This window comes from Brassica napus, unplaced genomic scaffold (assembly GCF_020379485.1).
Source record: "Brassica napus cultivar Da-Ae unplaced genomic scaffold, Da-Ae ScsIHWf_160;HRSCAF=290, whole genome shotgun sequence".
Taxonomy (NCBI): Eukaryota; Viridiplantae; Streptophyta; class Magnoliopsida; order Brassicales; family Brassicaceae; genus Brassica; species Brassica napus.
Genome location: NW_026015026.1, coordinates 1 through 67,102, shown reverse-complemented (window position 1 = coordinate 67,102; position 67,102 = coordinate 1). Strand labels below are relative to the sequence as shown.

The 67,102-nt window shown below is 37.9% G+C and overlaps 12 protein-coding genes, 1 non-coding gene and 1 pseudogene across 18 annotated transcripts; 6 read left to right on the top strand and 8 right to left on the bottom strand.

The window, feature by feature from the left end:
- The first annotated feature begins 12,277 nt into the window (after positions 1-12,277).
- LOC125575633 lies at positions 12,278-13,990 on the top strand. Of its 2 annotated transcripts, none has more exons than XM_048772403.1 (3): positions 12,278-13,061; positions 13,153-13,220; positions 13,302-13,990. In XM_048772403.1, the coding sequence occupies exons 2-3, from the start codon at positions 13,153-13,155 to the stop codon at positions 13,945-13,947; spliced, it is 714 nt and encodes a 237-aa protein (XP_048628360.1). In that variant the 5' UTR covers positions 12,278-13,061; the 3' UTR covers positions 13,948-13,990. The 2 variants fall into 2 exon arrangements, with proteins under 2 accessions (XP_048628360.1, XP_048628359.1); XM_048772402.1 differs by having other exon boundaries at positions 12,279-13,074.
- A 1,027-nt stretch (positions 13,991-15,017) lies between these two features.
- Positions 15,018-17,290, bottom strand: LOC106428827 (pumilio homolog 5-like). Of its 2 annotated transcripts, XM_048772401.1 has the most exons (4): positions 17,063-17,290; positions 15,985-16,589; positions 15,447-15,905; positions 15,018-15,338 (listed from the first exon to the last, which is right to left on the bottom strand). In XM_048772401.1, the coding sequence occupies exons 2-4, from the start codon at positions 16,582-16,584 to the stop codon at positions 15,111-15,113; spliced, it is 1,287 nt and encodes a 428-aa protein (XP_048628358.1). In that variant the 5' UTR covers positions 16,585-16,589; positions 17,063-17,290; the 3' UTR covers positions 15,018-15,110. The 2 variants fall into 2 exon arrangements, with proteins under 2 accessions (XP_048628358.1, XP_048628357.1); XM_048772400.1 differs by having other exon boundaries at positions 15,018-15,905.
- A 6,276-nt stretch (positions 17,291-23,566) lies between these two features.
- On the top strand, positions 23,567-24,847 carry LOC125597985. Its single transcript, XM_048772404.1, has 2 exons — positions 23,567-24,266; positions 24,456-24,847. Exons 1-2 carry the CDS (start codon positions 23,567-23,569, stop codon positions 24,845-24,847), a joined length of 1,092 nt encoding a protein of 363 aa, XP_048628361.1.
- Positions 24,848-25,287: 440 nt separating this feature from the next.
- On the bottom strand, positions 25,288-27,400 carry LOC106428815. 2 transcript variants are annotated; one of them, XM_013869567.3, is made up of 5 exons: positions 27,103-27,398; positions 26,532-26,936; positions 26,048-26,461; positions 25,765-25,976; positions 25,288-25,684 (listed from the first exon to the last, which is right to left on the bottom strand). In XM_013869567.3, the coding sequence occupies exons 2-5, from the start codon at positions 26,740-26,742 to the stop codon at positions 25,436-25,438; spliced, it is 1,086 nt and encodes a 361-aa protein (XP_013725021.1). In that variant the 5' UTR covers positions 26,743-26,936; positions 27,103-27,398; the 3' UTR covers positions 25,288-25,435. The 2 variants fall into 2 exon arrangements, with proteins under 2 accessions (XP_013725021.1, XP_013725020.1); XM_013869566.3 differs by having other exon boundaries at positions 26,532-27,400.
- A 1,617-nt stretch (positions 27,401-29,017) lies between these two features.
- LOC106357509 (putative BPI/LBP family protein At3g20270) lies at positions 29,018-33,013 on the top strand. The gene is made up of 11 exons (XM_013797170.3): positions 29,018-29,231; positions 29,706-29,978; positions 30,067-30,215; positions 30,295-30,431; positions 30,510-30,672; positions 30,837-31,267; positions 31,435-31,574; positions 31,660-32,002; positions 32,070-32,318; positions 32,408-32,533; positions 32,621-33,013. The coding sequence occupies exons 2-11, from the start codon at positions 29,716-29,718 to the stop codon at positions 32,783-32,785; spliced, it is 2,166 nt and encodes a 721-aa protein (XP_013652624.1). The 5' UTR covers positions 29,018-29,231; positions 29,706-29,715; the 3' UTR covers positions 32,786-33,013.
- Positions 33,014-40,216: 7,203 nt separating this feature from the next.
- LOC106354878 (vegetative cell wall protein gp1-like) lies at positions 40,217-41,119 on the top strand. Its single transcript, XM_013794922.1, has one exon. It carries the CDS (start codon positions 40,217-40,219, stop codon positions 41,117-41,119), a length of 903 nt encoding a protein of 300 aa, XP_013650376.1.
- A 156-nt stretch (positions 41,120-41,275) lies between these two features.
- Positions 41,276-42,400, top strand: LOC106354877. The gene is made up of 2 exons (XM_013794921.1): positions 41,276-41,935; positions 42,086-42,400. The coding sequence occupies exons 1-2, from the start codon at positions 41,276-41,278 to the stop codon at positions 42,398-42,400; spliced, it is 975 nt and encodes a 324-aa protein (XP_013650375.1).
- A 2,913-nt stretch (positions 42,401-45,313) lies between these two features.
- Positions 45,314-48,435, top strand: LOC106357507 (PHD finger protein At3g20280). The gene is made up of 4 exons (XM_013797167.3): positions 45,314-45,860; positions 45,941-46,004; positions 46,097-46,201; positions 46,528-48,435. Exons 1-4 carry the CDS (start codon positions 45,504-45,506, stop codon positions 48,111-48,113), a joined length of 2,112 nt encoding a protein of 703 aa, XP_013652621.2. The 5' UTR covers positions 45,314-45,503; the 3' UTR covers positions 48,114-48,435.
- Positions 48,436-48,552: 117 nt separating this feature from the next.
- On the bottom strand, positions 48,553-52,198 carry LOC106357508 (EH domain-containing protein 1). Of its 2 annotated transcripts, XM_048772399.1 has the most exons (16): positions 52,012-52,197; positions 51,839-51,918; positions 51,635-51,703; positions 51,475-51,532; positions 51,303-51,358; positions 51,179-51,218; positions 51,032-51,096; positions 50,683-50,796; positions 50,482-50,584; positions 50,299-50,348; positions 49,982-50,110; positions 49,635-49,886; positions 49,459-49,538; positions 49,239-49,365; positions 49,022-49,165; positions 48,553-48,932 (listed from the first exon to the last, which is right to left on the bottom strand). In XM_048772399.1, the coding sequence occupies exons 1-16, from the start codon at positions 52,094-52,096 to the stop codon at positions 48,747-48,749; spliced, it is 1,638 nt and encodes a 545-aa protein (XP_048628356.1). In that variant the 5' UTR covers positions 52,097-52,197; the 3' UTR covers positions 48,553-48,746. The 2 variants fall into 2 exon arrangements, with proteins under 2 accessions (XP_048628356.1, XP_048628355.1); XM_048772398.1 differs by having other exon boundaries at positions 51,179-51,358; positions 52,012-52,198.
- Positions 52,199-52,810: 612 nt separating this feature from the next.
- Positions 52,811-54,724, bottom strand: LOC106357506. The gene is made up of 4 exons (XM_013797166.3): positions 54,175-54,724; positions 53,637-54,086; positions 53,242-53,563; positions 52,811-53,141 (listed from the first exon to the last, which is right to left on the bottom strand). The coding sequence occupies exons 1-4, from the start codon at positions 54,616-54,618 to the stop codon at positions 53,005-53,007; spliced, it is 1,353 nt and encodes a 450-aa protein (XP_013652620.2). The 5' UTR covers positions 54,619-54,724; the 3' UTR covers positions 52,811-53,004.
- A 2,563-nt stretch (positions 54,725-57,287) lies between these two features.
- LOC106354875 (ethylene-responsive transcription factor 7-like) lies at positions 57,288-59,188 on the bottom strand. Of its 2 annotated transcripts, none has more exons than XM_048772397.1 (2): positions 58,291-59,188; positions 57,288-57,846 (listed from the first exon to the last, which is right to left on the bottom strand). In XM_048772397.1, the coding sequence occupies exon 1, from the start codon at positions 58,973-58,975 to the stop codon at positions 58,298-58,300; it is 678 nt and encodes a 225-aa protein (XP_048628354.1). In that variant the 5' UTR covers positions 58,976-59,188; the 3' UTR covers positions 57,288-57,846; positions 58,291-58,297. The 2 variants fall into 2 exon arrangements, with proteins under 2 accessions (XP_048628354.1, XP_048628353.1); XM_048772396.1 differs by having other exon boundaries at positions 57,288-57,840.
- Positions 59,189-59,651: 463 nt separating this feature from the next.
- Positions 59,652-62,068, bottom strand: LOC106357503 (protein TRIGALACTOSYLDIACYLGLYCEROL 2, chloroplastic). Its single transcript, XM_013797164.3, has 6 exons — positions 61,927-62,068; positions 61,286-61,823; positions 60,881-61,210; positions 60,673-60,788; positions 59,983-60,073; positions 59,652-59,882 (listed from the first exon to the last, which is right to left on the bottom strand). Exons 2-6 carry the CDS (start codon positions 61,790-61,792, stop codon positions 59,790-59,792), a joined length of 1,137 nt encoding a protein of 378 aa, XP_013652618.1. The 5' UTR covers positions 61,793-61,823; positions 61,927-62,068; the 3' UTR covers positions 59,652-59,789.
- A 209-nt stretch (positions 62,069-62,277) lies between these two features.
- LOC125597984 lies at positions 62,278-64,486 on the bottom strand (annotated as a pseudogene).
- A 169-nt stretch (positions 64,487-64,655) lies between these two features.
- On the bottom strand, positions 64,656-65,504 carry BNAA05G18720D. Its single transcript, XR_007332116.1, has one exon. It is a non-coding gene; the product is annotated as an uncharacterized BNAA05G18720D (transcript).
- Positions 65,505-67,102: the final 1,598 nt, after the last annotated feature.

Sequence of the window (67,102 nt, the reverse complement as noted above, 5' to 3'; positions counted from 1 at the left end):
TGCAACCTAGACATGGCTAAATCCTAATCTATATGATGAAAATGCTCATGGATGAATGGATAAAACAATGTAAATATGCAAGATATCATCCGCACATGCGTGCGGACGGTCCACCTAGTTATATATAAAACAGAAACAAACTAAGGTGTATTAACTATTTTTGTGAAATTTTGAACCTTATTTCACAAATTTTCAGAAATGTTGGACCCTAAAATATTTTTAAAAAATCATTAAAAAAGTGGGAATCAGTACAAATGCACTCCGCACACCCTCAAAACAGGTACTGCTAGCTAGTCTACAACAGTAGTTAAACTGCACCCAATACCACCCCTGAAGGGAAGTATTAGAAGCTTAGGCTTCGGGCCTTGTTTTATCTAAGTATTTAGCCGGCCATTAATTACCAAACGTCTCAAGTAGTTTAGTGGTCTACAGAGTTGTTTTCTAATAGCCAGGTAACGTGTTCAAATCATCTCTTTTACATTTGCAACAAAAGTATTTTGTTTTCCTAAAATCTATAATATAATGAGGCAGTTGCATCATTCTTGAGACGATACGTTAGTGGTCTGTAGGTCCCACTTTTAAAAGGTGTGAAAAATGTCAAGTCTATGGTTCAAATCCGGATTATTGAGATATAAACATACTTTGTACATTGATGACCGAAACTAATATATTTATGAAGGTCGGAAACTAATATAACATTGTGGACCCCACCTCTTTTTTTTTAAATTGATGGGTAACGAATGGGTTTCGACAAGAGTGGGTTTTGGGCTGATTTTCTGTTTATTAGGTTTTGTATCTGCCCAAAGTGGTGATACGGACAAAGCTAAGAAGATTAGGGAAGCTGCCATCTTCACCATCTCCTTCGTAGCTTGTGATTCCCCTCCGGTAATCAGCTATTATGGTCGATCTTTAAGGCTCTACGCACGTTCTGCGCCTACCAAACGCTTAGCTTCTCCTGTAATGCCTTCAGAGCTCTTCAATATATAGAATCCCTCGAGGTAAAAGCTCCATCTTGTCTCAAACTTTTCTTTTTCAGTTTTCCGATCGCTTTACTTTCTCACATCCGTCGCGAAAATGACTTCTCCAGCCGCTTCAGCCGCATTTGCCGTCGTTCCCTACTCCACCTTCAACTCTCTCCACCTTGGAAGGTCCACTCAGTCCATTGTTGGTTGGCTCATCCGATTCTGGGATTCCAGAAACATTAACAAGAATGGAGAGTTTATGGGCATCACCATTCTCCTCCTTGATGAACTGGTGATGATTGTTTCTAACTTATTTTTTTTTCACTTTAACTCTGTTTTGCTTATTCTTTGTTCATATATGAAACATGTCTTCATGTTTTTGTTTTGGTTTTGTCTATGTGTTTTTTATGAACAACTAATGATTTTTCTCTGTTTTTCTTACAGGATTCCGTGATCCACAGTTTCATCCCTGCAAACCGGGCCAGCCAGTACCGGTCATCTCTGAAATCCGGTTCTATTGTCAGACTGGACCGTTTTGAAGTTGCAAGGGTGGCCCACATGTACAAGGTCACATAGCATCAGTTCCTGATCTGATTCCTTCCTTCAACACGTATTGTTGAAGTCCAGTTGGACGCTCCTGTGATCAAGTCCAACAGATTCTTGGTGAGGCGTTTTGACCACCTTCAAGTGCTTGCCAACACCAACTTGGAGCTTCCAAGTGTGTTGTCTTTCTTATTGGAATTTTAGTTACATCATCTTAACTTATTTCTAAAGTAGTTTCCCTCCCCAGATGTTGTGGGTTAAATATGTTCTGTGCAGGGGTTTGATCTCAAAAACATCTCAGCCACGAGCAGAGTTGTTGTCCGTCTCTTGATTGAACTGTACGTTATTTTTGAATTTTGTTATCCTTGCAAGTTGTGAAGCATGTTTTACTAGAATTTTACTGTGTTCTGAGATTTGACCTTTTTTTTTTGTAACATGTCTCTATATATAATTATATTGTGTGAGGTTTGACTTTATGCTTGAAACATATTGGGTTCTGCTCCTCTGACAGGACTGTAATCGTTTACCTATCTCTGTGGGATGAGGCTGCTTCAACCTTTCGGGGCCTTCTGAAATCAGGGTATAGATCCCAGTCTGTGCTGTTGGTGACCTTAGTTAATCCAAAACTGTTTGGAGGTAAAATCATCTGCTCTCTCAAACAGTAGATGTTTTCGTTTATTCTTTGGCCTTACTCTTTTTATATGCAGTTTCCGCTCACAATTGTTTTTTTCCTTAATCAGGGAACCTGTATTTGAACTCCACACAAGGAACTAGGTTCTTCTTTGACACCAGACTCCCTGAAGTAACAGAGTTTGTAAGCAGGCAGTAATCAGAATATCTGTGATCTAATGTTTCAAGATATTATACGCAGTGTCGGCGCCACTGCGGCTCATACATGTGTTGACACTCTCGAAGGAATCAAGAAAAAGGAACTTGTCTTGATAGGGGATCTCAACTCCTTCATCTCCAACTTCCATTGTTCCCAGTGACTAAAATAGTACGTTGTGGCAGACCCAAGAGGCTGATTTCCTCAACAAGGCCCGGATTGTTTGTGTGAATCAAGAAAATGGGTGGTCATTTGTGTCATGCACTGATTGCCACAAAAAAATTGGAAAGACATGGAAATTCCTTGAACTGCACCAGATGTATGACTTCTGACGTGACTGGTGTCGTCAGGTAGGTTTCTCTACACTTTAGCAATGATTTAAACAATTCTGATGGATGTTTACTAATACTTTCATTGCTCAATCTTAGATTCCGTGTTGAGCTTGCCGTTGATGATGGGAAAGATAACACTACATTTTCTGTCTTCGATAAGGAGATGTCAAAACTGACCAAGCTGGAAGCTGCTGTTCTTGCTTTCGATGCGGTACTTTTTTCTCAATGCAAAAACATTTAGATTAGTGTTGGCATTTTTTTTCCAGGCCACATTACTTCGGAGTATTGCTTATTTGCTGTAGGTGCATGGCATGAGGGTGAAGAGGAGCGTCTCCCAGGTTTCCTTGAAGAGCTCGAAGAGAAGGAGTTTGTGTTTCAGATCCGAGTCATACCTTTCAACTTCACTCCTAACCACCGCACCTTCACTGTCTCCACCATCACTGACGATGACACCATAGCGAACCATGTCAAGGTTTTCTAATTAAACATGGTTATATTTTTGCTACTTACATCATTTTTTAATATTGCCCGTTTGTATTACTCAGGAACACTTTGTGGGCATTCCTTCAAACAGTGAGGACAACGTCGGACTGGCAGCTTCGTCTTCTGGCCCCCCTATTTTAGGAGACAAGACTGGTGAGGAATGTGCTACGGAAACTCCTCCTGAGCATGCAAACGCACAGAAGAAATGCAAGTGTGGCAGTGAGTAGTTGGGAGAATCTATTCCTATACCCCGTCAACACCTCTATCTATGTTTTAAAAAAAAACTTCTAATAGCTATGTTTCTCTTTATCAACTTTGGTTTTTTCCCTTTTTGTCATTTCATATCGACGGATATTCTATCTATGTTTTGCATTATTAATCAATCGTTGACGGGTTAAACTTGTTTCAGAGTTACGGGTCGTGTTATAGATTGCTATTTAACTATTGCTATTTGAAAAACCATTTACAGTTGATAGTATCTCAAACATTGAATGGACTGCTGCACTATAACTAACACACTTTTACACAAATATATTGAGCGTGAGTAGTTTTATAGACAGGCAAGTAAACACATCCATCAGTTAAAAAGTCTACAAGATATTCCCAAATGATATGTTAGGTTTGCTTCACAGAGTCTTTCCAGTAGTTATTGATTTTGTGTGATCTTAGCGATGAAGAGTAGTGTAGCTTTAATATATGCTACTATGGTCCTTGAGCTCCCTAACAAGTCCTAGCAAACAATGTATATTTTGAAAAAATAAAATAAGTTTGTAATGTAAGTAGTTTGAAACTTTGAGTATTTATTCAAACAACGGATATATACAGAGTAAATAACTAGATATGGACCCCCAAATAAGTTGGTGATCCGCTGTCACAATATCTGTCTTTTTAATTTCATATACCTGACGTAAGCTTCTTCATCTTCTTCTCTTTCCCTTTCTGTTGTTCCACGCTCTCTGTTTCGTGTTTAGGCCTTTTTCACATTCTCTATATTTTACCTTAATTATACTTTTTGAATTTTCTTTCCGTTTTGGTAGATGTCTCTAACTTGAGTTAATCGTCAAAAGCTAAGGTCAATTTTGTTGTTTTATTTCCGATAAATTTTATTTTATTAATTTGCACAAATCTTAAACAACATCAACAACATCCCGTAAATCATACCATCCCACATATATCCAAAGTAACCAGCTTCGCGCTTGCGTGGGGTCTCAGCACCTAGTAACCTATAATAAACAGTCCTTGATTTCCAATTTGCTTCTAGCCTTCATATTCTCAGGACCAGTACTGAGTCTGCACCCACAGCTTATCACGCGCCACTCGAACTCTAAGGTAACTTGGTCGCAAATATCTCCGACTGTGACTATATATGTATGTGCCACGAAAACTCAGACTCCATGTATGCGAGGTGCTTCAGCGTTGCTCATTGATTATTTTAATGAATTGTCTGATCATATGGAAACATTGATATCTCATGTTTTTATAGTGCATTTATATGTTCATTTGCATCTGACAGAAACTAAAGTGCACGTTTGAGAAGTTTGGGGCAAACTCGTGAGGTTAATCTTGCAAATTACAAAGTTTGTGGCAGCTTTGAAAAACACCAGAAGAGGAGGGACCATTGTTCAATTAGGAGGAGGTGTAGAATGTTTAATCGAAAGTTTGGGGTTGATTCGTGAGGACGTATTAGGACTTTCAAAGGTTTCGGGGTCAATTTGATAATATCTGAAAGAGAAAGGACAAGATGCGCAAATAAGCTAAAGTTGACCACGGTTGCTCGTGGTCAAGCTTTCTCTGCGATTCCCGAGATCCCGATCTCCGTTGGCTACGACGGCGAGGCGTTGATGATGAACCGGCGACAGTAGAAGCTTTAATCGCGGCGGATGAAGAAGAGATGGTCATGGCCTGTTAAATTCATGGAGGAAATACGCTGTGGCAACGAGAGAGGAGCTGAGCACGACCCAGAACACGACGAAGATTGCGGTCCTGAACACGCGGAGGAGCAAGCTCCGTGTTGGTGACGACGATCCATCGATCTCAGTATCTCCATCTAAGAAGCTGTAGCGGTTTAGTATAGCGAGCATGAGATGCCGCTGAGGATTAAGTTTCATGGACAGCGACCAGCTGTAGCGGCTCTGCAACGCCGCTGGGAACGCAGCGAATCTGATAGCGGCTTAGTGGAGCCGGAGGATGAACCCGCTGTGGAGAAGAAAAACAAACGCAGATTGATGAAAACGCAGTGATGGGAAGATAGCTATTGCGACTGGAAAAATTGCGTTTGGCATTTAAAAATAAGCTTTTTATCCAGATTTTTCATGGTTTAATCTGGTTAATTAGATTTGATTTAGAAAATCTATAAATAGATATTTAAGGGCAAGAAAAACCCAAAAACTACATAAACTTAATTTTATTTGAATTTCTTTTGTTCTAATCTTGAATCTTGCTTGATTTAATGATTTATTTTGTTAACATTTGTTTATCTATTTTTTAATCTTTTGTTTATCTAACAATCTATCATGAGTTGTTTGGTTTCATGGAAATCAGTGAGTAAGGGTCTGACTGGTTTAACCGCAGCGGTTGCGGTTGCGGTTGCGGGAGTTTGCGGATGCGGGTGGTTGCGGTTTCTAGCGGTTTTAAGAGATTTGTACGACTGGTTATGCGGTTAGAAATTTGTGCGTTTGCGGGATACTTATGACTGGTTAACTACCAAATGCAGCAGCAGTTAAATAATAAATTAACAATATTTACATTTTATACAATTATAAAAATATCAAAAATAATAATATTATAATAAATATAAAATTTATATTTAGAAAGTTATAGTTTAAATTTTTTAAAAATATAGAAAATACTTTTATTTTAAAGTTTTATAATATTAATTAAAATTTAATTGATATATTTTAGCATTTTTATAATTTCAGTTTAATTTTTTTATTGAATTTTTTTATTTTTGTATTTATATTGTTTTGGAAAAAAAATAATTTTTTTTTATCCTCCCGCAAACGCCCGTAACCGCAAACGCTAGCTGGAACCAGCTTTTGAATTTATGAGGTTCAGAGCGATTTGGAGCGATTTGGAGCGGTTTAGAGCGGTTTGAGCGATTGTTGCAAAACGCCAGCAACCGCTACCAACCGCAAAAGCTGCGTTTGCGGGTGGTAGCGGGAAAACCAGTCATACCCTAATACTCTTAAGAGTTTTTGGGTTTAGTAGATTAGGATGATTTAATCTCTATGATCTCTACTTGATTGATGTGATTAATGCTAGATTAAGGTTGGAAAACTATAATCTAGATCATATGTTGTTTCATGCCTAGAAGCTATTCGATGAAATATTTGAATGAACTAATCAATGTGCTTTAGTTACTTTTAGCCAAGGGGAGTTGATGCTAGAGATATTTAGTGATTATTAAGACTTGAAATTCATGCATACTTGATGTTAATTAACCAATAGGAATTGATGTTAAGAACTTGATTAGTATAGGAGTTATTGCCACATGAGTGGATTAGCTTAAATTAGTGATCTTAAGTCCAAAAATTAGCAATTGTTTGTTTAAGCATCATGAGATAGCATTTGATCTTTTTAATCAATAACTTTGACCTAAGAACTTGTCTTTTTGTTTATCTTATAGTTGTTTTTAGTTGTCATTCTATTTCATTAGTTTAGATTCATTTCATTTTCCTATTTGCTTAGATTAAAAAAACTTGCGTATTTTTGGTGTTATAAATCTTTAGTTCTCTGTAGATTCGATCATAAAATGCTACATCGATATATCGTTCGATTGTGGTAGCGTGCATGCACATTAGGTTACTTGATCTATGTAGAACGCAGTAATCAAACATCCAAGCTGGAGGAGGACACATGGGACTTGGCAGTAACCATGGAGATCTCATTACAGGACATGTCCATACATTATCCAAACAATTGTTCCTTTAGCAAAAAAAGGAACTCGAAGAAGTGAATGTGAATATCGAGAAAACAACATATGAAGGAAAATGCTTAAAAGGTAGACTTGTCTTCCTTGAGATTGAAACTTGAGAAAGAAAAAAAACAGTACATGACTCAATAAAAATGTTCTTGCTGAGTCCAAGGGAAAGTCTGGACCAATTACAACGAAAAACAGTTTATTTGCAGCTTAGAAAGAAAACGAGGCTGCTAAAACCATCTCCAATAATATTTCATTTTCTAGTTTTTTGCTTCGTTTTGAAGCAAACTGTGCTCCAATGATGTTTTATTTCTTGATTTAAAATGAAGCAATGAACAGTGCTTCAAATTTGAAACAATACTGTTCATTGCTTCATTTTTTAAACATGATTTTTCTAAATTATAAATTGGTTCTTAATTTTTATTTATTCTTATTTTTTGTCGAAATAAATAATATGTATTAATATTATCCAATCAATTTCAAAATTTTGACTATTCTTTTCATATAATTGGATATTTATATTGAAAAACATGAGGATATTCATTTTAAGAGCTTTAATTCTTTTAAAAATAATGGGAGATAAATAAACTCACATTTTTCTTCTAAACACTTTTATTAATTATTTAAAAAATTATATGTAAGATGTTTTTTTTACAAAATATGGTATTATGTGTTTGTTTATTCATGTTATGTAATAAATTTCTTATATAGTAATGTTTAATTTATATTAAATAATAATTGTGTTGGATTATTGTTAAAACAAAAAAATTAGGTAAAATTACTAAATATGAAAAAGTACAAAGTGTTATTAATAATTAATAATAAAATGAACATTGAATATACTTGGAATCTTTCCTTTACAAGAAAGAAATGAAACAAACTATTAGAGAAGATGTGCTTCATTTTTTTGCATTTTTGAAGTAAAGAAAAAGAAGCTTACCATTGGAGATGCTCTAAAACATCAGAGAGTTTGGCATTAGCTGCCATCAAGGCCTTTCAAGAGTGAACATGAATTGAAGACAAAAAATGTTGATTGTCTTCAAACCTAATTGTGACAGTAGAGGAGTATGATGAGCCTAGCAAGTGTGCTCGTAAGGCTGGAGAATAAGCTAACACAAGGGTTGCAGCTGAAATTCTGAGATTGAGGAAGCCAAAGAAACAAAGAACAACAGCTAAGAGAGGCTGGAATAAATAAACAAAGAGACGGTTGCGAGAATGAAAGCACTTGCAGAAGCAGGTGAGGACGCTAAGAAGGCTAAAAGAGAGAAGTTAGGTGTAGAAAAAGAGCAGAGAAAATTAAGGAAAAATATGTAATAAAGAGAAAGACTAGTGATAATGAAGCTAAGATTGAGAAAATTCAAGGAAAGTCGAAGGCGAAAGAGACTTGGTCTAATGAACTTCAAACAATCATTCCTTTTCTTAAAACGTCTGAACTCAATTAAGAGGTAGTGCAGTGTATCACAAGGAAGTACAACCAAATGAAAAACAGAACAAAGCTCAAAAACCAATAGAAAGATCTTAAGGGAAAGATTTAACATTCAATGGTTAGAGCTTCATTCCTGATCCTGTTATGCAGCCATGCTGGTCCTCCTAGCGCCAAGTAGGTCCGATATCTGCCATCTCTAAGAACACTCCGAGAAATATCCCGAGCAATGAAATTGGTCTTCATCGATTCCTGTTCAAAGTGTACAGCTTTGAAACAATTGCGCAAACCTGCAATCGTATCCAAGAATGATCTGTAGCGTGGCCATGCTGAAGCATTAGAAATTTCTTTTATGGCCTCCTGGTTGTCAACCCCGATCACTACATCCTTGAAGCCCAAATCCCCCAAACTCCGAAGGGACCAGATAATACAGCGAAGTTCTGCAGTCAATCTGTTCGGGGATGGAGTAAAAGCGTCTCGGGCATGATGCAGAACATCAACTTGATGGTCTCTTGTGATCTAAGGATGACGCATTTCTCCAGTTGGAGTTGACGTTGCATTTTACCCTGGCTGTGATGGGAGCCTGCCAGCGTTGACATACTTTCTATGGAAGAAGGATGAATCAAGCTTGGTCCATTACTCTTGTTAACTCCAGTCCAGATTGTAGCTTCCTCCAGCGCCTGATCCACCAACGATTCTGTAACGACCCGGTTTTGATTAATTATTGGACCACAACCTAAATCGTTATTTCTTAGTGGTTTTGTAAAACCATATGCTTAATTATATATTTAATTGTTAATTATAAGTCTCCTCCTAAAAAACCTAAAGCTATGTGCCGTCAATGGAGATTCAACCATCCCTGAACCATTTTCTTCTCCATCCACCTTTTCTCATCAAATCAAAGTTCTCTTCCATCACTGGAGAAGAGCCATCGTTGTTGTGATTGGTGTTGTGGGAATGTGATCAAGACGAGATGAGAAAGTGAAACCGGAGCCGTCACGTTCCATCACGACTTACGTCACTCACTCTCGATCACCACATCCGATTATGTGCTTCAATATTGGTACGTCATGTTATTATCACCACCAAATACCATAGCTGTAATCAACAGAGACAAAGCTTTGTGATAATAATTTTGTTGGCAGTGCTTGTGGTAGTTACGTACTAGACGTAGAAAAGACGTGACCATAAATGGAGCTGCGGTGTTTAACACCAACCACCACCATCGTTGATCACGGCTTCACGAGCCACAAGGAGGAGTAAGTCATGTCATCGGAGATGAAGTATATATTACCGTGAGCTTGAGCTTTGTTAATTAAGTGGTACATCCTATATTTCTTGTAGCGCAAGCAATCCTTGGAACATAAACCCTAATATGTCATGCGCAGGAACAAACATGATCTTTCGGGTTAATTGACTTGGACAGTAATGGCCTAGACCAAGTCTTGTTTGTACAAGGCACATCGGTATCCTAGCATTTCCTGATATACCTCCGATCTTGGTTAAGGTTATGATCTATTCCATAATTTCTTACTAGTGTAGAATTCATCCTATGTTAATTCAGATTTCGAATCATGTATGAGTCGTGATTGATAGTTATTTCATTCATTGTAAACCAGAACTAGGGGTCTAGAGGATTCAAACGTTGATTAGATTGTGGTTGTTAGAATATGGTATATATGTGTATATATGTATACATAATTATGAGTAGGGACTATGTGCGTGGTGGGGCTCAAAGATGTTTGGCTAGCGACGCTGCTGTGATTGTGCGGGCGAGGGTTCAGAGATATCTGGGCTAGCGATGCTACTTGTGTTGGGCATGTAGTGCAAAAACCTTTGTACCATCGACGTTACTGGGGTGGACGGGGTAGAGAGACAAACTGTACTAGCGACGATGCACATTTATATATCCATATAAAGAGAATGCGGAGTGCGTGATCTAGTTATGCACTCTATCAGCGCATCGTGTGTTGTGTATGGTGGTTTAGGCATCTTGGTTGTTCATGTTAGAGCTACACTTTTATAGTGGAAGTTTTATTTACTCGAGTCAGTAGTTTGCGTGTTTGACATCCTATACCTCACTGAGTGACCTTCCTGTTACTCACCTCTTTTTTTTTCTCTCTTTCAAGTGAGACAGACTGACATGAGTGATTGATGTTTTTGGGCGTTTTATTTCTTTCTTTTATTGACTTGATTTTATGCTTTTATCGTATTTTTGGAATTTATTCGATTATCTGGATTTATAACTATTTATTAGATTTATGGTGTTTGGAGATGATTTATGAAGATTAATAAATAAAGATTTCAGAATTATTATTTGTTATTTTATTTTGGAAAATATGAGTATTACAGAATCTATAGCAGTTTGTGTGCCAGCGAGTTGCGGTTCTTCCATATCGTCCATAGCAGCCATGGAATGGCTCTCCTAGAGGTTTCCGGGAACAGAACAGTCATGCATTAACTCCAGAGCTATACTCATATTATCACCGAGACTTCTAGCTGGCGTTGTAGACGGAGGAAAGTTAACAATCCGTAAAATGTCTTGCGCTGGAATACACTCAAACAAAGCATGATTTATAGAGTCGATTTCATTGTTGCACTGCTTGCATTCCATGTCTATCAGCACACTGTAAGAATATTTATATTCTTATATGACATATGTGTCTATTGGTTCAGTATAAAGATCAAGTTCATATTAATGTTATGGATTCTAATATAAAAGACGATACCGTGATAGATTGGTTTCAATTAAAATATTAGTATCGGGTGTATTGATAACCCTTTATCCTTACCATTTTAGTATTAGTGTATTTCTCTATTGTTTATTTATATGTGTATATAGTATTTGTAGTTGGTTTATATAAACTACATAAAGATGATACTATATACATATAAATGGGGGTTACATAAAATGTGGCTACATAGAAAAGTGGTTACATGGTAATTGTCGTGAACCATCACAACCATTACCATCACAACCATTTACATAATATATAACCCACATGTTCCCTCCTTGGTAATAATATTAACGTAACAAAAGACAATGTCAAAGAGAGAAAGACACGGTTGATTCCTCTCCATCAAAGGAATCTTGAAAGTCAAAGGTTAAGGATCGAGAAGATCAATTGGTGGAATTGTATCCAAGCATGGATCAAGGTTAGTGTTTCTCTCTTCTTCTTTTAGAAAAACTAGTAAGGTTGAATTAAGATAAATCTATTTTGGTCTTGGGTAGATTTCATAATTGAAATCATAAAAGTTAATCTTACACACACCTCTTGTTTGAAGTCTATCTGCTACTGCTAACGCTCTAGAGACAGCTCGCCATATAAACATTCTTATCTTAGGCAGAGTTTTGAATTTTCAAATCTTCTTCTTCGGATCAATGATCGTCTTTTCACCTGGAGATAAAGCAGACATAGACGCGTTGAAATTGTTGGCTGCCAACCAGTACCCGCTTTCAACTGTGTAGGATCCATGATCTGTTAAAGGCCATATGCTTCTGTCCGCTGATCAAATAATCATTCAAAGAACATTTTGTGTATATTGTCAAATAAAATTAGTAACGTAAATCAAAATATACAACAATTGAAACTAAAAATTAAAGAATAACTTAATCATAAATAAGTTTAGTTATATGATAAATAAATATATATTAAAATATTTTCTAATAATATAAATTAATTGAACTAGTGATTTATCCTAAAATCATAAAAAATGTAATAAATAAGCGAAATCAATTCTTAAATAATAGTATAGATAGATAGTTTAAATTAAATTACATTTTGTAAATAAAAACCAAAAATATCCTGGAGAAGTTTGTAGATATTAATATATTGTTGTTATTGTTACTGATTTGATGAGATAATTTTTACAACTTAAACTGTAAAATTTAGTTATAATAAAAATATAAATTAGATAAAAAAAACAAAAAGTATATCAACTCTCTAACTAAATTTTACAAAAAAAAAAGAATTCCACACTTTAGAAGTGTGAATTGGAATCTAGTTTGTAATATTAAAAGCAAATCTAAGCAATTTTTAAAAGTTGCTATTTTAATTAATTAATATTTTTTTGAGAAAACGATTCTGACTTTTGTCATTTGTATCCTATTTTATAAGCTAAAAGATTAAATTCGAAAAGTAATTTTACAATAACTAGCTTTCCCTCTCCACAAGAGTGTATGACATTGGTTTTACATGAATAAGTTTCCAAATTTTTTTTTTTTACAAAATACGTTTTTTATGTAAATATAATATTATTTATCATTCTTTGTGTATATAGTGATTATTCTAGTCAATTTTTTTCTTGATCATTCTAGTCAAATTTTATAATACTACAAAACTATTTTTAGATTTGTCCATCAATTAAAATTCTAAAAACGGTTGAGATAATTGTGTGAATGGTTGAGATTATTTTTATCTACATTAAATTTTAGATAAATGCTAAAACCGTAAACAGAGGCGGTCAGATGACAAATCAGTTTTGACCGTCTCAACAAAAAAAAAGGATAAAAAGGAATCGAAGCCTTGATTCGAATCTTTAGTTTTCAGTCGATAAAAAATTAGAGGCTACAGTAACGATCTAGGGTTCTTCTCCATATTTACATTGCTCGATTTAGATAAGAAATTTTGACTCTAAATTTGATTATTTGTATCTTGAAACAGATGACTGACCTTGTTATCCGTCACACAAAGAGACTACCACAGTCTAGATGTTCCCCTTTCACTAATGGGTCAGTGATGATATTCATTCCCTTTGAGAGGAAGTCTAAATCCCTTACTTTTCTTATATTTATTTATTTATTTATTTACAGGACTACTGATGTCACCAAAGAGAAAGAGCAGAAAGAAGAAGCTGCGCGACTCGGAGTTGAGCTCTCGCTCTTTATGGCTGAAGCAATGTTCATATTATCCGATGACAGACGTTCTATGACGTACTTCTGTTTTTTTACATTGTTTAAAACAAAGATGGATCGTCGTGGTCCCGCGGTAAGACGATTGTACCGTGTTATACAACTCGTGTATGCAACATATATCAAACCCAAGAATCTCGTCTACATTGACGGTGGAAAATCCACTCAGTCAAAACTGATGGGGACGTTCCGACAGGATTTTGTTTCTGCCATCAGAGGTTTGGCTCACATTGTTTCCACTCTCGAAATTGGTTGCCTAGTGAAACCGTCTGTTTTGGAGCAATACAACCAAGAGCTGCAGAAGCTAGAGGAGAATTTGAGGTCTGTCAAGGATGTTTCAGAGGCAAATGGGTTTGCTAGGGAAGCAATAGAGTCTGAGATTCTTCCCCTGTGGAAGTCTCTCTTTGAAACAAATTCTCAAGTGATAAAACTTGATAAGACTATTAATAGTGAGCTGCTTAGGCCTCTCTTGAACGAATTGAACAAGGAGGTTTGTGCTCGTAGTCTTAGGGGCTATTATTGGTTTGTGAGTTTAGAAGATTTTTGATGATTTTTATTGTAAAAACAATTTAACAAATTTTAAAAGAATTTAGATTTTCTTAAAATATACCACGAGTTTTATAGAGTAGTATAGATTTTCTGAGAGCAGATAATTATAAACTTTTTTAGAGTTTATCTAGAGGTATTACATAATAGAGATAGTATCGTGTTACAATATTGTGTTGTTGTATTCGTAATTATCCATTATCCATGTGAAGACATAACAATTCGGAAGCTTCTAAAAAAATTGCAGCTCTGAGGTACATATTAGAGTTTTGACTTTCTTCTAGTTTTTATTTGATGTACCTATATGTCATGTATAATTCTATGATTATATGCATTAGTTCTTCATTCATATTTCATTTACGATTCTTTTCTAGTTTATTATTTTTATCTTGTAATATTATTATTATATAACTAGCTAATGGGGGATTCACAAAAGAATAACTAAAAAAGTGGGTATAATCAATGGAGACCAGAGGAAACAAAACTTCTGATCGATTTACTCGTTGATGCAATTCATCAAAATTGTTGTGATGCTAATGGTTTAATAAACAAGTTCACCATGGAACAAAAAGATTTGCATGTTCTCAATGAAAAATTTGGATACCAATGTTGCGTTTATCAATCTTGAAATCTTTTGTGTTTTTATTATCATTTGAATTTATGCTCACTCTTCGTGTATTTGTTTGCATTGTTAATTGTTATTATTTTGTATTTGCATTGAGTTTGTGTGTCATGTTCTATGCCCGCAAGACCACCATTGATGCGGACATTGCGAAGAGCACAACCTTTGGTTTAGTAACGACTGGAGATTTTGAAAAATGATGGGCTGTGACAGATTGTAGTTGTTGTGATAACAGAGACAAACACAAAGGATTGGAAGATATTATTGCAGATTTCCTATCATGAAAACAAGAATCACGAACTCGTGATATGGTAAATTGTTTTATATGGTATGAGACTAGACTTGGTAGTGGAGGAGCACAAAGCAAAATGATTCACTCGGATGATTTCAGAAGAAACTGACCTATTATTTAATTATATCTCATCCAATTTTTAAAAAGATTTTGACAATATTGCGATACTTTGCTTATTAGATTTTATAAAGAAAGGTATGTAGAATCATAAACAAATAACAACAGATTTCAAAATAATGGATTGGAAAAGTCATTTACTTTCATTTTTGTTGAATAACACGAGAGGAGTGTTCTGTGCAGTAGGTGAAAAGGATTCACGAGAGAAGGAGTTGTTGTAGCCCGAAGAAGGCGATGAGATATCATATGGCATAGGAACAGTGGCTTCATGAGATGGGTATCCACTCATATACTGAGGGACAACACCAGAGGCAGGAGGGTAACCGCTATAACCATACTGAGGGAGGTACATACCCGAGGACTGAAAGTTATGATTGTAAAACGGGCTCAGAGATGTCATATATGCAGCTGTTGATGTATACATAGGAGGCGATGTCAAACCGTGAGGAGATTGGAAACTCGAATGTACCTCTCCAGTTGCAATCCTAGGCAGGTTCTGCATCATGTCGTGTGTACCACCACCCATCCTCGGATAGGTCATTTGTTGTGGCGAAGTAGCTTGAACCTGATACGATGAAGGCGTATATTGCACAGGCATTCTCCTTGGCTCTTCTTGGTTCCCCCTCATTCTAGAAGCAGCAGAGGATGGACCAGAAGCACCAAAAGCAGATAGATTGTTGTCCTCGCGGCTCCCTACCCTCGCATTTGATCTCTCATTCTGAGTGTTGGTTGAACTTTGTGAGCTCAACTCAGAGGTAAAAGGATCTTCACTAGCAATAGCCTCCATGGAGAGAGAATCTGTCTCCCTCAGAAGATTCACCACACTTATATCAGACTCTGGTACTCTTCTTGTCCTTTCTGAAGCTATACCAGAAGAAATGGCATGTATGTCTTCTGCTGTTGGATGGTTCCCTGCCGAATGAGGCCGCTTGAACACAAAAGAAAGCGTTAAAAGAGAGAATCTTCTTTAATGTAAAATTAAATTAAGTGATAGAATCAAGCAGTACCTGAATGATATCAGCAAAGCTCTTACGACGACCAGGCAAAGAAGCAAAAGTCAGCTGTTCACCAGAAGAAGCCTCGTCCTCAGGCTCCTCTCTATGTGTAGAAAGCGCAGTTCTAGAAGCAAGCAAGGAAGATCTTACCCCCATATCATCCCAAGACGCTGTTGGACTCAGGTTATTACCCTCACCACCCAAATGACGCAGCAAGTGCTGATTCTCACGTGAGATCAACGGAGGAGGGAGCCTCGGGTTCAAGTTGATGTTGGACAGATAGTAAGCTACATAGCCAGGATCGCTACGTATCTCTTCTTCAGAGCCATAATTCTCAATAGACCTACTAAAACTACCTTCCTGATGTTTCAAGAGATTCCTAAGAGCTGCAAATGAGCCTTCCATGCTAGGCGGCGCGCTCCCACTCCTACTAGGGATCTTACCTGTATGATCACTTCCACTACTATCCAATCTATTTCTTTCCATAAGGAACCTTAAATCTTCAACAGCCATATCATGTGAACCAAATATCCCAGTGGGATCCCTAGAGGAAGCCTGCCAACTTTTTACATGATCACCTTCCACCATCCTCATAGCGCTCTGCGTCGTCATACTTTCTATACATCAACCAAAACAAATTCAAAATTTTCAGACAAGGTGATTGATTACATAATAATAATACTACCTAACCCAAAAAGGGTAAAGCTAAAACCTTAGTCCATAAGAGAATCAAAAAGCTGAGAACTTGATCCCAAACTTTCAATGATCAACGTTTATTTTTGAGTCTATGTGTAATCGACAATCAAGGATCGAAAAATTTCAGACACGATTCTACCATTTCACAAGCTAAAAAAGTTTAGTCAACCCAAACAACCATCAGCAAGAACTTACAAGGATCATCTTTTTAAAAGTACTGGACTCGTTCATCAACCTCGTTACAAAGAGTAAAAGTCCCATATATAACCGAGGATCAAAATTCTAATAAACAGAAACTTCACTTTATCCTTCTTTATTCATTTAAAACTAGCTCCTTGCATAACTTGTGAAAGAACACAAAAACTTAGGCTGAAGCTAAGAGTTAAAGAGTTACCTGATGGTGGTGATGTTTAAGCCTCCATGAAAGTGTTTTTTTTTCTTGATATGAAATTGTTGCAGCGATGAGATGAGACCCAGAGAGATTAAAACTAACCCCTTTGAAAAGTTTGTCTCCAAGGCTTTCGTCGAGTCACCAAGTCAAGAGTTAATGTTTTTTTTCTTTAATTTCTAAAGGCAATTATTGGGATGTTAATCTTTAATTTTTACGTATTTTAACAAAACATTAACCAAAACTTAATTAAGAATCACGACGGATTCGCACACGAAGACGTCCTCTTAACTAGGTAATGACTGGAACACCCCCTGTATGGTTTTGATAATGGTGGTACCGCAAGCCCTTTTTCGTCAATTTGTTCTAAAAGTGATGACTAGGTTCGACACGTGTTGAGACTTGTAATTGAAAGAGATACGTTCACGTGGCTCTGTCTCTGTTGCCTGTTTGCTCGCTACCACCAAAATACACACAATACACACTTTTGTTTATTTTTCTTCTTTTCTTTTTAGCCACTAATTAGAATTTTTACAAGAATTATACGAGTAATAATCTTTAAAAACAGAAGAAGTATTCAGATTTATAATGTTCTCATTTATAGTTTTTAGAGCATCCACATTGAAGGTTGTAATGGGGTTCATGGGCTCGGGTTCATAGGCCCGAATAGGAAAAAGAAATGTTTTAATGGGTTTATTTCCGCGACCCGCTTCTTACAAGTGATTCGGTATGAGGCGGGTTCACGCCAGGTGTCACGGTTCCATTGGCGCCGCGTTGTTGACGTCACGACGACGAAAACAGAGAGAAATTCATTTTCTCATTTTCCAGAAAAGACTAGGGTTTTCTCCCGAGAGGCGAACTCTCGAGCGATTTTGATTTTTCTTCACGTTTCTCCACTTTTCTCCATCGAATCGACGACGGAGTGTCTCCTCGACGAGAATAGGTGTGTGTCGAGTGAATACCCGTTAGATCGAAGCGTTTTGATGTCGATTAGTGGGGTTCTCAAATTAGGGTTCAAACTCGATTTTGGGGGTTTCGATTCTAGGGTTCCAAATCGTCATATGGGTTACATTTTGGGTAAGATCGAACCGTTTAGTTGTCGATTAGTGGGGTATTGGAGGTAGGGTTCAAACTCGAGTTTTGGGGGTTTCGATTCTAGGGTTCCGAATCGTCATCTGGGTTTCATTGTGGGTTAGATCGAAGCGTTTTGTTATCGAATAGTGGGTTCCATTATGGGTTCCGTTCATGATATAATTTTGTGATTTTGTTGTAAGCCGTTTGCTTGTCTGGTTCAGATGGATCCCGCAGAGGAGAGAAGAGATACAAAGAGGCATCAGGAGTACTGCAACATGTTGGGATACGTCGCAGATTCTGAATATGGGATTCCTAGAAGATGTCCCTGTGGTGGGAGAATCATTGACGAGGTTCGGGTGAAGGAGGAGCACGACACTCATCCTGGGAAGCGCTTCTTCAGCTACATAAACTATGAGGTAAGAGATACCTCAACAGACTCATATATTAGTATAAAAATTTATGTTTATGTTGTCTGATGTTTTTTTTTGTTGTCCCCAAGGCTGATGGATTTCATTATCGTCAGCCTTGGATAATAGGCGTCCAGGAGGAGATCGAACGCCTGCGTAAGCGTGTGGAAGAGGCTGATGAGGTGATCAAGTTGGTGCCCAATCTCACCAAACAGATTGAGAGTGTTGAGGTTAGTGTCGTTTTTTAAGAGTAGCTCATAGGAACTTAATACTGGTAATGTTTGGGTTTTTTTTAATTCACTAACAAGGTTTCTATGTTTTCATGTGCAGGCACAAGTTAAAAGGCTCAGTTTGCTGCTTGATCACCTCACTGGTGACGTTTATAACCTCACAGTGCAGATGGCTAATCTGGAGAAGGTCTGCTTTGAATGAAATTGTTAAGGTAAACACTCTAACTAAACTGAACTGAACTAGAAGTAGTTTCCTAGAAGTAGTTTCCTTGTAGGTTGCTTGGTTGAACTTCACTAGGTAGACTAGGAAGTAAAGTTATAAACGATGTGCTTTGAAAGTGATGTGATGCTCTCTAGTTTCTGTGTTGTATTAATTGATATGCTTTGAAAGTGATGTGATGCTCTCTATAGTACGAACTGAACTAGGGTAGTTGGTTGCTGTGATGAATGCTTGAAAGTGGTTGTGTTTTGATGAATGCTATCTGTGTAATACTTGTTAGCGTTTTAAAAATGAGATTTGATGTGTAATGAATGCACTCTGTTCGCGTTTTTAAAATGTGATTTGAAAGTGGTTGTGTTTTGATGAATGCTATATGTGTAATCAATGTTTGGTAGTTAGAAACGCAAACCAAAATATTAGTTTAAAAACATAGTCAATCCTTCTACCCTTAACTCAAACCAACTTTAGAAAACACATACCAACTTTAAAACACACCAATCGAAACACAATGGATCCGCTTTCCCTTACTTCTCCCGGCCCTGTGAACATAGACGTAGGGTCTTCTGATGTTCCTAAACCGGTGGAAAGGAGAAAGTGGACAACACAAGAAGACTTAGTCCTCATAAGTGCTTGGTTAAACACCAGCAAGGATCCCATAGTTAGTAACCAGCAGAAGTTAGGGTCGTTTTGGAAAAGAATCACTACAAGAAAACACAACATTAACGACGGCGAAATTCGTAGTAAGTTCGTCGTAAAATCATTTTTACGAGGAATTAGCGAGGAAACACGTTTCGTCGTTATTTGTTCGTCGTAACGCATATTTCCTCGCTAATTCGTCGTAAACTAACGAGAAAATATTTCCTCGTAAAGACGAAGCAAAGTATTCGTCGTAAAAACCACGTAACCCTTCCACGTAAGGGGGACGCTACATTTCCTCGTAAATACCTTGAAAACATTTCCTCGTAAATAACACGTAAATGTTTCCACGTCAAATACTCGTTAATCTTTCCTCGTAGTGTTGACGTAAATATTTTACTCGTTAATTCCTCGTAAAATTTCCACGTAAGGTTGTCGTAATTTAGCTACGAATTTACTTTGAGTTTATATTTTCCAGATTAAAAAAACAATTTATTTAATTATTTAATAAAAATCTAATTTAAAAAGAATATTAAATACAAAAATAATTTAAACATAAATAATTTTTGAATTTATAATACAACCAACGAAAAGAAAAAAAAAACTAAGGGTCGTTCATCCCCGGTAGAATTCCTCACTCCTCCTCTCTACATCCGCGTCGGCATGTGTGACGGATGATGATTCGCCTAAAATTAACATCAACAATAATTAACAAATTCTATAAATTTAACTAAGTTCTCTACATTAACCATCTAATCAACACTAATTAACATAAAATCCGTAAAACTATCTAAATTTCCTATACTAACCACCTAATCTACCTAAACTGATCAAATTAGAGAAGAAATAGAGAGCGTACCATAGCTACAAAAGGGAGAGGAAGTTGAGACGGAATGGGAAGTGAGAACTCGCGTGTATATATAGGAAATTATGAAATGTCGTAAATTCCTCTTAAAGTTACGAGGAACTCGTGAGGCCCGTGTTTTTATTTACGAGGAACTCGCGAGGCCCGTGTTTCGTTTCCTCGTAACATCGTCGTTAATTTACGAGGAATTAGCGAAGCCCGCTTTTATTTTTACGAAGAATGAACGAGGCCCGCGTTTTTTTATTACGAGGTCTTTATGACGATTTCTGCTTACGTGGAATTAACGAGTGCCACATTCTTTATTTTTAAGAATCGTCGTAAGTTCCTCGTTAATTTACGAGGAAATAACTACGTTTATGTTTAAATCCCTAAAATCCGAAACCCCAAACCCCTTCTTCCTTATCTTCTACTTCATATATTCCAAACCCCAACCCCATCCTCCCTTTAACCTCAATCTCTTCTATCCATTCCAAACCCCAAATTCTGAAACCACAATTCCTTAACTAATAATCTCAATCTCTTCTTTTTAATTCAAACCCCATTACAAAAATTAAATTATATAAATAAATTTCCATGATTAAATCCATCAAATCACATGCATTAAGTCTGAAAATCAATCATATTAAAACACAAATACATCAATCAGATACATCGACATTCTCGTCATTACTAGAAACATCATCATTTTCATTAAACTCGTCTTCAACAGCTTCGTCCGTGGCATCGTCGGTAATATCTTCGTACTCATGATTATGTTGATCAATGAGAAGGATGTCATCAATTTGTTGTTCAAGTACCTCAACTTCATCTATATGTTCTTCTTGCAATGGTGGTTCTTCTCCACTGATGATTTGTCCACGAGGTGTAACTTTGATCACGGCAAACCAATTTATTCCCGTTTCGTTTCGTCGTAACATCGTCGTTAATTTACGAGGAATTAGCGAGGCCCGCTTTTATTTTTACGAGGAATGAACGAGGCCAGCGTTTTTTTATTATGAGGTCTTTACGACGATTTCTGCTTACGTGGAATTAACGAGTGCCTCGTTCTTTATTTTTAAGAATCGTCGTAAGTTCCTCGTAAATTTACGAAGAAATAACTATGTTTATGTTTAAATCCCTAAAATCCGAAACCCCAAACCCCAACCCCAACCCCATCCTCCCTTTAACCTCAATCTCTTCTATCCATTCTAAACCCCAAATTCTAAAACCACAATTCCTTAACTAATAATCTCAATCTCTTCTTTCTAATTCAAACCCCATTACATAAAATTAAATTATAAAAATAGATTTTCATGATTAAATCCATCAAATCACATGCATTAAGTCTGAAAGTCAGTCATATTAAAACACAAATACATCAGTCAGATACATCGACATTTTTGTCATCACCAGAAACATCATCATTTTCATTACTCGTGATTATGTGGAATTTAGTAAGGTAGCCGAAACAAAAAACGTGTTACAATTACAAAGTGGGTGGACTCGAAAATTCCTCGTTAAGTAAACGTAAAATATTTTCTCGTAAAGAAGATGTTACTTTTACGTCGAGCTTACGAGGAAACAGTTTTTCCTCGTAAAAACGAAGTTACCTTGCGTGGTTTTTACGAGGAAATCGTTTCCTCGTTATTTTACGACGAACTAACGTTGATTGTAAATTTTCTTGTAAGATTCTCGTAAAGTCAACGTAAATTTACGAAGACCAGTTTTTCTCGTTAATTTTCATCGTTAATCTTGTGTTTTCTTGTAGTGAATTGAGGATTATTTCAATTCAAGCCCTCAGCTCACAGGCTTTGCTTCTAGAGAGTGGAGTCAGTGTAAGCAGAGGTGGGGAAGGCTCAATGACCAGGTGTCTAAGTTTGTGGGAAGCTATGAGGCCGCTTTGAAGGAGCAAGCTAGTGGCCAAAATGAGAATGATGTCATGAAGTCTGCCCATGACATCTTCTTCAACGACTACCACAGCAAGTTCATACTTGAACATGCGTGGAGGGAGCTGCGGGTCGATCAAAAATGGAGGTCTACCTCTTTACCAAGAGATGGTGCAAAGGAGAAAAGGAAGGAAGCTGCAGAGACGGTGCCTGACTCGGAAGAGGTAAGGCCACCTGGTGTTAAGGCTTCCAAAGCAGCCAAACGCAAGAAGAATGGGAATGAAGCTGCATATGATCGACTACAGAGCAATCTAGACTTGAAACAGAACATATCCAAACAGAAACTACTAGATCGTCTCCTCTCAAAAAAAGAAGCTCTCACTGATAGTGAGGTGTCTATGAAGGAGAAACTCGTAGCTGAGATGCTTTGATCTGGTCAGTGATTAGTTGTGTAGTTGTTTAGGTAGTTATGATGTTTTGTTGATTGTTTAGGTTGTGCAGGTCACGGGTTCAATCTCCTAGATTGTTTAGGTTGTTTTGTTGATCGTCTCCTAGGTAGTTTAGGTTGTTTTGTTGCTTAATTGATTATTTGCTAACTTGATTATTGCTTACTTGGTTACTAACTATTTGTCTTGCTTCTTCTTTTGTTTTTTGTTGTGCAGGTCACGGGTTCAACTTCTACTGGCGTGTTTGGTTCTTTCTGCAGGTCACGGGTTGTACTAGCTAGTGGTGTAGTAGGTGTGTTTGTGTCACGGGTCATGATGAACTCAGAGTTTGTGTTTGTGTCACGGGTGTGAAAGGTCACGGGTTGTACTAGGTAGAGCTGTAGTTGATGAATTATGTTTGTGTCACGGGTGTGAAAGTGTAGTATTTTGTTGGTTTCTACACTTCACGTGTGTTGTAAAACAATGACTATATAATCTAAGTCTCATTTATGCATTGCTCTCAAATATTGTTCACCTCTTTTTCTCTTAAACTTGTGCTTCTTCATCGCTTCTCTCTAAAACAATAAGAACACAACTATCATCCTCTATCTTCTTTAAATCATATAGCACAAAACACTCAAGCCGACGCCACAAAACACTCAAAACACTCAAAACAAATTTTTTTTTAAATCATATTTTCTTCTTTAATATCCATTTTTTTAAACACTTAGCCAAATATTCCTATTCTATCTCCACCTTTTTTTAAAACCATTAATCATATTTTTAAAATGTCATCCTCATCGTCAGATGGCATAGATGAAGCTGTTGAAGAATGGTTCGATGAAGAATTTGATAATCTCGTCGACTCCCTAGTTAATGATCAAGCAAAAAAACCAAAGAGACGGGCTTACTACGAAAGACATCGGGAAGAAGGACACAATCAACTATGGAATGACTATTTCAGGGAACATGCTACATACCCACCGGAAATGTTTAGAAGACGTTTTCGAATGCACAAGCCATTGTTCCTTCGCATTGTGGATGCTTTAAGAAATGAAGTTACATACTTTCAGCAAAGAAGAAATGCTCACGGAAGGTACGGCCTATCTAAACTGCAAAAGTGTACAGCAGCTATACGTATGCTAGCATATGGTCAATCAGGAGATACGTATGACGAATATCTCCGACTAGGTGAAAGTACTGCACTTTTATGTTTAGACAATTTCACTAATGCGATAATACAATTGTTTGGCCATGAGTATCTAAGAAGACCTACAGCTGATGATCTTCAACGACTACTGGATATTGGAGAGTTACACGGGTTCCCAGGAATGGTTGGCAGCATCGACTGTATGCATTGGGAGTGGAAAAATTGCCCAACAGCTTGGAGAGGACAGTACACACGTGGTTCAGGAAAGCCGACAATTATCTTAGAGGCGGTGGCATCACAAGATCTATGGATATGGCACGCATTTTTCGGACTTTCAGGTACCCTCAACGATATTAATGTTCTTGATCGGTCACCAGTTTTTGATGACGTTATACAAGGTCGAGCTCCTAAAGTAAATTTCAAGGTCAACAACCACAATTATCGTATGGCGTACTATCTTAGCGACGGAATTTATCCGAAATGATCAACATTTATCCATTCAATCTCACTTCCTCAAACTCCAAAAGCACAGCTATTTGCTCAACATCAAGAAACCGTAAGAAAAGATGTCGAACGTGCTTTCGGAGTATTGCAAGCGGGGTTTGCAATAGTTAAAAACCCAGTATTACTTTGGGACAAGGAAAAGATAGGAAGGATTATGAGATGTTGTGTCATACTGCACAACATGATAGTAGAGGACGAACGCGACAGATTCACTCAGTATGATACAGATGAATTCGAATCAGGAGAGTCAAGCAGAAGTTCCCAGGTTGATGTCGTCTCCTCTACGGAAAGCCTTTCTAATGTCGGTGAAATGCGTGGAACTCGCAATCAAATTCGGGATCAACAGATACATCATCGTTTGAAAGCTGATTTAGTTGAAAATATATGGCAAAAGTTTGGTAATTTTGATGAATAATCTTTGTATGTTTAAGATTTCTCTATGTATTAAATAATTTTTAACAAAAAAAAAATTAAAAAAATCATTTAAATTTCTAAGAACCCCATGTTCGGGTTCACTAATGGTAGAATACAATCAATACAGGTTCATCACTATTTCTGACCCCACCACAAATATAATAAAAAAAATCCTATGAACCCCAAGAGGGGATTCATTGACGTGGTTGCTCTTAGGATTTGGTTTAAATATGAAGCATGATGGTAAGGAAAAGAAAAGTTCTTTAATGACACATCAAGACTTTGTCCAAAAACAAAGAAAGTGATGGAAGAAGAATAAGATTTGTCCATCACCATCATAAGATCTAGCCTCCCATCAACAAGACAAACATTGGATTCTTTCATATGTGCTTACATCCACACGACAACACATGCAAAATGGTCCCTTAATACTGAATCTAATTGACCATAAAACAACTCTTCTTAGATTTAAAACCTTAATGCAAAGATAACTAAACACATGGAAAACACAGCATCTACTTCACTAATTTGTCTGGAAAAAAGATGGTAACTCGATCTGAAATCACTGTATCAACATTCATTATTGTTATCAACAAGAAGGGAAAAGAATAGGAGATGGGTGTCTTTGAAGCTTCCCAGAAGAAAAATTGAGTTTCTTCATCTTCTCTTCACACCACAGTAGCTGCTCTTTACTGATTTTCCCCATTCTCAAAACCCTTGTTGCTAGTTTGATGTCAACGCCTGCAAACAAGAGCTGAACACCTTCCCATGTTTGAGGCCAAGACTTCTTTCTCAGCCCTTTTGTCTTCTTGGATAGCTCCTTCGCTTTCACCCTCTTCTGCAAAAGAGACTCAGATCTTATGAGAAGACACCAAAGAAGCTATATATATACATTTGCTTCTAAGACAAAGCGTTTACCTTATCGATAGATGACTGAACTAGCTGCAAAGGGGTTGTAGAATTCATATTGTTATGGTTCCCAAACAAGTTAGTAGTAACCCCATTTGGTTTCTTCTTATCCATCTTCAAGAAAACGTTGAATGTAAGGATCGAGCTCTCAAGGAGTTTGATGAGATCCTCAGCTAGGACCGTGAAGTCTGTATCTTTCTCCATCTCCTTTTTATCTGTCCCTGAGAGATGTTTCAACTTAAAAGTGTTACTAACTTCGCTTAAGCACAATGTGAGAGATTAGAGAAACCACCTTGAATCTTGGGAGCTTGAAGTAGCTTAGGCATTGCGTTTCTGGCACGAGCGTAAAGCTCAGATCTTGTCCCATGCTCAAACGGTTCGTTCTCAATGTACCTCTGCAGTAAGACCAGGAACTGCTGAAACTGCTGAGCGGTATGGTTGTAGCAAGTCAGCGTTTCGGGCTGGCATGAGATCAAGTGGCTCAGCTGAGTGTACTGACAGTGAAGTGCCTCCCAAGTGAGGCAGAGCTGAGCAACGTACGCTGTCTCAAGATCTTGACAAGGGTCGACCCCCGTCTGCTGCAAAGGGTCCATATCTTCCTCGGGGAGATCCATTTTCTTGAGAGAAAGACATCGAAAAGGCGATGGCAGCTTCTTAGTTGCAGATCTTGGGGATGGAGTTGAAGGACATGAAGCAACTCCAATGCCTAAGAGAGTGAAGAACAAAGTTAATAACTTTTTATGTTAAGAGATCAAAAGCAAAGAAGCTTTTTTTACCAGATTCTTTAAGCTGTTGGGAGGTTAAGCGATCAAAGAAGAGCATACGCTCGCAATACTTTTCATAGACAGCATCGAAGCCTCCCCACCATTGAAGTCCTTCAGCGACAACATCTCTCCACTCATTTGAACACTTGTCTTCTCCTTCTTCATCTTCACCTAGATAAGACTCCTTGTCTTCTTCTTCGTCTTCTTCAGGGATCAAGACCATGAAGCTGTTTCTTCTCAACTCCTTAAGCCTTCTCTTAACCTCATTGGTGATGAAATCATCGTCTTCCTCGTCTTCGTTCTCATCTCCTTTGGTGGAATCAGTCACACAAGGTACTGTGTTGTCACTCCTTGCTTGTTCTTGCTCATCTTTCTCCTTCCTTTGGTTTGGCTTCCTTGACTTGAGAAAGTTTCGAACTTTCAAGAAATCCATTTCGTCAAACACTTTGGTTAAAATCTAAAGATCTAAATTCAGATTTGGTTGCATGAACCACAAACTGGAGGAAAATGCATGAATCTAGGAAGATCTCAGAGAATCATAAACTAGAGAACCAGAGAGACAGACAGAAGATGAAACACTTACAACTACCAAAGTTTTCACGAGATCAACACAAGCCTTTTTTGTATGAAACTTCAGATTCGAATCCTCTACCTAGCAAATGAGAACACTCCCACTCTCTGCCAAACCCTAACAAACAGTCCACTGAAGCTACACTGAGAGAGTGTGATGGAGAAGAAAAAAGGACAAAAAGGTTCAAACTTGAAGTAAGTAGGCAAGCAAAATTGAAAGATGAGAGAGAGAGAGACAAAGACAGGAGATATCAAATGAAAGAGTGAACCACTTGAGGAGAGAGAGAGAAGAAAGCTTTATAATGTCTTTTATTACTCTCAAATCAAGTTTTATATTGAGGAGCACAATTATAATGTGAGAGACTGATTACGAAACAGATCTCATTAGATTCATGATTAACTTTCTGATTTCAAATTCCAAAAAAGCAAAAACTAAACTATATAATGAAAAGATCTTCTTTTGAAAAACCCTTAGCGAGAGGAAGAGGTTCTTTCTTGGGTCAGTTGACCTTTTCTCTTATAGGTCAATAATAGTCTTTTACTTAACCTTAAAATCTACTGTATGTATTTTATTAATATTATTAAGATGAAAATTGTAGTTTGAAAAAAATAATTAAAAAGAGAAAAATGTAATAACTTGGCTCTCACCATAAACCATTGTACTGGCTTTCAAAGTTGAATGAAATGAAATTGTTGCCAAAAAAAAAGGTTATGGTCTTGAGTAGCGAGAGAAATCTATGAAGGGAGAAGGAGGAGGGGCACTAAAACGTGGGGGCAATTGGGTTAAACAGTACAGAGAATATTGTCAGTAAAGCCACAATCTCTAGTTTGGTCACAATCACGTTGCCTTCTCTCTAAATTTACTTCTTTAACCTTTCTTCCTCCCACATCTCTGTTTGTCTACTGGGCTTTTCTTTATTGGGCTTTTCCTATCAACTTTTGTTGTTGTCTATATACTTGATCAATTTGCTAGTCGTCGATTCCATCGAACCTCAATTCCATCGAGCCTTGCTCGAGGAACGCCTATGGTTGATAGGCTTTTCCTGCGCAGCTTAGGTGGAAGGCGCGGGGAGAGGATTGTAGCATAGAAACAAGAAGGTCAGCGTTAGACGAAGGAAGTAGCATCTAATCTAAGAAAGAAATATTTGACAAAACATAAGCATTATAAGCATACATAAAATAGGAAGCCTACACACACCGTAGACCAGTGGGGATATCATTCTTCTTTTTTTTTTATCTCGCAAGTATTCCTAAGAAAAGGGAATTTGTGAATTTTTGAGGGTTTTAAAGGGGTCTAACCGGTTCAAACGTAGTGGTTACGGTTGCGGTGGCGAGAATTTGCAGAAATAAATGATTACGGTTTTTATCGGTTTTAAGAGATTTATACGATTGATTATGCGTTTAGAAATTTGTGCGTTTGCGGAATACTTATGATTGGTTAACTATCAAATGCACCAACGGTTGAATAATAAATTAACAATATTTACATTTTATATAATTATAAAAATATTAAAAATCATAATATTATAATAAATATATAAATTATATTTGTTTTAAATTTTTAAATTTTATAGAAAATATTTTGATTTAAATTTTTATAATATTAATTAAAATATAATGGATATATTTTAGTATTTTTATAATTTTAATTTAAAATTTTTATTAAAAACTTTATTTTTGTATTTATATTGTTTAAAAAAGGTTATTTTTCCACAACCGTCTACAAATGGTAGCTAGAACTAATTTTTTAATTTAGAGGTTTAGAACAGTTTGAAACAGTTTAAAGCCGTTTGAATAATTGTTGTAAAACACCAACAATGGATACCAATCGCAAAAGTTGCGTTTACAGATGGTAACGAAAAAAACAGTCATGATTTTAGCTGATTACGTTTTTTTTGGTAGATATAAAATAGAATTGGTTTGGCTTTGGAACTACTGCAGTTTTCGGTTTGGCCTGGCTTAAAATTAAACCAAAACCGAATCAGGGAGCCTGTGGTCATGGATCCATGTGATTCAGTTCCCTATTTGTCTTGTCTTGTTCCCACATCTCTGTTGTGTGTTTTGTTTCCTCTGCCAGTGCCACGTCGTCTCTTCTGTCTCGCACACTAGTTTCTTTCTTCTCCAGGGACTTCCTCACCTCTGGTAAGTTCTTTATTGGATCGTCGCTAATGGAAACCGATGCTCCTCTTTGCTTTTCTCACTCTGCACCTCGTACCGAGTTTTAATTAAGTTGATTCTCTTTCTCAGTTTGACTTATTTCAAGAGATTCTTTTGGTTACTTTTCTTTCCAGTGAATCAGATTGATACGATCATATCTTTTACGTATGTTTATTTTATTGTGTTAAATCTATAATTAATAAGAATCCATGGGTTTCTTTTTGAAGTATTTTACTCAGAGTTCGATTCTTTTAATCCTTTGTTGTTTGCCATATGCAATTGTCTTACAATCTTATTATGGGAATATATGTGCTTCTGTGTTTGTTACTCTTAATAGGCATTACCAAGTTACTAAATGAGTGCTAATCAGAAACAATGTTGTGTTTTTTATCCCTCTATAGTTACCGAATTTGAATTTTTGGAGACCTCCTCATATTGTAAAACATGTGTTTGTTTCAGGATTGCCAAAATGTCAATGAACCGAAACAAAGACAAGGTTGTCCTAACAATAAAAGATGATAGTCCCTTTAGCTATCTTCAAGAAGATGTCTTGGTAGAGATATTAATCAGAGTTCCAATATCAGACTGGGAACATATCTCCTCCGTTAGAAAGCAGTGGGCTGATTTGTTCCGTGGAGAAGGCTTATGGCAAGCTGCTCTGAACCGGGCGTATCCTCTTGCCAGCAAAACTCAGAGATGGACTGGACCAATACGCCAAGGATCAAGCAAACGGTTGATAATAATAGCTCAAAACTTCAGTCTTAAAATATCTACGTATTAAGTTAGACTCAAGGAACTTAATAGCCTTTTTAGCTTGCAGGAGATTTATGGCTTTATACATCAGCAAAAACATATTAGGTGTGGAGACAGACATAGATGAAATGCTTGGACATATTTACTTATTCTTGAAAGATCAGCTTCAGCTTTCAACTGCTCCTGCTTCAGGGGTCCTGCACGGAACCATGATCGGTAATTAGCTTCTCTATTAGTATGCCATTGACACTGCTTACTGTATCCCAAATGTACTCAAGTTCATTTCTGGTGGCAGACCAATTGATTGTTAGTGGCAAATCAAAAGAAGAAGCTGATGAGCTCGTTACCAAAATCTGGCTGGCTCTTCTCGACAATATAGAGGACACTAAACATACATTTCTTGTTCTGAAATCCATTGCACAAGAATATGATGTAAGAAGCAAACATAAATCCTTTTTGTTTTTTGTAGAGAAAAAACTAAACTGGTTATCTGATTAAATCAATTTGCAGGGGTTTCTTCCGTATCCATATTCAAGACCGATCAAAGTACAATGGAAAGTGTTTGAGAAACTGTTTGTAGACTTCCGCGACTTGTTGTTTGATCACTCAGAGTACTGCGACTTAATAGGAATCGCCAAGAAGAAGTTTCCGACATTACCTCATCTTTGGTTAGGCTTTTAACTAACTTAACCAAACCAAAGAGACATCTTTTGTAAGAAAAAACGTATAAAACACAAATTCTTTATGGTCATGTAACATTCATGTTTACTTTCCAAAAGTAGAAAAGTCAAAACCTTTCAACGACCCTTTTAACGAAATCTCTTCGTTACTAGCTAGCAACAAACCCCAACTTCTTCAAAAAAATGATTCTCACGAAAGTGATAACGTTTCTCGCTCTCTTCGTCCTCTCTATCTCACCGTCCTTGGCGCAGGCCAAAGACGGCGGACACGTGTCGTTACTCGTCTCCGAAACGGGTCTTGACTTAGCCAAAGACTTCCTCATCCACAAGGTGATATCCACGACGCTTCCGCTTCAGCTACCTGAGATCGAGAAGAAGGTTAAGATCCCTTTGATAGGGAAAGTACAGATGGGTCTGACGAATATAAAGATTTACGCGGTTGATGTTCGGTCGTCGAGGGTCGAGACCGGAGGAGATGGAATCGTTTTGAGTGTTTCGGGGGCGACGGCAGATGTGAGCATGGACTGGTCGTATGCTTATAAAGCTTCCTTCTTTCATATTGCTGATCATGGAGTTGCTTCTGTTAAGGTAATAACTGAAATAAAGTTTTGTACTTTATGATATGGGTTTTGTCTTTATCACTTTATGGTCTGAACGTTGTCGGAAACCAAAAGTTAGGTCTTGTTTTTTTTTTTGTATTTGAGATTGTGTTTCATCAGAGGAAATGATGATGATGATTGTGATGATGAATGAAGGTTAAAGGAATGGATTTGAGAACCACTGTCAGTTTGGTTGGTGAAAATGGAAGTCTGAAGATTGCTTCAAGGGATAGTGATTGTAAAGTGAAGAGCATTGGTATTCATATCAATGGTGGTGCTTCTTGGCTATATCAAGGGTAACTGTTATTGAATATCATTTACTATTAGATTAAAGAAACAAAAAAAATTCTTACTTTTTTCTTTGGTTTGGTTTGTTTGTAGGGTGGTTGATGCGTTTGAGAAGAAGATTATTTCAACGGTTGAAGAGACAGTTTCTAATAAGATTTTGGAGAAGATGAAGAAGCTTGATGCTAAGTTGCAATCACTTCCAAAAGAGGGAAAGATTGATGACAATGTTGCAGTGAACCTCACTTTTACAGGAAGCCCAGTGTTGGATGATTCTTCTGTTGAAGTTGGAATCAATGGTTTGTTCATGGCAAATGGCGATGGTGGTAAAAAAGTTTCAGGATCTATATCTCCTTTCTTGACTCCCAGGGTTAAAAGAATGGTGGGAATTTCCATAGAAGAAGAAGTTTTCAACTCTGCAACACTTGTCTACTTCATTGTAAGTTCCAAAAGTTTCCATTAAGATGAGTTTGGTGGAGAAATAAGTTTTTTTTATTTGAATCCAGGCAAAGAGGATGCATGTGGATATCCAGGAAACGAAGAACGGGTCGGCTCTAAGCACATCAGACTGGAAACTCATACTTCCAGAGCTCTACAAACAATATCCAAATGTTAAAATGATGCTTAACATGACGGTAACGTCTCCGCCTGCTGTTAACATCACAAAGAATGGCATTGATGCAATCATTGATCTAGAGATATCAATCGATGTCCAAAACTCTGGAGCTGTCCTGTCCGTAGCACGCATATCAGTGGTATATGCTTATAAAGTTATCCACAGAACAATCTTGAAGAAGTAATAATTTGATCACTAAAAAGACAGAATGTGATTCTTGTGTTGCAGGTTCTGGATGTTGGAGGTACTGCAGAAATAGCAGCGAACAATTTAGCAGGTAGCCTCAGATTAAAAGGTTTCAATGCGACGATGACGTGGAGTAAACTTGGAGATCTTCAAGCAAACTATATTCAGGTAAAGTTGTGTTTTCTTGTAGATATAGATTATACATGACTCTTGCTTGACACTACCAAACTGGGATGTTTCTTGCTCTTTTGTTAGGATGTGGTGTCGACGATTCTTGAATCCTTGTTTCTGCCGTACGTAAACACACGCCTTATGAGAGGTTTCCCTTTGCCGTTTACGCACGGTTTCAAGATCAAAAACACAGAGATTGTCTATGTTGAAAATGGCGTAATGGTCTGCAGTGATGTCGCATTTGGTTAGATATGAACGGCCTCTCAAGTTTATTGATACTTGTGAAGCTGTTGCTATTTCTGTATAAAGCTGCGTTGTAAATTTGTAAGACTTAGCCTGTATATATCATATCTCTCAGGTACTTGTTTGAATTACCTATGTTCTTTGTTACATACATGTTAAAACAACATTTATACATTTTATACAGCTTGTAGATAAAAAATACAATCTATATATAGTTTATACTGTTTGTGTATATGTAAATACAGCCTATATTGTTTATAATTACATTTATATTGTTTGTAATTTATACAATTAAGACACTTACATGTTAAAACAACATTTACATTTATACTGTTTATAATTTTATTAACAACAATAATACTGTTTGTGTATATAAACACAATTTGAAGTCTCTATCCGGCGTAGTTTCTTTTAAAGCTTTTGGGTAGTCTTGGGTTGAAGACAACTCTAGTATAGGATGAGATGATTGTGTGTAATATATTCTTAAACCTTTGATGTTTAATTTCAATTGTCAGATGACAAATAAAGAAAGAAGAAAAATAATTATGTTTATTAAATTGTAATTGGTTTAGAATTATTAAAATTTGTTAATCACATAAAATAATGCTATTTTAATTAAATTTTAATGTGTAAAATCTTAAAAACATTTATTAATTTGAAATAAATGGAGTAAAAAAATCCATTACATCTAATTTGAACTTCATTGTGAGTGTTGTGAATTATTAATAATGGAAACAACGAACGAGTAAGTGAGATGATGATGAAGTCTTTTAGTATTTGATCTTATATATTGTCTACGTATGGAAACGAGAGAAATAGAATCTTGTCTTATTATTATTGATGTTACTGTTGTTCTGAAATCACAAGGAGAGTAACATATTTATAGTGAAATGAAACTAACTACACGTAGCTTTTATGTTTCTTATAGGCCAACACGTGTTATGATGACAAAACCATCAAATAGTCGGTGGAGACTTGGATAATCATCCTTTTACATTTTAACACTCCCCTTTAATTATCCAATTTGAATTACGTAGTGCCTCGCTAAAAACCTAGTCATGAAAAAACCCATTAGGACAAAAACCATGACAAGAGAAAAAGAGTACACTATCTGTAGTCTCCCCCTGAGAATAGTGGATCTAACTTTCTTGTTACAGGTCACGCATATGCCGCATTCCGATACCATAAAAGTGTTTTCGAAATGTTGTAGTCGGAAGAACTTTTGTGAACAAGACAGCCGGATTGTCGCATGACCGTACATACTCGATGATCTTTATTTTTATCGAGCTCCCTTATATACGAGAAAAATCTTGGAGGGATGTGCTTTGTTCTGTCACTCTTAATGTAACCTTCTTTGAGTTGAGCGACGCATGCCGAATCGTCTTAAAATATTTTCATTGGCTTTTTCTCGTTGACTATTTCACTTGATTCTTGTATGTGGTGATTCATTGACCAAGCCACATACATTCTTGACATGCTTCGTAAAACGCAATAGTTTATGCATGATTTGAAGATGTCGCAACTAGAGTTTGTTTCTGGGACCGCCAAGAGATCACAGTTCCACCAGTTGTAAAACCATATCCGGTTTGCGCTCGACTTTATAAATAGCATGTATTTGCAAAACCATACCAAACTCGGAGTTTCTAGGATAAATCAATCCTAAATCAATACGTACCTTGGAGAGAACGGATATGTTCTTGACGCCGTTCTAATTTCCATAAATAGGAAATGAGATGTATCTTGCAAAGACATTAGTCTCTAAACGTATATTTAATCAAATACAACTCGCAAGATATATAAGCTCACATATGCTTTATTACCATTAGCATCTCCAAAGTACTTATTTATATAAGATCTTATCAGGATCTTTTAAACATCTCTTTCAACATCGAGAGATCTATTTGCCATTGAAGTACTCAAAGAAGTCGTTTTATTCATACCAAAGCGTTTCAATAACCTTTTCGTATGGATTGATTGACGCACAATTATTCTTTCTCGGAGATACTCTATCTGGAGCCCAAGACAAAACTTTGTCTTGCCGAGATCTTTCATTTCGAACTCTTCTTTCATATGAGTTCGAGCATCATCAACCTCCTTTTGATTTTCAATTATGTTCAAGTCGTTTACATATACAGCAATGATCACAAAGCCAGATGACGATTTATTTATAGAAACGCATGGACATATCGCATTATTAACATATCCCTTTTTCAAGATATATTCACTTAAGCGATTGTACCACATGCGTCCGGATTACTATAATCCGTAAAGTGATCGCTGTAACTTGACCGAACAAATATCCCTTGATTTTTCTTTCAATGCCCTTGGCATTTTCAATCCCTCAAGGAGTTTCATATATATATATATATATATATATATATATCGTTATCCAACGATCCATACAAATATCCAGTCACAACGTACATGAGATGCATCTTAAGATTTTTAGACGCCGTTAGGCTCTTCAAAAATCTAAACGAAATTGCATCCATTACCAGAGAATACGTTTCCTCAAAAATCAATTCCCGGTCTCTGAGAAAATCTTTGGGCAACTAATCAGGTTTTATATCGTGTTACTTTTCTCACGAATACCCACTTATACCCAACAAGATTTATATTCTCAGGCGTTATGACTATAGGTCCAAAGACATTCCTTTTATTTAGGGAGAATAATACAATTTGAATGGCCTTTTGCCACTCCTCCCAATCATGTCTTCTTTTTTTTTAACATTCCAAAATGGACCTTGGATCGGGATCATCACTTTTATGATCGATCATCTCTTTAGATAGAAAAGGAGAACATTCCATCAACATCTTTTATTTTATAACTTTTCATCAAGGGTGTAGTTGATGGAAATCTCATACTTTTTTGTTCCCTTTTCGTCATCTGGATCATATTTATTTTGTTCATCTTGACGTTTTTCATCTATGCCTTCTTTCAGACATTTTTCAATACCAGGTTCTTTTGGAATCTTTCCACTTATGCCTTCTTTCAGACATCTTATAATATCAGGTTCTTCTGGAACCTTGTAAATTTTCTCAACCAATTTCTTTTGGGAGTTTTTATCTCTAGAACCCGCTAGTCTCCCCCTCTTTAACTGAACCCTAGGTTCATTTATTTTGTTACCATCAGTTTGTTCTTTAGGAACATCAACTCTTGATGGAACATTTCAGCGGGAATATCATGTCGTATCTGTGAATACATTTGGTAACTGGTTTGCCAAATTATGCAAATGCACAATTTTCTGAACTTCCAGCTCTCTTTGATTTGTAGGGGGACCAAAGTGTAACAACGAATGTGTACACCATGTAATTTATTTAGGAATTTCTCAAATTCCTCCCCCTAACGCTGGAAATCATTTTCACTAAAATGGTAATCGGCAAATCGTGCCGTAAACATATCACCAGTTACTGGTTCAAGATACCTTATATACGGCTTGCTCTAACTCTTCTAGAGTTTTATACATTCCCGAGAGCATCTTTAACTCTCCAGGGACTACTAAATATCAAGATGCAACTCAAGTCATTTTTGTCCTGCCAGACATTTCAATATATTGCATCTATTTTAAATTTTCTCCAATGACCTCGGAACAAGCCGTTTTTCATACCTCAAGGTCATCTTTCATTTCATTCTCTGGAGAACTATACCTTGGACTTTTGGTCCAAAAATCTCTCGTTTTTCTAACGAGCTTTATATCGAATTGATGGCCAATCAATTCACTATACCCTCACACATAGAGGTAGATTCATAATCCTTATTTATATAACGCTTTTTATTTTATTGTCGACAATCTATTTTCTCTTTGGTTCCATCTTTTTATCCGTACTGATATGGTTAATCGAGATCTCTTTATCAGCATCGATGATTTATCCAGGTACCTGACTATTATATTAACCATATCAACGGTCTCATCATGAGATTCATCCTCTATTTATATTTATGCTCCTTTTTGAGAACTCTTTGGAACCAAAGTGGTCTATCACGTCTCTAGCGTGCCATAGACTCATATATCGTCCGTTTAAGACACTATTTTCTTATTGGAGCATTTTCAGCTGGAATATAAGATTTCATTATTTCATCAAAATGTCTGGCAGGCATTTTGTAAATGGATTATTCTACTTTTCATTGTAATCCATTTTACATATCTCATTCCATCAGCTTATCATATGCTTCTAGCAAACTTGCGAGCATATTTCTAAGTATCCATATACTTTATCCATCTGGATTGTATATGTCTTTATTACATGCACAATTGCATGTTTACACCCGATCATGGGGATCATTTTACTTGACTTTACTTTATCAAGTTCTTTTTCAAGTGCGAACATAATTTTTCAATGTTCCACTCACTAGGATTCTTTAATTCTCCCCCTCGAGATGATGACACTCCATGTCTAAAATCTCGTACTGAATCCCACTCTAGAACCAATAACATATTCATTTTTCCCATTTGGGATGAATTATGTTTCAAATCTTTTAGAGTGAGATCTTAATTTGGGGTCTGCTTAAAGAAATCACATATTGTGAACTTGTTTGATGATTCATCAACCATGATGGTATTCTTTATTTTCTTGACATGCTATATGTGAAAAAACTTCTGGTTTTTCAACATTTCACAATAATGTCGATAACATTATTGGAGATGGCTATATATCAGTAAACTCCAAGTTTACCACTCATTTATAATTTTGCCATCTTTTTCTTATCCATGTCTTTTAATCGTAAGCTCCTCTAGAGCTAATAGTATCTTTTATAGTAATAGATATTATACTTACTTATTTTGAGAGAGGAGAAATAGTTGTTACCTTTATTAGTCATGTACGATGACCCAATATCTGCCAGATATATCTATCTCCATTCTGAATCTTTAAATCTTATTCAGAAAGATAATTCTCATATCACATCGATTTTATTTTTATTTTCAGGACCAACCAGAAAATCTGAATCATCAAGATGAGTATTCAAGCTATGAAAGATGGTTCGGGCTCATAAGAGACGAAGTTTAATATACTTCCTTTCTCTTTTTCTTTTTGATTCTCTATATAGATCGGCTAAATATTTGGCATACGACAGCTACGTACCCAATTTTCTTTCTAGCCGTATCTATAGCAAACCTTTTATGTTTGCCTTTTATCACCCGACCACTTTCATTTTCGTGGAAGTTCTAATTATTTCGCATGGACGAAATATTCTTCCTCGTCCACTTCCACGACCACGATAGGGGGTTTCAACCGCATCTACACCCTCGTCCTTTTCTAGTAGGACCGACTTGATGGTTTAGTATCATGATTTCATTTTTTTTTTCAGTTTTCAAGGAGGGTTTACATCAACTCCAACTATTTATTGAATCCTTTCTTTCAAGGATTTAATTATTCAAAGATCTTCTAGATTTTTTCTCATGATACATCTCATCTTATAAAGCATCATTAAAGTAGTGTAAATTATCATGGCTTTATCTTTTTCTCATCCGATATAGTTTTCACCTTATTAGATGATTTCTCAAAGCTCATTTTTTCTCAGGTGCATCTTTGCACCCACTGCCCAAGCCTTATAATTATTTCTCGTAATATCAAGGGCATTTATTTTGAGCTTTGTTAAAATTCACTTGATAACATTATTCATAGAATAATATTATAATAAAGACGAGAATTTAAATGTATAAATTAAAAGCATAAAATAAATGCATAAAATAAATTGCAGAAATTTAAATTGCAGAAATTTAAATAGCATAAATAAAATCGGGAGGCTCAGCCTACCACATGATCCGAGGAGTCATAGACTACCATATTGATCATTTTCCAAAATCCGAGGAGACATGGTCTACCATTTTGACTTTTACTTATTTCAAGGTCCGAGGAGACTTAGTCTACTATTTTTGACATTTTCTTTTTATTTACGAAGGTAAAACCTTTCACGTAATTTTTTTTTTTTAAATCACGGAGGCAATGCCTACCACGTGTTTTTCTGATCGTGAAGGCATACGGGAAAGGCATCGCCTATCATCCCGGAAAATAGACGGAGAAGGTCCAACCTCTCACTCTGAAACAATAATAAAATTTAAATAAATTAAGTATATTGAAACACATAAATTTAAACATTACCTCGATTGGTTTAAGAACTTTCAGATTGATAAACCACAGCTGGTCAGAGCTTCGTGCTGATAACGTGTTGTGAATTATTAATAATGAAAACAACGAACGAGTAAGTGAGATGATGATGAAGCCTTTTAGTATTTGATCTTATATATTGTCTACGTATGCAAACGAGAGAAATAGAATCTTGTCTTATTATTATTGATGTTATTCTTGTCTTCAAAATAATGCAAATTGAACTCTTTCACGAGAAAAACCTCTTTTCTCTCTAGCTTCTCATTTTCCGTGCAAACCCTAAACCTCAGCTTCCTTACCGCCGCCATGGCTGGAGATCCTTACCTCCGGCCACCGCCGCACCCACCCTGCCCACCTACCCCGCCCGTCCCTGACCCATCCTCCTTTCCTCCCCTCCCTGCCTCCCCCATTTCCCCCCCTTTTGCTCCCATGTCTTTTTCAACTCACCACTCTCCTTGGAACCTTCCTCTTGTGAATGCTCCAGGATTTGGCTCCTCTGCTCTTGTTTCTGGTACCCCCATTACTCTCCAGCTGGCAACAGCTGAAGGAGATTCAAACATTACTCATGTATCTACTGAACATGCAGTTCCTACTAATCCAGTTGTAAGTAGCGACCTAGGGATTCCAGCTCCCACTTTGAATTCCTCGAGTCCTCTACTCAGAATTACTGACCCTTTTCCTCAATCTCAGCCTCAACAAAACACTATTGCTGGTGCCTCCCTAAACACTGCAGCCCCATCCATCGTCCCAGCTCCAACCGCCCCCACCTCTTCTTCATCCAAAAACCCTGGAAACCAACCTTTCAAACCTCCTCCTGCAAACTGGGCAAAGAATCTCCAACAATCAACAGACATATCCCTAAAAAAGATTGCTAACCCTTGTTTCTCTGCTGAGGAAAAGCCAAGGATAAAAATTCCAGATTCGGTGTTCCAAAAAGGAGCAGATCTACACCAAGACTTCATCATAGGAGTTTTCTTAGGGAAAACCCCTGCCTTTGCTCAAATCCAGAGTGTCCTAACTCATATTTGGGGCCGTGGTATGAAACTTGAGATCCACCTACGACCAGAGACAAGATCTATGTTAGTAAGAATTCCCAACTCAACAATAAGAAAGAAAATTGTGGAGCAGGAATTCTCGCACATAGGGAATGTACTTTTCTATGTTGCTCAATGGTCTGCTACAGTCGCGCTCCAGCCTCCTACGTTCACTTAAATCCTGTTATGGGCTCACTTTAGAGGAATCCCTTTTGACTTATATACTCAAGAAGGCCTCAGCAGAGTTGGTGACCTTCTAGGATTCCCAATAGAAGTAGATGAATTTACTAGGAGGATGGTCAACATTAATGTAGCGCACATTAAATGTAAAGTCAATTGCACCAAACCTCTTCCAAGGAGTGCAGAAATTGAAAGAGATAATGGTGAAATAGTTACTGTGGACATTGACTACCCATGGACCCCTCCTATTTGTCCCTGCTGCAATGAAGTGGGTCATCTGGAGACTCACTGCCCCTCTGCTAAATGGAAACCTTCTAAGAATGTGCCTGCTAAGGATAAACCTTCAAAGGCCGCTCCCTCGCCTGCTGTTCCGGTTCCAGCTGCTCCGTCTCCACCAACTGACTGCAGCCTGGTTACACCAGTTCTCCCTCCCGGCCCATCTCAGACAGACTCAATGGCTTGGGAACCCTCGGTTACTACTTCTGAGGCTCAGGCTCTCCCTACTGCCTCTCAGGAGGTTTCCCCCAATGTAGTAGACCTTTCTACTGATTCTGGTCCCTCAGTTCTCCCCGGCGGCCCCTCTCCTTCTTTACCTCCCATTATCCCTCACCACCCTTTCCTCCCTACGCCGGTCTCTGTCGATGGAATTTTATTAACTCCGCCGTCGTCACCTCCCTCACCCCCGGCCGCTGTGTTTTCCCAGGCCTCTTCTGAAAATTCTTATTCACCTCCCAGCAAAATAACCCATCTTCTTGCCCTCCCCGCTGTCCATCATTCCCGCCCCATCAACACAAAATTTTTTAAAAAACCACCCTCCCCTTCTCATTCCCTCCCACCCTCTAAATCCATCTTGTCTCTTAACCCGTTTGCCTGCCTTGCGCTCCAATCCTCTACCCCATCTACCGTCACTGAATCAGCCCCTTCTCTTGATCCTCCGCCCCTTTCACCTCCTTCCTTCACCTCCATTACCCCCGCAGTGGGTTCTTTCCTATCAGAAGGAGAGACCCACAACCTATAAAATTTTAATATGTTAGAAAACATATTTTTTTGGAATGTCAGAGGTATTAATGAATCTGCTAAACATTCAAACTTTCGGAGGTGGATAGCTACTCACCATATTAGTTTAGGCGCCCTTTTAGAAACCCATATTAAAGAACCATCCCTCAGCCCAATCATGAACCTCCTATGCCCGTCTTGGTCTTACTGCTCAAATCATCTCGCTGACCCTGACGGAAGGATCATTCTAATCTGGAAGCACCCTCTCACTATCTCGATTGCACACCAGTCTAGGCAATCTATGACCTGTCAGGTTGTCTGCCCCACTGCCCCTTCCTTCTACTTCACAGCAGTCTATGCAGGCAACACTGTCGAAGAACGAAGCGAGCTGTGGGTAGAGCTCCTAGACCTCCATGCTACTCTCAACTTAGGCTCTTACCCCTGGCTTGTTGGAGGTGATTTTAACGAAATAAGGCATCCAACTGAGCACTCAGCGCCTTCCTCAGCGCAAATTACCAACCCCATGATCGATTTCTACTCTTGTCTTCATCAGTTGGAAATCCAAGACCTGAGATATCATGGAGAGAAATTCACCTGGTCAAACAAACAGCCAGACACTCCCATAGCCAAGAAGTTGGATCGTGCCCTAATAAATGAACATTGGTTAAACTCATACCCTCGTAGCCTCGCGCTGTTCCTTGCCCCCGAGATTTTGGATCACACGCCTTGCTATATTGAACCAGACCGCCCCCGTCCCCAAGCTGGAACTAAACCCTTCAAGTTCTTCAACTACCTCACCCTTCACCCTGACTTCCTTAAACTGGTTGCTGAAACCTGGGTTTGCACTGAAATCGAGAATCACTCATTATCTCAATTGAGTGTTAAGCAAAAAGAGCTAAAGAGTGTTTTAAAAACACTAAACAAAGAGAAATTCTCAGATATTCAAAAAAGGGTTTCACATACTAACTGTTTGTTCATGGATGCGCAGGTACTCTCCCTCCGCCACCCCAACTCAGCTAACTTTTCTGCAGAGAGAGCCCTCCTAGAGAAACTTCAGTTCCTGAAAAAGATTGAAGAAGAATACTATAAGCAATTGTCCAGAATCAATTGGCTGAAATGTGGTGATCAGAACACTAGCTACTTTCACAAGGTTGCTAAAGCTAGGAAGGCCTTCAACTCTATCATCATCCTTATTAGTATTTCTGGCATTGAAGTAACCTCACCTGAAGATATTGGTAATCTCGCGGTGGCACACTTCTTGAACATTCTTGGCCCGCCTACTCCACAAACGACTCCCTTATGATCTCTTCCGTAGCTGACATGATCCGTACAGACCGCTTCTCATGCTCTCAAGCCCAAGGCGCTCTCCTCTCTCGGATGCCTACCCCTGAAGACATCACCAAAACAATGTTTAAACTTAACAAGAATAAAAGTCCAGGTCCTGATGGGTTCACTTCCGGTTTCTACACGGCAGCTTGGGAGATTCTTGGCCAAGAAGTCATAAACTCCATAATCTCATTCTTTAAAACCTCTACCCTCTCCACTTCTACAAACTCTACCATTCTCACCCTGATACCCAAATTCCCTGGAGCTACTATCATTAAAGATTACAGACCTATTTCCTGCTGCAACACCCTATACAAAGTAATCTCTAAAATCCTAGTGAACCGACTAAAACCCCTTCTCCCCTCCATCATCCTACCCAACCAAACAGCTTTCATTAAAGGCAGGCTCCTACTGGAAAATTGTCTCCTTGCTTCTGAACTAGTATCTGGGTATCATAGACAGCAAGTTGAGAAGAAGCTTACCCTAAAAATCGACATAGCTAAAGCGTTTGATACCGTTAGATGGGACTTCCTTCTGGCTTGCCTTCAGTCTCTCAATCTCCCCCAGGACTTTACCCAGTGGCTCGCTGCCTGTTTCACCTCCCCGTCTTTCTCTGTTGGCATAAATGGTAGACTTCACGGCTATTTCAAAGGAACTAGAGGGTTGCGTCAAGGTGATCCGATGTCCCCGTACTTGTTTGGCCTGGTTATGAACATATTATCTCACAAGTTAAATGAGGCAGCACAATCCGGAAGATTTGGGTTTCATCCAAGATGTCAAGAATCCGGACTCACTCACCTGTGCTTCGCTGATGACATCCTTGTCTTCACGGATGGCTCGCTAAACTCCGTACGGATGATACTTCAGGTCCTAGAGGAATCCAAGGCCTTCTCTGGCCTCTCGATCAGCATTGAAAAATCATGTTTCTTCTCTAGTGGCTTGACTGAAGCGGAAGTTGATGAGATCACTGGAACTTGTGGCATTCCAGCAGGCTCTTTCCCTATAAGGTATCTAGGACTGCCCCTGAACACGAGGAAGCTCTCAATCGCTAACTGTGAACCCCTACTGCACCAAATCAAATCAAAAATCAATTCTTGGACAACAAAGTATCTATCATTTGCTGGGAGGCAAGTATTAATTTCTACGGTCATAGGAGGCATCACAAACTTTTGGAGCGGAGCGTTTATCTTACCTAAAGAATGCATCAACCTCATTGATAAAATGTGCAATGCCTTCTTGTGGAAGGGTACTCTTGAAGGGAAATATGTTGCACGTGTAGCCTGGGAAAAAGTCTCAACCCCCAAGGAAATCGGAGGGCTCGGACTCAGAAACCTTATGTTGTGGAATAGAACCTGTACAATCAAACTCCTCTGGCTTCTTTTGTTCCGACCGGAATCAGTATGGACGGCTTGGATGCAAGATAACGTTATTAAAGATGAGAGTTTTTGGATGCTCAAACCGCGTCAAAACCATACCTGGATCTTTAAAAAGATACTTGAAGAGAGACAAACGGTTATAAAATGGATCAGGATCGAACCCGGCAATGGATCAAACATAAACTTCTGGCTTGATCCATGGACCCAGTTCGGCCAGCTCATCTCTTTCATTGGCCCTCAAGGGCCTCGTCAATCTGGCATTCCCTTAGCTTCCACAGTCACAGACCTTTGGATCAATGGAGAGTGGTCATTCCGCCATGCTCGGTCTCCTCAGATGGAAGAGCTTCTAATACATCTAACCACCGTGCGACTTACTGACCAGCCGAGCAATATTCAATGGGTTATGGATGGTGCACCCAAGCTGACCTTCTCCTCGTCTGCTGTCTACAACTCCTTCTTTGAGCAATCACAAATTGTTCCTTGGCACCCACTTATTTGGATCAAGAAAGGTATTCCAAAACATAACTCTCTAGCGTGGCTGATGTTGCTTAACAGGAGCCCTACACGTGATCGTCTCCTGGCATGGGGCTTACAAACAGACTCATCCTGTCTTCTATGTAACCTCTCCAATGAATCAAGGAACCACCTCTACTTTGAATGTCCATTCTCGAGCGCCATCTGGACTTACTACGCTATCAGGCTTCAGATTATCCATACTACCAACTCGTGGGGTGATGTAGCTCACTCTCTCCTGTCTCTGACCGGTTCAAAGCAAAAAATCTATCTTTCAATTCTCTCCTGGCAAGCAACAGTCTATGAAGTGTGGTGGGAAAGAAATGAAAGACTTCACAGAGGAAAATCTAGAACAGTGGACATGATCTGGAAGAAAATCAACAGCTTAATCAGGAACAAAATCTCATCTCTCAGACCGGAAAGTAACCGCAGGGCGAGCTCTCTCTTACAGCTATGGTTTTCCACTTCTGATGGCCCCCATTAGATCCTAACTAGGGTTTCTAAGCTTCTCGTTTCTCCTTCTCGTTACTCTTCGGGAGTGGTCCGTGTGGGCTTCATCAAATTTTCTTTTTTTTACTGAGCTTTCTATTTTCTTTTATTTCTTGGGCTGGTTAAGGTTAGTTCTTTAATGAGTTTCTATTTATCTGCGGGGGTTTGTAGTTATTAACCACTAGGATTGTTTTCTAAAGTAGGCTATTGTAACCACTTTTGCTACTCTTTTAAATTTATGCAAGAAAATGTTCAAAAAAAAAAAAAACATATTTATAGTGAAATGAAACTAACTACACATAGCTTTTATGTTTTTGATAGGCCAACACGTGTTATGATGACAAAACCATCAAATAGTCGGTGGAGACTTGGATAATCATCCTTTTACATTTTAACAGTGAGAAGGTAATTTGCTTTACAACAATCTTATCAGTTATGGGCCTATTTTGTATATATGGGCCCAAGTACATATCTTTTGGAGAAAATCTATTTATTGATTTATTTCTTAAAAATAAAGTTAACTTTATAATCTCTCTAGAGAAAAAAAGAAGTCATCATCAACTTTCTCTCTCTAACAAAAACCACCGGCCTCTCCTTGGTGTCATTGGGTATCATCAACTCGTTACAACAACTCACCGAGTCATACAACTGTACCCGCCAACTCCTTTTCAAATTTTTGAAACCAATCTAGGGTTTCTCTCAATGGATGTGGGTGTGGCGGCTAGTAACGGAGGAGAACCAATGTCTCCTCCTCCTCCTGCGAAAAAGCGACGCTTTGGCGAAGATATGAACAGAGTGGCGGAGATTGTGCTGGTGTTATCGGCGTTAGGGAGGATGAGAGGAGGGAAAGCCCCGACGGAGATGGAACTCGAGCTGATGGTTGAAGCTAGGTCGAAACTAGCGGAGATGTGCCAAGAGTTTACTCCTAATGATATCATCGGTGGCGATGATGTTAGAGCTGTGATTGAAGATATGGGTTTGAATGGTAAAGACCAGAGATTAGGATTCCGAGCTCGTAAGATCACTATCTCCGAGAAGCTGTCTCTTGGCAAAAGAAAGGTTGGAACTTTGTTTAGTTTCTTGCAAGAGAGGATGTGATTTTTCTTTGTGGCCTTTTGATTTAAACTTTTTTACTACAGATGGAAGAAGCAAAACAGTTTCCGACACCTAAGACAATCAATGGTGTTGCATCTCCAGGTCTTGGTATGGCTATTGCATATTGTACGCTTTTTAACCAAACCATCGAGCTCCATCTTTAGGCATCGTTAATCTTTCTTTGCCCTTTGTTTCTGCAGGAAAGAATGCTTCTGTGGCTAATAAGTGGATTGGTAGTGTTAATCCAGCTGGGAGCTATCTCAGGCCTAAGATGATGCTTAATGGTGCTGCTTCTCAGGGCACTGGTAAGTCCTCTTTGTTTTCAGTAGATGCAGTTGTAGTGATAAGAAACTGATAGCCTTTTGACTAGGAGAATGGAGAATAGCGTATTCTGGTTGGTTAGTTAAATAGCCATATATCCTGATGCTATCATTAGGTTCTTAGCCCTGTAGCTGTAACTATCCTCTCTGCTCAGAAATTAGAATACTTTTTTTTTTAATGCGATCACTTTTTTGCCTTAAAGTTTCCAAAGCTTAACATGACTCGTGAGAAATGATGAATAGTGCTCCTGTTTTCTGTCTTGAGTTTCTCAATTTTTTTTTCTCAAATTTTACTTGTTCCTGTGTTCCAGCAAATTCTTCTGCAAATTACTATGCTGGATCCTGGTCTACCCAACCTCAATCAACCATATCATTCGGTACTGCACCAAGTAAGAAGGTGCCTATTCAAAGCTCTGCCAGGGTACCAGATCCAAGCTTTAGGCCATTCATGTCTCAAACTCCGCACGGTACATTCCCGGGCACAAATCAGCCGATGCAGGGAGTCCATTACGGTCAGACTTATTCGTTTCAGAACAACCATAGTGACATCGCTAAGATAGTCTATAATTTTCTGCATCCACGACGGGTCAAACAGTATCCTTTGTGGAACCCACCTTCCAGAGATTATATGAGCAGAGCAATGACATGCCAGATGTGTGAAGGTACCATCAATGAAGTGGAGACTCTACTGATTTGTGATGCCTGTGAAAATGCATACCACTTGAAATGTCTGCAGGCAAACAATTTGAAAGGAGTTCCAAAGTCTGAATGGCATTGCTCAAAATGTGTGCTTGCATCCAATGGGAAGCCGTTCCCTCCTAAGTATGGCCGTGCTGTAACTACAAAGAAGGTTGGATCAGTAGATACAAAGGTTAATCTACAGAAACCATTTGTGACTACGGGTCCCAGAGTACAGAATCTTCCTGGCTTTGTTTCTGGAGCAGCAACTACATCTCATTCTGTGACTGCTAGTGTGAATGCAAATACAACTGCAAGCGCAGCAAAGACCACAAATACTGGGACACAAGGGTTTAGGGAAAGTCTCGTCGGTTGTACCAATTCTCCAGCACTGGTATCACTTACCAAGACTCCAAATCCTACAGCAATTGTAAGTAAAAGTGTTGTGGTAAACAATGGCTTCGTTTCAAAACCTCTAACACCAGTTGGAACCATGAGCAGCACTTCTCCATTGCCTGTTGGTAACCTGGTCACCGTGAATGCAATCTCAAATGCTACTTCGAGTACACCAGTAACTTCTAGCCTTGTAGCAGAAGCACCATCAGTTACCAAAAATGGAGACGGTAACTCAAGCGCCTCTGGTACGACTGACCATTCTATGCTAAATACCGAGCTTACGGCACTTGAGGCATTGTCTGTTACTTCCAGTGGCAATTCTCATCCGGAAGTGTTACATTCTGAGACTACAAAAACATCTGAAGATGAAGCTACAGGTCAATCATTGAATGCTGATGATGGTCTACAAGCTCCTCTGGAAAATGTTTCTAGCTGTGAGAATCCATCAGAGTCTACATCTCAGTCGGACTCTCTGAATGATAAAAGAACACCAGAGAACAGGCTAGAACTAGGCAAGGATGCCAGTGAGAAATTTGCGTCTGAACCTTGCCAGAACCACCCAACAGAAACTCCAACTGCAGTTGTATCAGATCAAGACTCGAAGATGACTGCTGAACCATTCATGCCAGAAGATAATTCAGCTTGCCAGCCAGAGGATACAGCGTCTCAGCCTCCTTCAGTGTCATCTTACCCTCATTTACAAACCGAGAAAGAAACATCAAACGCTCAAGATACTGTACAGAATGTCCCAGGAGATTCGCAAGAAGGCAAAGGATTGAATGGTCTAGATGATAGACCTCATGAACAGCCTTCAGATCCTTAGTTTGATAAATGGAATTCGATAAAGGAAGTAAACGCTGCCTAAAATTCTTGAGCAATTAACCAGTAGTTGTTATCTTCTTTCAGCTTTAGTTTTCGATGATAGAATATACATCTCATCTGTTAGGTAAAATCAGGAATGCTCAGAACATTTGGAGCAATGAACTTGCGAAAGCAATAGCAATAATAGACGGTGGTTTTGATATGACATGGGTGTACTTGCATATGCGTTCTAACTCTGTTCTCTAAAGTTTTAGGGAGCAATAGAATCAAGACACAGGGTTACCTTTCAACCTATGAATTAAAGTTATGTATAGTTCAACCGATTTGGATTCATGTGCTTTGTATTCATGTGCTGGGAACTGATTGTCCTCTCACCGAGTCACGACTCCTTCCAAACTTTATCAAATATTTTTATTATAATTCAAAGGTGCACCACCATAAACCAAACAATGCCAAGACTTGATATTGATATTCAATACTTTTGTTTTGTAAGTACTCTTTGTGTCTTAGTGGTGTACAAGTCTTTTAACAATACAAATGTGCTTTTATGCTCGAAAAGGAAGTTCTAGGGCCAAAGGTGAGTGCAAGATTAGGGTTAAAACAGTAAGCACATAGCTAAGACGGGATAATGGTATTAATCATAAGGGTTTTTGAAATTTTTCAAGAGCTCCGGAATGTCATACCCCAACATATCATCAACAGTCTGCAACATTTTTGGCTTTAGCTTCTCAAACTTGTCGAAGTTGTAACCACTTAGCACCTCCCTAAACTGGTCCACGTTTGGGAAATCTCCTTTTGGTAAATGATGCTCTCTTTGTACCTGTTCCCATGTCAAAAACACATTGGTATCAAATTTTTCCCAAAATCAGAAATTTGCATATTGTTAAACTCCTTAGAAATCAGATCAACCTTTCCAAAGACGTCTTCCAAGTTATCCATCAGTTTTTGTTGAGCTTTGGCTTTTCCCATTATGGCTGGCATCTCTTTCTTCAAATGGCTGATGATGTACGCATGTATCTTTGCAGCTCTTGCCCGTTTCACAAACTCATTTATCTGTTATACAGAGAGAACACAGTTAGATTCCATCAAGAGGGGAGGAAGGGAAAGAAGGAAGCTTCACACTCACTCGCCGATCACAAGCTTTCTTTGGAATGTTTTTCAGATCAGAGAGAAGATCTTCTTGCTCCATTTCAAACAATTCTCTCCCAATTGGACCAGTTGAAGCTTCGTTAATGGGTTTATCACTGAACGATCTGTACAACGCAAGCAAAACAAGAACAACAAAACATAAACTTCAGTTTTAAACCGCTATATTGTCAACAAGTTGAAGGAACAGGTCCACTCACCCAATGTAGACACGGGCAACCTCAGGAGTATTGAGAACTTTTCCAAGTGACCACATGAGAGCTCCATACACCCTCATTAGCTATACAAGATACAGAGACAAGGGTGTAACTGTATCAGAACGTGGAAAACAACCAAAGGAGTGTGTGAAAGAAGGAACGAAATAAGAATCGTCAACCTGCTGAGTGTCCACTTGGTCAGCCTTATTCAGAACAACGCGGATCTTGTCATCATGACCACGTAAAGATGAAATAACCCGCTTGAACTCATCGCTTACATCCAGCTTGTGTGGATCGAACAGGAGGAGGATGAGATCGCACTTCGAGGCAAACCATGATGTAACACCTGTGAATTCATATGCTCGTTGAGTCCGTTGCTTCTCCCCTGATAAAACTCCAGGAGTATCGACAAATGTTATGTGCTCCAGCAGCTTCAATAAAGATGAATGGATCGGTAATTATCAGTAAATCAATATGAGAAAAAGTAAAGAACAGTCTCCATGGGGATGCATGAGGTTGACCGTACAGGGTGAGGCATCTGAGAACATTCAAACTTCGACAAAAAGGCAGTCCCAAAACTTGTAAGACCACTGAATGGCATATCTGCTTGAACCGCTACTGTGTTCCCCGGGATACTTCTTTCATCAGGTCCAGACTGTGAAACACAATTAACAGATCGAAATTACCCTTCATGCAAGGCGAAAATGAAATACTCCATCCACCATTGTCAACCATGTAGTAATTTAATGTGTACTATTGAAGACAAAACTCAAATGTTTAGCAGAATATGATGGATCATTCCTCCCACAAGTGAAACCATTGGTAAACTACAAATAAACATACCATGACGACAACAAATCTGTCAGTAGTTGGTTCTGGTCCAATATGAGCTCCTGAAAAAATGATAGTTGCCATTATAAGAAGCTGTTTTATAGCTTAGACTTGACCTGACTTGGTATGTCCTTGTTAAATATCCAAACTATATGAGTCCCAGAAGGAGGAGACATGATAAGGAGGATAACTTGCCTGGATAACTAGATTTAAGCATATGCTTAATGAAAGTTGTTTTCCCTGTGGAGTACTGACCCAGAAGCATTACCATAGGTTTGGCGTCGAAATCACTGTTCGTCTAAGCAAACACACAATTAGTTCAGAGGTCAATATACTTGATAATAATTATCCAGAATTGTTGTTACAAAAAGAACCAAAAAGTAATTCCCAACTTACCAACAAAGGAGATACAAAATCGTTAAACTGATAAGCAACTTCAAGTGGCTTCAGCTTCTGAATGTACAACCTCTTCAGGCCATCGATTATAGATGTTACGGAGGACAGAGAAATCTGAGAACACAACGATATTCAGTTTACACAAACTATAGATATTATTAATTAAAACAGTTATAAGCAGCTAAGGAAAACTCGACTTTAAGTCCACCAATGATATTTTTGAATCCATAATAAAGATTAGGTAAAAACGACAATCACACAAATACAGTATTTACTAGATATGGAAGTAAACTCAAGGCAATAAATGATTGGTGGTTAAATACACTGCTTGGAGCAAAAAAAAAAAGACAAACCTTTTTTGAAGATTGGAAGAGAACCAATGAGCTGTAAGTGATGCATCTGCAGCCGGACTACCTGAACAAAATAAGAATCAAATGAGATATAAAAACCACGAAACTTAAACGGTTCGGTTTCAGTATAACGAGATTCGTTGTACCATTCGGATCACTCGACTTTGGTGAATGTTTCTTCTTCTTCTGCGTCGTTAAATGCACAGTCGTAAGTAACATATATTCAAACTTAAAAGACATGAAATGGAAAATGCAGGCCCAAATACTAACCGCCATTAATACGATGAGACCATCCATAACAGGAGGATTCATATTTTTGAAATCAACTGCAATTAACCATAGACATATCAGAAACTAGAAAACATTATATTAACTAGCCTTAGGAAGCTAATTAATATACACGGACTCACTGAGTATTGATTCCAGTTTTCAATCAACATACCGTCACTATGAAGAACTTCATGCGATATCTCATGACCAGTTTGAGCCAAAGAAACAAGCTATAACATTGAATCCAAGATAACAATTAATCAGATTCACAATCTTACAGAGAGACATGCACATTTAAAATGGGAGGGAGATGCAAACATGAATCTCTCAACCTGCATAGCAACGATAAACTCTTTGAATCCAAGATAGCCTTGTCTCTTTGCATCTGCAATCGCCCAGACCTACCAAAAATTTCACAAGAAGACTAAGAAGAAGCATAAGCTTCACAGTGTAGAAGCTCATCATAGATTCATAGGCATCTTTCTCTATACTCTAAGAAGCAATAGCCACGCAATCAATTATATACAAACCCTAACCTGCTTCAACTCAGGTCGAGGCAGATTCGACATGGAGAAGAACTTGATCGCATCGCTACCAGTAATGCGTCCATCTCCGTCTGCTCATATACACCAAAACAAGAGAAGCTCTTAGCGCGCGATAGATTGAATTAGAGAATCTAAGTTTTGAAGAAGATGACATCAAGTGAGACCTGAATCTGCGAATTCGAACCAGTCCTTGTAGATAATTTGATTCTCCTTGGAGCAAGAGCCAGCTGCGACGGAATCGATCTCCATCTCCGAGATAGGTGTGAATCCAGATTTGCAGAGATTGGGAGTTCAAATGGAGTTTTTGAATACGTGAGATTACGGTTTCTGAGAAAGCGGGTTCTTCGTCTCGACGGCAAGGGAGGGGGGGGGGGGGGAAGAGATTTAGAATGCACGAAACGGCCCTATATTTTTATACAATTACACATATGCCCCCAATACTTTTTGATTGATTGTACTAGCCCACTATTAGAGGATTTTGATTGCTCCTTGTCGAAACACAACTAGTGAGGTGTTAAATAGTAAATACTCTTTTCTGTCAACATGGTAAATGCTAAATACTTTGAACAATTGAGTCAGATTTATTAATTTATATGCTAATTAAAATTAATAGATTCTTAATAAAAATGTAGTGTTTTGAAATTTACAAAACAATCAACCTGATTTAAAAATGATTTAAATGCTCAATACTTTGAACAACTGAAATCTACAGCTATATACTTATTAAGTTTATCTTCAAAAGAGAACTTTCAAATTCTTTTCAAATATTGCAAGTAAATTGCCTTAAAATTTTATTTTCATTCTTAACTGACTGACTAGAAACCAGAGATCTTATAAATTTCGATTGAATTAACAAGGAAAACAGATTCAAAAAGCAAAATCACAAAGTCAAATATAACAAGTTCAAACTCACAAAACATAGACAACAAAGATATGGAGCTTTGTAAGACCAATCTAATTTACTGTAAAGTTCTCTCGTTGATCATATGAAACTTGTTACAAACTCAACGCATTAAAGAACAAACAAGATGATTTACAAATGATCAAAAAAATTAGGAAATAGTATATGTTACAAAGAGCCTCTGTGTACACCCACATATGTAAGCAATATCACCCAATAAGTGAGCCAAAACTTTGATGATCCAAGGAATAATGCTTCAAGAGATCCCAATGGTCTTACCCAAAAGCCAGAGAACAAGTGACATTTCAATCCCAAATATCGTATGAAGAGTACTTCTATCAAGTGTAAACCCAAACACTGTGATTCCTGCTTTATTATTCTCAAAGTAATTCACTGCAAAGTCCAAACAAAATTTGTAAAAATGAGTATAAATAACTAAAGATGTGAAGTAAATATATGAGATTTGGTTTGTATGCAGAGTAGATTATGTTACCAAGAGCTTGTCGTTTTTGGAATGATATGGTGCTATAAGCATAAGCAGGGATGAGATCATTGTTATCAAAATCATCTTCTTCGTCTCCATAATCCTCACTGTCGTCTAAATCTCCAGCATCAACATCTGTTGCATAGTACCCGTGTCCGCTTGATCTATCAACTAACCTTGGTGTCTCTCCATCAACTGTCTCAAAGGACTCTATTGTCGCGCAGACATGCCACTTGGCTGCAAGGCAAGTCACTGCCTGAGCCTTGTGTGTGATCTTTGAAGCACTTCGTAGTAGAATGAGCAGCGCAGTGAGTAGCGTCATTGAACATAGCTAAGATAAACACAAGAGTTAGCAAAATTTGTCATCAAGATTCTATAGAAAGTTATAAAAAGACAAAACTCACTGCGAGTTCTCCAGCTCGGTAGATATTCAATTCAGCATACGCCTTAGTGGTGATAAGCAGAGAGTAAAACTGACTTCCAGTGACAAGAATCAATGACAACAATATGAAGGTTCGGTATCTGTGGCTGATGATTCTCAGGTGACGTCTGATGCGGAGATGTTCAGACAAGATGGAACCAACGTCTGAATCCATCTGAAAGACCTGAGCAAAGTCTTGGAGCCTAAGGATCTGAAGATGACAAATGAGACGGAACAAGACACAAACCAAGAAGATCACGGTAGTACGGTAAAGCCACGAACAGAGCTCCATAACACAAGCGACCGTATCACTCAAGATAACGTTACCGAGGAAAGGAATCTGAGAAGCTCCTGAAGCGTACCACCAGATCTTGTATGAACTCATCGCTAAGAAACAAGGTGTGACGAAATAGGAGAGAATCTTAACCGATCTCTGCATAAATTCAAAACGATAAATTCAATAAACGAAGCTAAAATTTCAAGAAATCAAATCAAGAATGCAAAAAAAATAAAAAACTTACGTTGAGCTGATTGGTGTATCCTCTTCGAACAGTCTCGCTCTCGTCCCAAAGCTTATCGAAGAAGAGGAACCGTCGGAGACCATACTTGCTGACGAATCTCGAGAGACAGATGAAAGAAAGAGCAGCGAGGCTGCTTAGAGAAAGCTGAACTACGGAATCGTACGGCCTCGAGTGATGACTGTCGCAGTCAGCGCAAGCGAGCATGAAGTGAGACGTGGCGGGAACCACGATCGTGAAAACGACGAACATGGACCAAGAGAGAACCGCCGTCCAGGGGCTGGACTGATCCACGCACATCCATCTCAGATACTTCCGGAAACTCTGGAGCTCGTCTTGCGCGTGTGAGACGCAGCGCGTGAACTTGCTTTCACGGTTGATCAACGGCTCTCGTCTTCCTCCTCCTCCGTCGCCTCCTGCTGCTGTTCCGATGTCGATGTCAGCCATGGATGATTAATATAATCAAGAAGCTTCTCTGTTTTTTTTTGTCTTCCAAATGCGATCTGATGACGCGGTTAGAAGCAGAAAGGACAGAATCAGGAACAGGTATAGTAGTTGAGGTTATTTATAGACAATGATTGATGCTTACGTGGCATTTTTGACAACTCATATAGACACAACTGCAAATTGTAAACCACTTGCTTATGATTACATCGCGTCTCGGTGTGGAGCCAAAGTGTAAATCTCAGTTTAACAAACGAACTTGTGTTGTTGAACCATTTGTAAGATTGACTTTGGTTTCGTAATCAAACAAAAAGAAAATGTAGTTATGTGTTCATGAAAAAAATCATGATTTGACAATCATGGGACACGTGGTATTGCTGATAGAGTGAAAAATATGTTTACTCCAAATATAGAGTTATTTGTTTTTTTTGTTCATCACTCTATTTTCTACTCTAAAATAGAGTATCATTGGAGCAAATTCAAACTCTATTATAGAGTTACTCTATTTTACAGTAAGCCATTGGAGATGGTCTTACGAAGATTTTTAATTTTTTATAAAGTTTTTTTTTAGCCAATGTTATTATAAACATTGAAGATTTTTAATTTTACAACCTAATTTTATAAATAGTTAAATTGTATCTTTTTAACTATTAAATTATATCTTGAACAAATAGTTACAAGCAGATGTGGTAGACTAATGGGCATAAATTGGTTATGTTATGCTCCTAAAACATTATGTAAACATGATGTTTATGCTAGCAGGAGACTAAAGCTCCATGTATAAACTCTTCCTAATTTTTTAAATATATATACATATAAAAAAAATTAATTTTTACTATTTGTAACAAAATTGATGTAATCAGTTATTTTTCAGATATTTGTCCACATTTCTAAGATTTCTTAGTTTTAAGAAATGAATTTATTACAATATACATATAAAAAAATTAATTTTTACTATTTGTAACAAAATTGATGTAATCAGTTATTTTTCAGATATTTGTCCACATTTCTAAGATTTCTTAGTTTTAAGAAATGAATTTATTTGTCTTTTATAGACTACAATTTTTATTATTATCATTTATCGGCGGACAAATACGTGGCGATTAAAAAGTATTAGAAAAATATGAAGAGTTGAAAGAATACAAAGATGCTAGTGAACAAAACAGGCTGTAGGACAGCGACATGTGATAGGTCATGTTTAAGCCGTAGATTACGCAAATAACCGTACCTACGGCGCCACGTATGTTGTTAAGCTGTTCCAAATCACCATTAAATTAATTTGATGTCTAAATAAATAAACAAAATATAATTAGATCAAACTCACCTAGTAAACTCTCAAATTGTCTCCTTAACTTTTGATTATACGACTACTTAAAGATTTTTTTATAAGTCCCGGCGGCATGTTTAAAGTTCATTGGAAGGATGATGGAATCTATTTAGAAGGCACTAGAAATGAATAGAATTAATAATATTTTACAGATTTAAAAGTATTGTCTATTTTTCGAACAATTTATGGGCTTGGTTTTTTATTGCTTGTGACCTTGTGAATGGCTACCCATTCATGTCTATGTGGTGGAATTTTTTCTTAAAAAAAATAATACTACCAAGTCAAGACAGAGTTTAATATATTCGCAATGATTTTTCTTGAAATAGAGAGGTTGTATCTATTTTCTCAATGGTTAAACACGTTGAAGGTTTTGATTAAAGATTTTCTATATTCAAGAGTAACGATTGTTACGTATATGATTCTTTAACTCTAATACAAACTATGATATCATCATGTTTCATTTGCGTTTTCTTGCGAGTATATGTTACAAACAATTTAATATACACGAAAAATGAATGAATTGTATCGACAGTTTTGTGGTAAAGAGACAATTAGCAGCTGAAAGACCTTAAGAATTAACATTTTCAGTATGTCATGATCAAATCCGGTTCTATGTAGTTGGACACCAAAAGCATAAAAAAAAAAAATGCCCATAATACCATTGCACCAGAAGCTTTTGCTGCCTTTTTAACTTTTTAAATAAAATTCGGGCAACCTAACGTTTCATGAGGTTTTTTAGTCCAGCCCTGATAATAATTTCTAACATTTGGCAAAAGCAGAGACTGTAGAAGAGGTAAATTTTGTGACGAAGCCGCACACAACGTACAAAAGTAAAAGAGTGAAAACGGGCCGGCATAAGCCTTTATGGGCTGACAGAATTTCTGTCACAGAAACATAAGTCGTGCCCGGAACACGCAAGCCACTAACTCACTAAGTCATTTCTAGTATAAAAATTGTGTTTAGACATCTTTCAGACGTTGTCAGAAATTCTTACTCCAACGGACAATTTAATAGTTTATGACTAGTTTTGTTCTACATCTTCTCAAGGATTAGCTGATAATATATTATTTTGATGGTTTAGATAAGAAAGAATCTATTGAAGATTATGATTTAGCATATGCATGTTATATAAGTTATTTGAGGAAATATCTGAACAATTTTAAAGTTAGATGAAGCTAAAATGTAAAACCCAAAATATTCGATCCTACACTAAAACGTAGCCATTATGAGAAAACTCAAGTTTTGAACCCCTCAATTCTCGAAAGGCTACAACAGTAAAGGAACATACTTTTTGACTAGAATTTCGAACCCCCACAAGAAAGAGAAAGTGACTTGAGAGTTGAGGTAGGTTCAAGTAATAAATCTTTACAGTAAATTACAAGACACATCATGGCTTTTTACCTCAAAACGGTAAAAAAGGAAATACAAAAAAGCTCAGTCTTGCTTCAAACACAAAAGATTCACTGTCTGAATCCGTAGCAGAGAAGTAAAGTAGATACCAAATCTGGGACAACTCAACCAGCAAATCTTAATCAGATAGTCAAAACATAATTCTAAAACCCAACGGCATTTACAGAACGGCATCACCTCAGCCACCAAACTTTAACCTAATGATTTGGCCTTTGCCCATTGAGCTTTTATCAATCACCCAACTCACTCACCGCCCATTGACCATGCCCATCTCCATTCATTCGATTGGGTACACGAAAGGAAAAGTCTTTCTTGTCTACCTGCTGCAACTAAAAGGCTGAATGAACAAACTTCAGGCTCAGCACTAACAATGACAATGAGTATTCCAACTTCTTTCTTCGAATCACCCATCTTAGGTAGCAAAGGAGCTTCATCATCATTCTGTTTTCAATCTTATGTGAAGCCATTCAGATCTTCTGTGTACGTCCCTATATCTCAAATCACAAGCACCACTAAATGTATCAAGATCAAAGACAAACAAGTGTTTGTGTTACAGAGTAAACTGTTTATTAAAATGCAGCATCATACTCCAAACCATAAGCACATCAAGGATACTCTATTTGAATCATCAAGAATCATCATCAGCTATAGAATGTTACAAGTAACAAAGGGTTGATCTTTATAAGAAACAGACAAATGAAACATAGATCTGGTTCTTACAGTAACAGATCTTACACACAATCTCTCTTTTTATATATATCGTCATCATCTTCATTGTCATTGTGATTCACAAACGATGATAATCATCATCGCGCTCACTTTCTTTTTAATTCCTTCTTTTAATTTACTTTCAATATAAGACCAAAGGAAAATTAAAAATTTGAGATTTCTCTTTTTTTTTTGTTGTTGTAAATCACGGATGCTTTTTTTTTCAATACCCACAAATCAAAGACGTAGATCGGTGCAGTGGAGATCATCATCGAATAAGTCAACGCCATCCAACGGCGGAAAATTAAGATCAAACTGAAACGGCGGTTTCCTTCTCGTAGACGACGAAACGATGTCGTCTCCATCATCAATCACCGACGACGACGAATCGCAGTCGCTGTGGCAATCCTCCGGAGCCACCGGCGGAGTCCGCGGATACCTCTTCGCGGCGGCTAACGGCTTCGCCACGGAAGAAGACGGTCTCTGCCCGCTGAACGATTTCACGGTGCTGCTCATGCTGCTGCTCGCCGGGCGGCTGATAATCTGCTGCTCGCCTCCTCCGCCGTATAACCGGTGGTCCATGAACGGATCGATCTGGCTCTGATTCGCCGATCGAAGATTCTGGTGATAGAGTGGTTGGAGAGGGGAAGACGGAGAGCAGTCGATCGGGAAGTTGGTCTTGGCCTTGGGACCACGGAGGTTGCGAGCGGCTTGATCGTAGGCGCGTGCAGCTTCCACGGCGGAGTCGAACGTGCCGAGCCAGACTCGGGATTTCTTTAACGGATCGCGGATCTCTGCGGCGAAACGGCCCCATGGTCTCTTCCTAACGCCTCTATACCTCGGCTCCTTCGCGGATCCGTTGGCGGTTACCGGAAGGGCGGGTGCAACGGCGGAGGAGACTCTCCCTTTCCTCATGGTTGGAGAAACCAGAAGTAATGTGGTTGAGAAGAGATCTGTCTGAAGAAGAAGAAGATGAAGATGGAGGAACAAGGGTAGCAGTTGGAAAAACAAAAAACTCTCTTACAGCATAAAGACATTTTTAAAAATTAATATATTATTATTTTCTTTTTAAAATTATTTAAAGAGTTTTTATTGTTTTTTTTTGTAATAACAATAATTTTGTGGTTGGAATAGTTTTTTTTCTTCTTTCTCTACCTTCCAACCAGACCGACCAAATCGTTTTAACTTCGATTCTTTTTCTTTTTTGCTTTTAAACTTTTATTCGCTGTTTATTTATATTTATTGTTCGAAAATAATAATTTCGATTTTTCGGTTTTAAAAATAGAATTTTGAAAGTCTTGAAAAGAGTTCACAAGAGATATGTCTTGAAGAAAGCAAAAGAGGGTAAGCACTTGCTCTCTCTGTCCTGACCCTGACCACAACCTATCGTATTATAATCTTCTTTGTTTATTAATTTTTATTATTTTAATCGCCTAAAAAGACCAAATAGTCTTGGCGTAATTACCAAAACACCCTCGGCTATTTTCTTGAATTTAAAATTATAACAAATTCTGAAATTATGAAGTGAGGTCTTCTCCTTCCTTGGGACCCTACACGAAAACGAGACACGCTCTCCCGTGTGAAAAGTAAATGATTTTGAGGAAATTCATTAATGCAGAACACACACAGCTTTGCTGTTCGTATAAACTGAATCGTCTCTCTCATGTTGAATCCAAAACACAATTATAGAAAAATAATCAACATTGCTCATCTTTTAAATACCTTGGTTTCATAATAACCTACTGAGGGATTTGATGAGTAGTTTAAGGTTCTTTCTTGTGGCTTCATCGCCTGTGAATCCCAGAATATCTGAGCTTATGCTCTACAATGAAACAATCAAAACACCATGTTAAACATTTACTTTAACTTGTTTGAAGCTCTTACTTTTACTGTCAGATGTTGTTGAATAATAGTAAAGTTACCTCGACGTTCTTCAAAGTGTAAACCAGAGTGTATATTGACTTCTGGATTAGTTCTGTGTTCTCAGGTGTCATAATCGACGAATGAACCTTTCTGCATTGTTAACGCAAATGTATAAATTAATAAATGTAAACTCGTTGCTGTCAAGAAGAAGGTTTACATTCTCATAATCTTACTACCAGATTATCTAACCACAGATTCATCTCTCAGTCAGGCAGTAGTAGTATGTTAACGAGCTTTGACATAGATAGATGCTGGATAGATGTGATCCTACTACTGCTTTAAAACTTGCTAGAGACAAGGTTCCACTCCATCCACAGACTTTCATTAAGTGTGATAAAAACAGCAGACTTTGGTTTCAGAAGATAAAAAGTCAAATAAGATCATCAACTATTCCAGATTGTAAGACCGTAGATCAAATCCGACACTTCATTTGACATGGAGCTAGTAACTAAGATAGACACATCTACGCAAAGCTGTTTATGGTTTGGGGTGAATCTTGTTCTAAAGGGTCCACGAATAGAATGTTTAAGCCACAAAATGTAACAAAAACAGAGATGCAATTCAAGGGCATGGGGTAGCTCACTTGATCTGTGAACTTCCTCAGAAGACTATCTAAAGTGGCTTTAAGGATGTACAATCAACAATATATTATACCTATAGACCAATCTTAGTGACTTCAGAGTCATTACCTCATATCGTCAGAAGCTTGGGTAAGGCTTCGAGTAAGACACTCAACTTCCTTAAGCAAACCGCTATCACGAAACTCAGAGAGCAAAGGTTGAGCATCTTCAGCCATGGCTTGAATCTGTGACATCAGTACACCAAATCCCAACCGGTTAAGCATGATAATACATTTTTTCCCTCCAGTAAAGGGTTACAAAAAACTACTCATATCACCTTTCTGAGCAACGGTTTCGCTTCTTCAATAACCGACGCCGCTCTCTCAGCAAGGGTATAAGCATTGACAACACCAATCTCCTCTACTTCACGTCCAATGCGAGTGAATATTCCAACTAGTGCATCTAAACTCACTCCTTGCTCTCCCTTTATCTTCTGCCTATCACAAACAATCAGACCTTCTCTACCACATTCCGGATGCAAAGGCCCAACGGAAGGTTCCGGTATAGGATTCCTCGGCGTAATGTCGATCATAGTTTCCATCAAAAGACCAGACTGATTCACCTCAACCAATGAGTTCTTAGGGATAATGATCTTATCATCTTCAATCTACATAAACACAACAAGACCCTAACATAAGAAACTGACAAAACAAGACTCAAAAGAACCAACCAAAAGCCATACCTCAGCAACAGCTTCAATGTTCTTCAAGGAAGGATTCACACGGATAACAGTACCAACAGTCACACCACGGATCCTAACCGGTGTTCCCGTGCAAATCCCAGAGGCTTGACTAAGCTCAAAGACAGTCTGATATTTCTTGAACTTGGCCCGCATTTGAAACCCTCGCAACCAAGCCCAGCTAAGAGCGAGAAGTGTAGCACCAGAGACGATAAACAAACCAACCCCACCTTCCCAAACACTTCTCTTACCAAACCCAAAATCACTCAGAGGTTTCAAAGTCTGTCTCCATATGTTCCTCGGCACATCCAACACAACCGTGAGAGGACTCTTCCCTTCATCAGACGACGGCTGACCATGTGAATTGGATGCAGCTCTGACCACTAAGTGTCTAGTTCTAGGTTTAGGTGGGAGATAAGGAAGCCCACTGGGAGAAACTCGAGGGCAAGCCATCATTGAAGAAGATGGCATTAGTGATGAGGGAACTTGAATTACAGGGTTCCCAATCATCTTCCAAAAACTAAGTTCCAATTCTTCCGAGCTGCAGGGGTGTAAAGGAGATTGTTCAATTAACCAGGGAAACAACAAAGAACATGTGAATTGCGTGGAACTTTTAATTTATTAATCGAAAGAGGGAGATGTACCTGGTCTCGGAGTTAGCTTATTACCGGAACTGCTGTCGTGAATCTGAGAATGGCTTCAATGAATTGTTGCTAGGAAGATTACACACAGACGGAAAATCCCATGTGTTATTTTTACCTTATTAATAAAAAAAATCGCCGTAAAAGTACTTTAATGATAATAAAATTTATAATTAATTAACTAATTCCAAAGTGTAAAGGGTGTTGTGGAAAGACAGAGGGGCAGTTTGGTCATAATAAAGTATACACTGAACTGAACTTCGCTTCCTTTATCTATGTACTGTTATGCTTCGCCCTTTGGAAGAGCGGTAAGGCACAAGTGTTTACTGTTTACTTTCGTGTTTGACAACAAAATGGTGGAAAAAAGCTCAGAATCAATTTATTCAAAAAGTTCAATAACAACTCTTCCTCAGATAGGTCGATTAACGTAATGTTAAGATCAACAAACCAAACACCATTATGTTCTTTGAAGTAACATCTGCTAAGCACACAAACACACTCAAGTTTCAGATTTTATTTATTGCTGGGTCCTTGAAATGATGATACGCATCTTGTGTCACAAGCTTGATATTCAGTTCACTAAAGGAACTTCTACCTTAGACCAATCTTATTACCAACCGACAAGCAGTAGCTTCAGAAGAGCCATTCTTATGAATAAACCGTTCTTTGCTTGTCTGAAGTAGGCAGCCCTTGGATCAGCGTCTACATCTGGAGTTATCTACTCGCACAAAAAAAAAAAAAATACAGAGAGTGAAAATTGTGTGGCGGTTCATAGACAGAAACAATGAGAAAAGGAGAGGCTTGTATCAACTTACTTCATCCAATCTCGGTAAAGGATGCATGATAACAGCATTTTTCCGCATCACTCCCAACAGTGCCTTGTCTACGATATACTTCCCACGAGCTGCTTCGTAAAGGTCAAGCTTTCTCCAAATCGCTCTCTTTGGATTCGGGTTTGGTAAACTACGTCACACTTTGATGCTACCTCCATTAGATCTGAACTTTCTTCCCATTCCACCCCATTTGCTGTCAAATAGTCTTTTATATCATCCTACCATCCAAAATAATAAACCAAAGGATGTTATCGACTATGCCATTTTCTTCAAACAAGCAGGGTGAGAAGTGTAGTAACACTAACCTTCATCTTAACAATTTCAGGAGAAACAAAGTAGATCTTAACGTCTTTAAATTTGGCAAGTAAGTACGCAAGGGACCGGACTGTCCTTCCATTTGCAAGATCACCCACCAAAGCTACACTGATGCCATCTAGTTTTCCAATTTCACTTTGGATGGTATAGACGTCCAAGAGAGCCTTCACAGAAAAACAATAGAACCAGACATCAGTAAAATGTTTGTTTTTAGGAAAACTAAAACACTTAAAGGTTATGATGAACACAACAGACCTGAGTGGGATGCTCTCCAGGACCATCACCTGCATTAATAACAGGTATATTTGCAGTAGCTGCAGCTCTTTTAGCAGCACCGCTTTCAAAATGTCGCATCACGATTATATCTGAGTAACCCTCCACCGTTCTTATGGTGTCTGAAAAAGCACCCCCAACAAATTTACAATCTAAACACATATCAACAGTGTCACAAGAGTACCAATTAGATACCTTCAAGTGTTTCCCCTTTAGCAGCAGATGAAAACTCTCTGGCGTTCTCAGTGGTCAAGACTTCTCCTCCCAAACGTTTCATGGCGGATTCGAAAGAGAGCCTGGTACGTGTAGAAGGCTCGTAAAAGAGGGTAGCCATTAGATAGCCTTTGAGTAATTCACTCTGAGAAGAGCTCTTTTCTATCTTCTCCATTTCTCGTGCAACGTCGAAGATAGCACTTAGCATCTCCCTGTCAAACTGTTGCCCTTCAATCACATCACTGAGTTGAAACTTCTTCCCAGCTGTAAACAGTTCCCTCGTCTCAACTTGCATAGCATGACACCTGATTCCTTGGACCGGAGTAATCTTCCCGTTCAGATTCCAAGTAGCATTATTCTTGGAATGTGTAGTCAAACAAATCTTTGAGCTTTCGAAAGGCGTCAAGAGATGGTTTCTTGGGAACTCAATGCTACGAGGAAAAGCCGAAGCCCCACAAAGTGTAGTTGAAGTAAGTGATGATGTGATAGACATTATGCTTAGATACACACTTCCAGAATCTGCAAATATTATATTGGTTTGCTTGTCTTACATATCACTTCAAAGGAACAAAACATGGAGAAACGAGAAAAGGAATCATCAAATGTAGCAGTGATGAGCATACTGATGTTTGGTAATCTCTTTTTTTTTTGTAATAGAAGTAACCATGCTTTCACATTTGTACTATACAAATTACTATAAACTTAATTAAGATGATAATATTATTTCTATCATCATAATCTGAAACTAGGTAATCAAAAGCGACCAGCATAACAGAATTTGAGGAATTTAAAGGAAAAGAAACTTGGCACAGACCTTAAGGATCGTTTTAAACCAGTAGAGAAGTGAGACTGCCCCCTCTATGTATAACGCCGGGAGAGAAAAAGTTAGCTTTTTTTTAGTCGGAGAACTGACGGCAGGAGCCGGAGCGTAGGGTTATAGATATGAATTCGAGACGTTTTTGGAATAGCGGAGGGAAGAAAACGATTATGTTTATGGGCTTTTAAGGCCCAATAGGTTTCTTATTCTCCTCCGACGAAGCCCAATTAGATTGCTAATCAAAGTAATCATGGTATGACCGACCACCGGTCAGATTGGATTCTGGTTTATATATTTTTAGTTAATTAATTACAGTCTTACAAACAAAAACAAAAACTCAAAATTTACATCAACATCCTACCCTAAAACTGAAGAAACCCACTAAAGAATATACACCACGGTCTCATCTATTAGTCAACCTCTGGTATGCTCTGCAAAACCGGTTTCCATAACCGGTGCTGGTTGCCTTCTTGATTTTACGATCAATATCAGGCGCTGCATAACCGGTTAAGTCATGGACGTTGACTTTATTAAGTAAATCTTGGAGTTGCTTCCTCGTGAGCCTGATCTTGATCTCATGGTGAGGTGGATCACATGATTTACTTTCTCGTTTAACATTTACTGTTTTTCTAGCTTTGGTGGAGGTCTTCTTGGAGCTATGATGATGATGATCTTCTTCATCTTGTGTGATGAAATCATCCCAATCTTCACCAGCCCAGTGCATTTCTGACTCATGTCTTAGACAGTTCCCCATTCTTTCCTTTTTCTTGTCTTTAGAGGTAAGTGTCAAGTGTGGTTTAGAGATGATTTATATAAGACGTAGGTAGAAGGTGGTGGGATTTTAAAATCATATAAAAAGAAGAAAAAGATTAGATCAAATGCAACAAGAACATATACTATTTGCCACGTCTGCTTTTATATGACTTTCGTCCTACGTGGACATGTGTTTGTTGAACTCAACATGACCAGCTTTTGTCATTTTTTCACTATTGGCGCTCGTCCACCCCTTCACGTTCCATGTGTCTTTTCTCGGCTCGTCGGTCGGCTTGGATATTTTTGTTGATCTATAATTTTTTATTTTCTAGTGTGTCGGTGAAGATGCAAAGCCCATGATAAAGGGAATAATAGAACAAGTGTGATAATTGTATTACTTACCTAACGTGACGTCTAACGAAAACAGAAATAAACACGAAAGTTTGTACTGCACATAGCTAAAGAGAAACATGTAAGCATGAATATATAATGACAAGATCCAATCGTCCATTTCCATTGTCCAAAACTCCCGTATTTTTCTTTTTTTTTTTTTTGTTTGAAAAAACCGTATTTTTCATTATTTGAAGGAAACCTATTTGTATATGAACAAAATTTCATTTATCAGATTTTCTTTTGCATGTAAAATATGTAACTAGATATACCAAATAATGTAACTCATCTAATGCATTGACTACCCAAAACTTAATTTGTCCCTAATTATTTATATTTTTAAAACTGCGTTCATGTTTTTGTTTAAGAAAATTTTAATAAAACAAAATCTATTAAAATGTAAATCTATAACATGTTCGTTAACAATAAACTACGATTGATTATAACTTATAAGATATCTACCATAACACTAAACATATGAAATTTGATAATTTAATTATAGAGGCGTTATTTATACACAAATTAAATCAAATTAGCAATTTTAGAACTGGATGGAGCCGAGCTAGGAGGAAGCCGAGTGAAGTGAAGTGTGAACACGGCACTTGGGAGGGATTTTCAGAGTGTGAACGCAACCAAAGGGAACAGAATCTCTGAAGCCAAAGATGCCACCCAATTTTTCAATTACTCGATTAAGCCACAAGACATTGAAATTATTATACACATGCACGTCTCCCCCACCTTTAACCCCATAACTTACTATTGTTGAGGTCAAAAATGTTACTGTTGTTTATTCGTCCATTTACCCCTTTTTACAAATGGTCTGTTTATTTCTTACAAATTTTATTGGTAATAAGTGAATTAGACATGCCAATTTTTTTAAAAACCGATCCTAGCAAGCTGAACAAACATCTTTTATATTTATTATTCATGGAAACATATCAATTTTTCACATACCAACCGATTACCCTACAAATATTTTTAATATACTTTCAAACGTAACTCAGCAACTGATATATACGAAGAATTATCATTTATTTAAAGTCAAAATCTCAAAGTTGTGCTACATCAAGCTTATCACACTATACTACTATACTACAACTAGCTTTTTGTGTAGAATATATCGACTAAAAGCTCGAAGTTGGTGTTGCATCGAATTTATCCTACTACTAGTAGTAGTTTTGTTTTCCTGTTTTATCGACCACTCCATAGAGTCAAGAAATATTTTTCTAATGAACATGAATTTAGATCAGTGTGTGATATTGATCGATTTAGTTGAAGTGAGTGTGGGTTCTGTTTCCCTTCTTTTTGGTCGCATTATGAACCTTTTTTTTGGTTAAATGATTTGCATGTTGGCTTTGAACTCTTTTGGCTCATTTTGGGTCTCGATCTTCGTCCTTCTTGATCTCTCGAGAATGGCTGAACCCATTTATGAGTTGTCTCGCTCCTTGTCATTTACCAAAAGATTTGATCGAGTTTTCTTATCTCTCGGTCTTACTTCATCTCGACGTCTCGTGATGTTTCTATCTCCGTCACCCATTCCCGGTGGTAGACTTAAGAACTGAAATTGTTCTGTCTCCTGGATCTA

Excerpts from the sequence above, each read along its gene's own strand:
- LOC125575633 (XM_048772403.1), top strand. The coding sequence starts at position 13,153 with ATGACTGACCTTGTTATCCGTCACACAAAGAGACTACCACAGTCTAGA. Across the intron at positions 13,221-13,301 it reads TGTTCCCCTTTCACTAATGG|GACTACTGATGTCACCAAAG; the intron begins GTCAGTGATGAT and ends ATTTATTTACAG.
- LOC106428827 (XM_048772400.1), bottom strand. The coding sequence starts at position 16,584 with ATGACGACGCAGAGCGCTATGAGGATGGTGGAAGGTGATCATGTAAAA. Across the intron at positions 15,906-15,984 it reads GCTTTGCTGATATCATTCAG|CGGCCTCATTCGGCAGGGAA; the intron begins GTACTGCTTGAT and ends TTTGTGTTCAAG.
- LOC125597985 (XM_048772404.1), top strand. The coding sequence starts at position 23,567 with ATGTCATCCTCATCGTCAGATGGCATAGATGAAGCTGTTGAAGAATGG. Across the intron at positions 24,267-24,455 it reads CGCATTTTTCGGACTTTCAG|CACAGCTATTTGCTCAACAT; the intron begins GTACCCTCAACG and ends AAACTCCAAAAG.
- LOC106428815 (XM_013869566.3), bottom strand. The coding sequence starts at position 26,952 with ATGGATTTCTTGAAAGTTCGAAACTTTCTCAAGTCAAGGAAGCCAAAC. Across the intron at positions 25,977-26,047 it reads TCAAGCTCCCAAGATTCAAG|GGACAGATAAAAAGGAGATG; the intron begins GTGGTTTCTCTA and ends AACATCTCTCAG. Across the intron at positions 25,685-25,764 it reads TTCAGTCATCTATCGATAAG|AAGAGGGTGAAAGCGAAGGA; the intron begins GTAAACGCTTTG and ends TCTCTTTTGCAG.
- LOC106357509 (XM_013797170.3), top strand. The coding sequence starts at position 29,716 with ATGTCAATGAACCGAAACAAAGACAAGGTTGTCCTAACAATAAAAGAT. Across the intron at positions 30,432-30,509 it reads CCATTGCACAAGAATATGAT|GGGTTTCTTCCGTATCCATA; the intron begins GTAAGAAGCAAA and ends ATCAATTTGCAG. Across the intron at positions 30,673-30,836 it reads ATTACCTCATCTTTGGTTAG|CAACAAACCCCAACTTCTTC; the intron begins GCTTTTAACTAA and ends GTTACTAGCTAG.
- LOC106354878 (XM_013794922.1), top strand. The coding sequence starts at position 40,217 with ATGGTCAACATTAATGTAGCGCACATTAAATGTAAAGTCAATTGCACC.
- LOC106354877 (XM_013794921.1), top strand. The coding sequence starts at position 41,276 with ATGAACCTCCTATGCCCGTCTTGGTCTTACTGCTCAAATCATCTCGCT. Across the intron at positions 41,936-42,085 it reads AACTGGTTGCTGAAACCTGG|GTACTCTCCCTCCGCCACCC; the intron begins GTTTGCACTGAA and ends ATGGATGCGCAG.
- LOC106357507 (XM_013797167.3), top strand. The coding sequence starts at position 45,504 with ATGGATGTGGGTGTGGCGGCTAGTAACGGAGGAGAACCAATGTCTCCT. Across the intron at positions 45,861-45,940 it reads TGTCTCTTGGCAAAAGAAAG|ATGGAAGAAGCAAAACAGTT; the intron begins GTTGGAACTTTG and ends TTTTTACTACAG. Across the intron at positions 46,005-46,096 it reads TGTTGCATCTCCAGGTCTTG|GAAAGAATGCTTCTGTGGCT; the intron begins GTATGGCTATTG and ends TTGTTTCTGCAG.
- LOC106357508 (XM_048772398.1), bottom strand. The coding sequence starts at position 52,096 with ATGGAGATCGATTCCGTCGCAGCTGGCTCTTGCTCCAAGGAGAATCAA. Across the intron at positions 51,097-51,178 it reads AAAGTCGAGTGATCCGAATG|GTAGTCCGGCTGCAGATGCA; the intron begins GTACAACGAATC and ends TATTTTGTTCAG. Across the intron at positions 50,349-50,481 it reads GCTTAAATCTAGTTATCCAG|GAGCTCATATTGGACCAGAA; the intron begins GCAAGTTATCCT and ends TCATTTTTTCAG.
- LOC106357506 (XM_013797166.3), bottom strand. The coding sequence starts at position 54,618 with ATGGCTGACATCGACATCGGAACAGCAGCAGGAGGCGACGGAGGAGGA. Across the intron at positions 53,564-53,636 it reads ACCGAGCTGGAGAACTCGCA|CTATGTTCAATGACGCTACT; the intron begins GTGAGTTTTGTC and ends TGTTTATCTTAG. Across the intron at positions 53,142-53,241 it reads CCAAAAACGACAAGCTCTTG|TGAATTACTTTGAGAATAAT; the intron begins GTAACATAATCT and ends TGGACTTTGCAG.
- LOC106354875 (XM_048772397.1), bottom strand. The coding sequence starts at position 58,975 with ATGAGGAAAGGGAGAGTCTCCTCCGCCGTTGCACCCGCCCTTCCGGTA.
- LOC106357503 (XM_013797164.3), bottom strand. The coding sequence starts at position 61,792 with ATGATTGGGAACCCTGTAATTCAAGTTCCCTCATCACTAATGCCATCT. Across the intron at positions 61,211-61,285 it reads ACATTGAAGCTGTTGCTGAG|ATTGAAGATGATAAGATCAT; the intron begins GTATGGCTTTTG and ends GTGTTTATGTAG. Across the intron at positions 60,074-60,672 it reads CAAGCTTCTGACGATATGAG|AAAGGTTCATTCGTCGATTA; the intron begins GTAATGACTCTG and ends TTAACAATGCAG.